The sequence below is a fragment of the Mustela lutreola genome, chromosome 7, assembly GCF_030435805.1.
Source record: "Mustela lutreola isolate mMusLut2 chromosome 7, mMusLut2.pri, whole genome shotgun sequence".
Taxonomy (NCBI): domain Eukaryota; kingdom Metazoa; phylum Chordata; class Mammalia; order Carnivora; family Mustelidae; genus Mustela; species Mustela lutreola.
In genome coordinates this window covers 29166229-29238317 of record NC_081296.1, presented here as the reverse complement: position 1 = coordinate 29238317, position 72089 = coordinate 29166229, and positions in this window count along the sequence as shown.

Below are 72089 nucleotides of genomic sequence, written 5' to 3'. Positions count from 1 at the left end.
ATACTCCCAGAAGAACTCTGTGATTACCTCCCTTATTATTCTCAGGAACAAAATGCAAAAAATTGGGAATGTGAATCCCAAATGTCTATAGACAGAAAATATTTGGAATATTTGGACCTTTCTTTGTGCACAACATGCACTGTATCCTCACCATTTTATTCATGCTTTTTAGTCCCCAAGGTTTGTGGGACTTGAAGGCCAGGAGGAAGGAATGCTGATGCTTCTTGGGATTATATTGGGCAGTACTCTTTTCTTTTCTCACTTATTTTGATGTGTAAATATAAGGCCTTCAATGCACACCCTGAAACCACAGTTTTTAAAAATCTCCATAGGTCACATCTTGCAATATCAAATAATTTGTGTTTTACACTTATATCTGGAATATGGGGGATCTCACCCAAAGTCCTAGACAAAGGAGTTATATGTTGATAAGAAAGCAGGTAAACAGAGCAAGGCAGTTACCATGGGTAGGTGTGTCAATGTCAACAAGTACATGCACAATAGCAAAATTCCCCAGAAAACATGAGCTTTGGGTATGCATGGGAGGGGAAGGGCCAGCTCAGGTGCAGAAGATAATAGACATATAACCTTATTCTCCTACCCCCATAATTTTATCTATCAGAGAGGTACAAGTTGAAATGAAGAGGCTAGAGGGACAGCAAAGAATTTGCTAATGGAAGATGCTATTACCTGGCAAAATGAATTTTTATTCCCTTCTTTCCCCCCACTGTGTGCTCACACCTGATTGGGCACTACCACCTCTCTTCCCTGACTGTCCCAACCTGCTTAGATTTTCACTAGACACCACATTTCCCCAGATATCTTCTCAGACACAGTTGCCAACTGTGGCTTGAATCCAACCACACTGGGCAACATGGCCTATCATCACTTCAGCCCAAACCAAAGGCTGAACCTAGGGTGACGAGAGCAGCTGGTGAGGGCATAGCTCATATTTCTGAGATCAGGAAGACCATTCCTTGGGTGTTGTTGTTCAGGCCTATTGGCCACCAGGAACCCCTCTGGCTCTCTGAGCTCTTACCTCATCCCTGGTCAACTTTCACAGGATTTTCCATTCCTTGTCTTAAATAGATCATGGGCAGCTGTTCTTGTCATTTTATTCTCTGTTTTGCTTAACCCATTGCCAAGCCTCATGTTCATCATTACTTTAGACACTATGAGAAATGTCAGAGCATGCTGGGTAGGAAGACAAAATCAGCTTTGCAATCATCTGAGCTCAAATTCTGATTCTGACTTTCATTGGCTATGTGACTCTGTGAAAATCATTTAATCTCTCTCTACTATTATTTCAACTGGAAAGTGGGGAAAATAATAACACTTATACCATAGTGTTCTAATAATGTTACATTAGTTATTATACGAACTCTTAAGAAGAGCACTATGTGCCTCAAAAATGTTATGGATTATGGAAGTGTTGGGAACTTCCTAACAGCTGGCATGGCTCACAAGCCTCTCCAAAATCCCAGAGCTGCCCAGGTATAGGAAAGGAAGGAGGTATGATACTGCAGGCTAATATGTTCAGGCCCCATAGGAACTAATCATGAAATACCAAAGACCATAAAATGTCATTCAAAGGGAAAGAATGTTTCCCCAGGGTGTATGTTTGAGGGAAGATACATATTTGGAAAACACTTCCTCTCCTATAAGATCTCACAACTAATCATGTGAAACTAAGAAACATAAGCTTATATCCAATACCTATCAATATTCACTCTCAATGTGAATGGCCTAAATGCGCCCATAAAATGGCACAGGGTTGCAGATTGGATAAAATGACAGGACCCATCCATATGTTGTCTACAAGAGACCCATTTTGAACCTGAAGATACACCCAGACTGAAAGTGAAGGGATGGAGAAGCATCTTTGATGCCAATGGGCCTCAAAAGAAGGCTGGGGTAGCGATTCTCATATCAGATAAATTAGATTTTAAACTAAAGACTGTAGTCAGAGATACAGAAGGACACTACATCATTCTTAAAGGGACTATCCACCAAGATGATCTAACAATTGTAAATATCTATGCCCCCAATATGGGAGCAGCCAATTACATAAGAAAACTGTTAATCAAGATAAAGAGTCATATTGATATGAGTATATTGATAGTAGGAGATCTTAACACGCCTCTCTCAGAAATAGACAGATCATCGAAGCAGAAAATCAATAAAGAAAGAAGAGCACTGAATGACACACTGGACCAGATAGACCTCATAGATATATACAGAACTTTCCACCCTAAAACAACAGAATATTCATTCTTCTCAAGTGCACATGGAACCCTCTTAAGAGCACTGGGTGTGGTGAAAAAATAATGAATACTTTTATGCTGAAAAGAAATAAACTTAATTTAAAAAAAAGAATAGACCACATTCTGGGTCACAAATCAGGACTAAGCTGATAGCAAAAGACTGAGACTACTCCCTGAATATTCTCAGATCACAATGATTTGAAACGAGCTCAATCACAAGGAAAAGTTCAGAAGGAACTCAAACTTCTGGAAGCTAAAGACCACCTTGCTTAAGAATCAAACAAGAACTGAAACAATTCATGGAAACCAATGAGAATGAAGACACTTCAGTCCAAAACCTATGGAATACAGCAAAGGCGGTCCTAAGGGGGAAATACATAGCCTTCCAAGCCTCCCTCAAAAAAATTGAAAAATCCAGAACACAGAAGCTGTCTCTACACCTTAAAGAACTGGAGAATCAATGACAAATAAAACCAACTCCACACATAAGAAGGGAAATCATCAAGATTGGAGCTGAGATCAATGAGGTAGAAACCAGAGATACAGTAGAACGTATCAATGAAACTAGAAGCTCGTTTTTTGAAAAAATCAAGAAGATCAATAAACCACTGGCCACACTAATCCAAAAGAAAAGAGAGAAAGCCCAAATTCATAAAATTATGAATGAAAAGAGAGAGATCACAACTAACACCAAGGAAGTAGAAACAATCATCAGAAGTTATTATCAACAGTTATATGCCAATAAGCTAAGCAACCTAGATGAAATGGATGCATTCCTGGAAAACTATAAACTACCAAAATTGAACCAGGAAGAAATTGACAACCAGAATAGACCGATATCTAGTAACAAGATTGAAGCAGTGATCTAAAACCTCCTAAAAAACAAGAGTCCAGGACCTGATGGATTCCCTGCGGCTTTCTACCAAACTTTCAAAGAAGAAATAACACCTATACTCCTGAAGCTGTTTCAAAAAATTGAAGCAGAAGGAAAACTTCCAGACTCTTTCTATGAAGTGAGCATTACCCTGATCCCCAAACCAGGCAAAGATCCTACCAAAAAGGAGAATTTCAGACCAATATCACTGATGAATATGGACGCTAAGATTCTCAACAAGATCCTAGCAAACAGGATCCAACAGCACATTAAAAAGATTATCCACCATGACCAGGTGGGATTCATCCCTGGGCTACAAGAATGGTTCAACATTCGCAAATCAATCAATGTGATAGAACAAATTAATATGAGAAGAGAGAAGAACCACATGGTCCTCTCAATTGATGCAGAAAAAGTATTTGACAAAATCCAGCGTCCATTCCTGATTAAAACGCTTCAAAGTATAGGGATAGAGGGAACATTCCTGAACTTCATCAAATCTGTCTATGAAAGAACCACAGCAAATATCATCCTCAATGGGAAAAAGCCTGCAGCCTTCTCGTTGAGATCAGGGACACGACAAGGATGTCCACTGTCACCACTTTTGTTCAACATAGTATTAGAAGTCCTAGCAACAGCAGTCAGAGAACAAATAGAAATAAAACTTATCTAAATTGGCAATGAAGAAGTCAAACACTCTCTCTCCGCAGATTACATGATTCTTTATATGTAAAACCCAAAAGACTCCACCCCCAAACTACTAGCACTCATACAGCAATTCAGTAACGTGGCAGCAGGATACAAAGTCAATGTACAGAAATGAGTGGCTTTCTTATACACTAACAATGAAAAGACAGAAAGGGAAATTAGAGAATTGATTCCATTTACTACAGCACCAAGAACCATAAGATACCTGAGAATAAACCTAACCAAAGAGGTAAAGGATCTTTATTTGAGGAACTACAGAACACTCATGAAAGAAATTGAAGAAGACACAAAAAGATGGAAGACCACTCCATGCTCTTGAATCGGAAGAGTAAACATTGTTTAAATGTCTATACTGCCCCTTCAAAACCCTCAGATTGTTTTTCAGAGTCCATAGTCTCTCATGGTTCACCTCCCCTTCCAATTTCCCCCAACTCCCTTCTCCTCTCTATCTGAAGGGGTAGGGGGTGGGAGGTCAGGGTACCAGGTGGTGGATATTATAGAGGACACGGATTGCATGGAGCACTGGGTATGGTACAAAAACAATGAATACTGTTATGCTGAAAATAAATTATAAAAAATTTAAAAAATTAAAAAATAAAAAGAAAGAAATTATGCTATGAAGTCATGCTACTTATTTGTATTCTACCTCAAAACAGATTAAGAAAAAAAAATGTCTATACTGCCAATACCTAAATTGTGAATTGTTGGGGCATAGCTAATAATTTTTTCACTGAACAATTCCAAAGTCAGTTCCAAATTCCAGCTCCCCAAAGCACTTTAAGTTGGAAAAAGCATGCCCAAAAGGAGGTGGAGGTAGGCAAATATATTTGAGAATGAATCTGACAGGAAGCACTTTCAACTTCTTATTCATGGTTCCATTAATTCTTTTGCCTCCATAACTTCCATATGACAATGAGTACTGCTTAAGTCACAGATCTAGTAAAGAATGCTGTGTTGAGCCATGAATGTTGTTTTGTCCTCATTAACACATCAGGTACCAGACCACTGCCTACTGTCTTCCTCTTTACCCCACACCCTACCCTGCTGCTTGTAGTTTTCCAGCTATCATGTCTTTGTCTTCAACAACCAACCAAACAAACAAAAAGACCCAAAAATATAGGCATACTCTCAAATGCATGTCTTGTATTGAAATTTTAAGTATTTAGTCCATATATATAGTATCTATATATATAGTAACTTTCAAACACACACACAAACACTTTTAAAATAAAAATTTTAACAAATAAGTTGTCCTTATTTATGTTTTTATTTATGATTGTTTTGGCTGTCACCAAATATAGGTGTGGCAAAATAATAAATTTTTTTCAATTTTATTCCCTTGCAGTAGAGAATATAAATGTATCCAACTAAAGCAGGATAAACAAACAAAAAGAGATGATTTTTCACATGTTGTAATGAGCAAGTTAAGGATTTAAAAATTAACGTGGAAGTAATCAGAGAGGGAGACAAACCATGAGAGATTCTTAGCTATAGGAAACTGATGTTGATGGAGAGGAGGTCGATGAGGGGCTGGGGTAATTCGGTGATAATAATTAAGCAGGGCATCTGCTATAAAGAGCACTTGGTGTTATATGCAACTGATGAATTATTGAACTCTACATTTGAAACTAATGATATATGCCAATATGATGGTTAATTGAATTTAAATAAAAAAATTAAATTGTGAACATCATTTGAGCCCTAACTATTTAATTTGTTTAGTTCTTTCTCACTTTTTAATCTATTTAACTAGGGAAAATTTGAAACCAAAAAGTCAAATAATTGTGTACTCACCACCTAGATTCTTTTTAAAAATATTTTATTTATTTATTTGACAGAGAGATGGAGAGAGAGTACAAGTAGGGGAGCAGCAGGCAGAGGGAGAGCAAGAAGCAGGCTTCCCACTGAACAGGGAGCTTGACATGGGGCTCCAACCCAGTACCCTGGGATCTTGAGCCAAACTGAAGGCAGACGCTTAACTGACTGAGCCACCCAGACACCCCTATCATCACCTAGATTCTATAATTGATATTCTGTGATATTTGCTCTAGCAAATATCTATTTACTTATCCATTCCTACATTTAATCCATCTTATTTTATGCACTTTAAAATAAATTGCAGACATCAGTACACATCACCCTCATAAATACCATTGAGATGACAATATTTGTTTAGGAAGATAAAATCTAAATATAGTGAAATGTACAAATCTTTTTTTTTTTTAAAGATTTTATTTATTTATTTGACAGAGAGAGATCACAAGTAGGCAGAGAGGCAGGCAGAGAGAGAGAGGAGGAAGCAGGCTCCCTGCTGAGCAGAGAGCCCAATGTGGGACTCAATCCCAGGACCCTGAGATCATGACCTGAACCGAAGGCAGTGGCTTAACCCACTGAGCCACCCAGGCGCCCCAAATGTACAAGTCTTAAGTGAGGAGTATTGATAAATGGATAAACCAATAGGCCTCAAAACCCTATCAAAATACAGAAAATTACCACCAATACATAAAGTTGCCTCATGCTTTTTTTCTATTCAGTTCATGGCAACAACTGACCTGGTTTTTCTTAATAATAGATTATTTTCCTGTTCTTGAAAATAATAAAAACATAAATTGTAGGGACTACTTTTTGTTAGATTACTATTCATTAGCATAATTTTTTGAGCTTTTCCATGTTGCTGCATATATCATTAGGTTCTTCCTTTTGGTTAGTGAGATGCATGCCAAAGTTTGGGCACTATGGATATTTCCAGGTGTTTGCTATTGTGTATAAGAAACATGGATCCAAAGGTAAGTCTCATCTGAAGATTCAAAGACCTAAATCAGAAAGACTTGTAGTGATTTATCACCAAAATTCCTCATCTGAATATCTCTCATTTTAGTGACTTTGACACATTAGCTGGTCTTAAAAACCTGTGTAATTTGGACAAGGAGAGACGAGGAGAGCTAAATCTTGGTGGTAGGTGAAAATGAAGTGTTAATAACCTTTTTTTTTTTTTTTTTGTAAAAAGAGAGAGAGAGAGAATCTGTTTTAGTCAGATTTTGTTATTGACAAGAAAGTGTCATCCATAAGGGAATGAAATATATGGCAGGTATTCTGTTTAAGAAATACATGTCAATTCAGTAATGTGGCAAGATACAAAACCAATGTACAGAAATCAGTTGCTTTCTTATACAATAACAATGAAAACATAGAAAGAAAAATGAGAGAATCAATTCCATTTACTATGGCACCAAGAACCACAAGAAACCTGGGAATAAACCTATCTAAAGAGGTAAAGGATCTGTACTCAGGGAACTACAGAACACTCATGAAAGAAACTGAAGAAGACACAAAAAGATTGAAAAGTATTCCATGCTCATGGATCAGAAGAATAAACATTGTTAAAATGTCTATACTGCCTACAGTAATCTTTGAAATCTACAGAATCATTGAAATCTTTCGATGCCATCCCACTCAAGATTCCACCAGTATTTTTCAAAAAGCTGGAGAAAACAATCCTAAAATTTGTATGGAACCAGAAGAGACCCAGAATTGCTAAGGAAATGTTGAAAAAGAAAAACAAAACTGGGCCATCATGTTGCCTGGTCTCAAGCTTTACTACAAAGCTGTGATTACTGAGACAGCATGGTACTGGCACAAAAAGCATACACAGACAGAGGAAGAACAGAATAGAGAGTCCAGATATGAATCTGCAACTGTATGGTCAACTAATCTCTGACAAAGCAGAAAAAAATGTACAGTAAAAAAGACAGTCTCTTCAATAAGTGGTCCTGGTAAAATTGGACAGCTATGTATAAAATAATGGAATTTGACCATTCTCTTGCACCATACACCAAGCTAAACTTGAAACAGATAAAAGACCTCAACATGAGGAAGGAATCTATCCAAGTCCTAGAGGAGAACATAGGCAGTAACCTCCCTCGATATTGGCAGTAGCAACTTCTTTCAAGATATGTCGCCAAAGGCAAAAAAAAAAAAAAAAAAAAAAAAAAAGCGAAAATGAACTTTTGGGACTTCATCAAAATCAAAAGCTTCTGCACAGCAAAGGAAACAGTCAACAAAACAAAGAAGCAACCCACAGAATGGGAGAATATATTCTCAAATGACAGTACAGACAAAGAGCTGATATCCAAGATCTCTAAAGAACTCCTCAAACTCAACACACACAAAACAGATAATCACATCAAAAAATGGGCAGAAGACATGAACAGACACTTCTCCAAAGAAGATATCAAATGACTAACAGACACATGAAAAGATGTTCATCATCACTAGCAATCAGGGATATTTAAATAAAAACCACATTGAGATCCCACCTTACACCAGTTGAGTGGCCAAAATGAGCAAGATAGTAAACAACATGTGTTGGAGAGGATGTGGAGAAAGCCGAACCCTCTTGCACTGTTAGTGGGAATGCAAGTTGGTGCAGCCACTTTGGAAAACAGTGTGGAGATTCCTTGAGAAATTAAAGATGAACTACCCTATGACCCCGCAATTGGACTACTGGGTATTTACCCCAAGGATACAGATGTAGTGAAAAGAAGAGCCATCTGTACCCCAATGTTCATACCAGCAATAGCCACAATTGCCAAACTGTAGAAAGAACCAAGATTCCCTTCAATGGATGAATGGGTAAAGAAGGTATGGTCCATATACACTATGGACTATTATGCCTCCATCAGAAAGGATGAATACCCAACTTTTGTATCAGCATGGTTGGGACTGGAAGAGATTATGCTGAGTGAAATAAGTCAAACAGAGAGAGTCAATTATCATATGGTTTCATTTATTTGTGAAGCATAAGGCATAGCATGGAGGACATGGGTAGATAGGAGAAGTGAGTTGGGCGGAATTAGAGGGTGAGATGAACCATGAGAGACTGTGGACTCTGAGAAACAAACTGAGGGTTTTGTAGGAGAGAGCGGTGGGAGGTTGGGTGAGCCTAGTGGTGGTTATTATGGAGGGCACATATTGCATGGAACACTGGGTGTGGTGCATAAATAATGAATTCTGGAACACTGAAAAGAAATAAAACATAAATAAATAAATAAATAAATAAATAAATTGAACAAGAGAAAAAAAAATAGATGAAAACCCTGAATGTGAGATCGGAATCCATCAAAATCCTAGAGGCAAACTCAGGCAGCAAACCCTTCAATCTTGGCCACAGCAAATTCTTGCTAGACATGTCTCCAAAGACAAGGGAAACAAAAAGGCAAAACTATTGGGGCTTCACCAAGATAAAAATCTTTGCACGGCAAAAGAAATAGTTGACAAAGCCAAAAGACAACTTATGGAATGGAGGCAGATATTTGCCAATGTCTTATCAGATAAAGGACTAGTATCCAAGATCTATAAAGAACTTACCAAACTGAACACCCAAAGAATTAATAATCTAGTCAAGAAATAGGCAGAAGACATGAACATTTGTCCAAGGAAGACATCCAAATGTCCTCCATGTCATTCCTTATGTTCCAAAGTGAAATCATATGATAATTGATGTTCTCTGCTTGACTTTCTCTAGTCCATCTATGTTGGTGCAAAAGTTGGATATTCATTTTTGATGGTTCAGTAATATCCCATTGTATATATGGACCACACTTTCCTTATCCATTCATCTGCTGAAGGGCATCTCAGAGAAGGAACAGGAAAATGAAGGTGGTCAGGAATCAGTGAGAGGAATCATGAAAGACTGTGGACTCTGAGAAACAAACTGAGGGTTTTAGTGGGGAGGGGTTAGGGGGAGGGGTTTGCCTCTTGATGGGTATTAAGGAGGGCACATATTGCATGGAGCACTGGGCATTATATGTAAACAATGAATCTTGTAACACTACATAAAAAATAAAGATGCGCAGAATGGTGACTAACATAGCATATTAAAAAATAATAATAATTAAAAAAAGAAGACATCCAAATGGCCAACAGACACATGAAAAAATCCTCCACATCACTTGGCATTGGGGAAATATAAATCAAAACCTCAATGAGATACCACCTCACTCCAGTCAGAATGGCTAAAATTAAGTCAGGAAATAACAGATGATGGAGAGGATATGGAGAAAGGAGAACCCTCTTACTCTGATGGTAATAATGCAAACTGGTACAGCCACTCTGGAAAGCAGTATGAAGGTTCCTCAAAAAGTTACACTATCCAGCAATAGCACTGCTAAATATTTACCCAAAGATACAAACATAGTTGTCTGAAGAGGTACCTTTACCCCAAAGTTTATAGCAGCAATGTCCACAATAGCCAAACTATGGAAAGAGCTCAGATGTCCATTGACAGAGGAATGGATAAGGAAGTAGTGTGTGTGTGTGTATGTGTGTGTGTGTGTGTGTGTGTGTGTGTGTGTATGGACATAATGCAATATTACTCAGGTATCAAAAATAACGAAATCTTGCCATTTGCAATGACATGGATGGAACTAGAAGGCATTATTCTAAGTGAAATAAATCAAAAATAGAAAGACAATTATCATATTATTTAATTCTTATGTGAGATTTAAGATAAAAAACAGGATCATAGGAGAAAGGAGGGAAAATAAAATAAGATGAAATCAGAGAGGGAGGTTAACTATAAGAACTCTAAATTATATGAAAGAAACTAAGGGTTGCTGGAAGGGAGGGGGTGGGGGATGGGGGTACTGGGTGACAGGTATTAAGAAGGACATGTGATGGGATGAGCACCGGGTGTTATATGCAACTGATGAATCACTGAACTCTACCTCTGAAACTAATAAAGCACTATATGTTAATTAATTGAATTCAATTGAAATAATTAAAAAATAAATCTGTTCATTTTAATTGTTGCTCTTTCTGGCTTCTTTCAAGATTTTCATATATATATATATATATATATATATATATATATATATATATAATTTCCCTTCAAGCATTATTTCTGCAATATTTCTTTGACCTCCCCTAGTCCTCTCTGTTCCAATTTAAATATCCTAATTCCCAATGTGTTAGATACTTTCACTGTGTACTAGAGGTATCAAATATAAATGTTTATTTATTTACTTTTATTACTTATTTTTGCATATTTGCTAATGGTCCAACTTTTTACTTTTTACATGATCATTCAAACTGTTATACTATATATGGTGTCATTAATTTATCTATGATACCTTTTATTTCTGTAATTTTTGAGATTTTATGCATTCCTCCCCTTGAAAATGCCTCACATTTTTATAATTTACATTTTTCTCCATTTTGATAGACATATTAATTAGAATTGACAATATTAACTGACGAATGTCCTTGGTATTTATAGAAAAAAAAATTCCAGTTTAAAATATTATGCTGTATAGAAAAGTACCTATTAGAAGTGTCAATCATTTCCAAATACTAACCATGAAAGTAGCTACTATAATACTAATGAGGTTTTTTTTAAGATTTTATTTATTTGACAGACAGAGATCACAAGTAGGCAGAGAGGCAGGTAGAGAGAAAGGGGAAAGCACGCTCCCTGCTGAGCAGAGAGCAAGATGTGGGGCTGGATCCCAGGATCCTGAGATCATGACCTGAGCTGAAGGCAGAGACTTAAACCACTGAGCCACCCAGGCGCCTACTAATGAGGTCTTTTTTATGGAAAAGACATAAGCTGCATTTTCATGTACATATACATGTATATATAGATATATATTTCAAAATATTAGTGAATGGCATTTTAAACAGACATGGCTGAGAAACAGCCTGCAACATCTGGATGCATATCAAGAGTAATGTGTTTATGCCACTTTTTCAGTGTTCAGAAAGCTCATTGAAAAATGACACAAAACAGACAATCATATCAAAAAATGGGCAGAAGATTTGGACACTTTTCCCATGAAGACATACAAATGGCTATCAGACACATGAAAAAAATGTTCATCATCACTAGCAATCAGGGAGATTCAAATTAAAACCACATTGAGATACCACCTTAAACCAGTTAGAATGGTCAAAATTAGCAAGACAGGAAACAACATGTGTTGGAGAAGATGTGGAGAAAGGGGAACCCTCTTCCACTGTTGGTGGGAATGCAAGTTGGTGCAGCCTCTTTGGAGAACAGTGTGGAGATTCCTCAAGAAATTAAAAAATAGAACTTCCCTATGACCCTGCAATTGCACTCCTGGGTATTTACCCCAAAGATACAGATGTAGTGAAAACAAGGGCCATCTGTACCTCAATGTTTATAGCAGCAATGGCCATGGTTGCCAAACTGTGGAAAGAACCAAGATGCCCTTCAATGGACGAATGGATAAGGAAGATGTGGTCCATATACACTATGGAGTATTATGCCTCCATCAGAAAGGATGAATACCCAACTTTTGTAGAAACATGGATGGGACTGGAAGAGATGATGCTGAGTGAAATAAGTCAAGCAGAGAGAGTCAATTATCATATGGTTTCACTTACTTGTGGAGCATAACAAATAGCATGGGGGACATGAGGAGATAGAGAGGAGAAGGGAGTTGAGGGAAATTAGAAGGGGAGGTGAACCATGAGAGACTATGGACTCTGAAAAACAATCTGAGGGGGGTGGGAGGTTGGGGTACCAGGTGGTGGGTATTATAGAGGGCATGGATTGCATGGAGCACTGGGTGTGGTGCAAAAATAATGAATACTTTTATGCTGAAAATAAAAAAAAAATTCAAAAAAAGAAAAATGATGTCAGAATGGGAAAAGTGAAGTGGAGGAAATCGGAGGGAGAGATGAACCATGAGAGACTATGGACTCTGAGAAACAAACTGAGGATTTTGGAAGGGAGAGGGGCGGTGGGATGGGTGTGCCTGGTGCTGCATATTAAAGAGGACATATATTGCATGGAGCACTGGGTGTGTTGCATAAACAATGAACCTTGGAACACCAAAAAAATAAAACAAAATTAAATAAAATTTCTCACTTAAAAATAAATAGAATAAAATCTACTGTACTTACACACACAATCAGCCAATTAAAACTACCTGCAATTAAAAAAAAAAAAAGAAAGAATGGACAATTCAAGCTATCACTATTTTTCCAAATTTGCAGGTTAAAATAACTTCTATGAGACAATTATCTAATTTAGAAACAATCATCAGAAGTTATTATCAACAGTTATATGCCAATAAGCTAAGCAACCTAAATGAAATGGATGCATTCCTGGAAAACTATAAACTCCCAAAATTGAACCAGGAAGAAATTGACAACCTAAATAGACTGATATCTAGTAACGAGATTGAAGCAGTGATCTAAAACATCCCAAAAAACAAGAGCCCAGGACCTGATGGATTCCCTGGGGCATTCTACCAAACTTTCAAAGAAAAAATAACACCTATACTCCTGAAGCTGTTTCAAAAAATTGAAGCAGAAGGAAAACTTCCAGACTCTTTCTATGAAGCCAGCATTACCCTGATCCCCAAACCAGGCAAAGACCCTACCAAAAAGGAGAATTTCAGACCAATATCACTGATGAATATGAATGCGAAGATTCTCAACAAGATCCTAGCAAACAGGATCCAACAGCACATTAAAAAGATTATCCACCATGACCAGGTGGGATTCATCCCTGGGCTACAAGAATGGTTCAACATTCGCAAATCAATCAATGTGATAGAACAAATTAATATGAGAAGAGAGAAGAACCACATGGTCCTCTCAATTGATGCAGAAAAAGTATTTGACAAAATCCAGCGTCCATTCCTGATTAAAACGCTTCAAAGTATAGGGATAGAGGGAACATTCCTGAACTTCATCAAATCTATCTATGAAATACCCACAGCAAATATTATCCTCAATGGGAAAAAGCTTGCAGCCTTCCCATTGAGATCAGGAACACGACAAGGATGCCCACTATCACCACTCTTGTTCAATATAGTATTAGAAGTCCTAGCAACAGCAATCAGAGAATAAAGAGAAATAAAAGGTATCCAATTTGGCAATGAAGTCACACTCACTCTCTTCACAGATGACATGATTCTTTATGTGGAAAACCAAAAGACTCCACCCCCAAAATACTAGAACTCATACAGCAATTCAGTAACGTGGCAGGATACAAAGTCAATGTACAGAAATGAGTGGCTCTCTTATACACTAACAATGAAAAGACAGAAAGGGAAATTAGAGAATTGATTCCATTTACTATAGCACCAAGAGCCATATGATACCTGAGAATAAACCTAACCAAAGAGGTAAAGGACCTATTCAAGGAACTACAGAACACTCATGAAAGAAATTGAAGAAGACACAAAAAGATGGAAGACCATTCCATGCGCTTGGATCTGAAGAATAAACATTGTTAAAATGTCTATACTGCCTAGAGCAATCTATACTTTTAATGCCATTCCAATCAAATTCCACTGGTATTCTTCAAGGAGCTGGAGCAAATAATCCAAAAATTTGTATGGAATCAGAAGTTAGAGAAAAAATGATCACCAAATACCCTGCTGGAGACAACCCCATCTGTCTTTCTGGAAAGAGGCAAGCCTGACTATGGGCAGAAAGAATGTTCATGTTGCAAATAAAATGCTCTGTAGACTCCAATCAGAACCATGAGAACTTCCTTTACCCTTCCCCATAAATTCCCTCTTATGTGTCTGTTTCCAAACTTTCTTTTTAATAGTTGGATATGGACAAATAGATCTGAATATTGCTTTGAATGAACCACTTAAAAAAAAAAAAAACCTCTAGGGCACCTGGGTGTTTCAGTGGGTTAAGGCCTCTGCCTTCGGCTTGGTTCATGATCTTGGGGTCCTGGGATGGAGTCCCGCATCAGGCTCTCTGCTCGGCGGGGAGCCTGCTTCCCCCTCTCTCTTTGCCTGCCTTTTTGCCTGCTTCTTATCTCTGTCTGTAAAATAAATAAATAAAATATTCAAAAACAAAACAAAACAAACAAACACAAAAAAAACTCTGGCCCCAGTTTTACATGTTTTGGCTTGTATAAGTGTGAATCACATAATATACCCTCAGCAGCTGCCCTACCCTAAAGCCAGAAAATGCTTCTAGGAATGGGCACACGGAATGAAGAGAAAGACTAAGAAGACACAGCAAAGACGGTGGGGCTAGTGTCCTTCATAAGGCATAACCCTTTTGTTCATGAGAATTTGCTAATGGTTCTTATTTTTCTCAGCCATTAGTTTACTCTTTGTGCAATTCCATATTTCATGAAATTTTTAAATTTGCATTTATCAGAGTGTTCTTGTGCACACTAATGACACCTTAATCAAGGATTGGCTTAATGTTTTCAAAGCCCAGTGACTATAGTGCTTGTTGACAGGGAAACAGGTAGTAACAGTAAGTAAATGTTGAACCACATTTTGTTCTATCTACATATAAACAAGATAGAAAAAGGTCTATTAGGATATGTCGTTTCCAGAAAGGGAGAAAAGAAAATGAGATGCTCCTTGCTTCTTTCCATATGTCCTTAAGTCTTATTTCTACCCTTTTCCTCTAGAAAAAAAAAATGTGGGGAGCATAGGTACAAAGCAATCTATTTATTACAAAATAATGTCATGTAGGCTCTGTGACGATGTCTCAAGATTAGGTCCTTCTTTCTTGTCTCCTCATATAGCAGAGGACTGTATTATCAGTACCAATTATTGATTCTCACTTTCTTATTAGATTATGTTATTGCTCCATCTGATATGTAGACATGGGACTTGCTTTTGGAATGTTAGCAGAGATGATAAATGTCACACCCAAGCTTAAGCCTAAGAGTTCTTACATGCTTCTGTGTTTGTTTTTGTTTCTCCTGTCACCCAAATGGCATGTCCTTCAACCCGAATGCTAGAAACATGACCCACATCAGACACACAGTCACTATTTCTGTGAATAAAATAATGTTTGTGATTATGAATACCAGAGTCTTTGAAATCATTTCTTACTATAGCGATAACTTAGTGAAAACTAGGAAAGAAAGAAATTAGCACCAGTTATGAGGTGCCACCAGAAGAAACCACTAAAAGATTCTGTCCAAGTCCAAATCATAGGCAGTTACAAAGTTGTTACTGATGCCTAGAAAATGAAGTGAGCCATGTTTTTTTTTTTCTTTTTAAGATTTATTTATATGACAGACAGAGAACACAAGTAGGTAGAGAAGCAGACAGAGAAGGCGGGGAAGCAGGCTCACCACAGAGCAGAGAGCCAAACGCAGGGCTCAATCCCAGGAATCCACGATCATGACCCGAGCCAAAGGCAGAGTCTTTAACCCACTGAGCCACCCAAATGCCCTGAGCCATGATTTTTTTTTTGGGGGGGGGTTGTTTGGTTTTTTTTAAAGATTTTATTTATTTATTTATTTTTGAATTTATTTTCAGCATAACAGTATTCATTATTTTTGCACCACACCCAGTGCTCCATGCAATCCGTGCCCTCTATAATACCCACCACCTGGTACCCTGACCTCCCACCCCCTGCCACTTCAAAACCCTCAGATTGTTTTTCAGAGTCCATAGACTCTCATGGTTCACCTCCCCTTCCAATTTCCCCCAACTCCCTTCTCCTCTCTAACTTCCCATGTCCTCCATGCTATTTCTTTTGCTCCACAAATAAGTGAAACCATATGATAATTGACTCTCACTGCTTGGCTTATTTCACTCAGCATCATCTCTTCCAGTCCCATCCATGTTTCTACAAAAGTTGGGTATTCTTCCTTTCTGATGGAGGCATAATACTCCATAGTGTATATGGACCACATCTTCCTTATCCATTCATCCGTTGAAGGGCATCTTGGTTCTTTCCACAGTTTGGCAACCATGGCCATTGCTTCTACAAACATTGAGGTACAGATGGCCCTTCTTTTCACTACATCTGTATCTTTGGGGTAAATACCCAGTAGTGCAATTGCAGGGTCATAGGGAAGCTCTATTTTTAATTTTTTGAGGAATCTCCACACTGTTCTTCAAAGAGGCTGCACCAACTTGCATTCCCACCAACAGTGGAAGAGGGTTCCCCTTTCTCCACATCCTCTCCAACACATGTTGTTTCCTGTCTTGCTAATTTTGGCCATTCTAACTGGTGTAAGGTGATCTCTCAATATGGTTTTCATTTGAATCTCCCTGAGGGTTATTGATGATGAACATTTTTTCATGTGTCTGATAGCCATTTGTATGTCTTCATTGGAGAAGTATCTGTTCAAATCTTCTGCCCATTTTTTGATATGATTATCTGTTTTGTGTGTGTTGAGTTTGAGGAGTTATACAGAATAAATGCTAAACTTGTTTGGAGAGGGCTGCACTGTCAACGAGCCACCAGTCTATATTAAAATACCCTGTGGCTATCTGAGACTTATATTAACAAAGAGTCAATATAATCTAGAATGTTATTATGAGATCCAGAATTTTATGATAGGGTGATTTGATGACACTTTGGAGAATAGAGAAGGGAGTAAATACTGCAGACTCAAGGGAACGAAGTAATATTTGTAATAAGTGTTGGATTATGGTAGATTCCTCTGTTGTATTCAATTGTTCCTTCCCCACCTCATTGCAAAACGGATATACTCTGTCTCATAAAAATTGCACTTGGCCACAGCACTGTCTTGGGAATATTATTTGAGATGATGAGTACCACATCCCACTAGATACTTCATCCACCTAAGAATGTGTGATTACCTTTATTTTTACTAGATAAATGTGATGTGTATTTAGTATGCATTACAGAAGATATGTAAAGGAAAACTGTAGTTGGCCACTACTGATATGTACATGAGCAATATATAAATGTTTTTGATTTTAAGTTCAGTGAAATTTGATAGAACTTTGATATTGCAGTATAATATAATGAAAGCCGACTAATAAAAGTGCTTTATACTTCATTGTTTTGGCTTTGTTTTCAGGAACAAAATCTCAGAAAAAGGGACCTTAGCACCTCATTTTGTCATACAGCTCAAGTTTCAGACATCTAGATCTTTCTGCAAATCTGCAAGTCATAGAGGTTTTTTGATTTGTTTTATTCTTAAGGGAAAAAAAGGGTTGTGAGAAATCCTGTGTAATTTGCTCTATGTGAGGGGTGGCCTTGCATAAAATATCTGAACTACAGGGGTCTGAGGAAGGAACGTGTGTGTGTTGGGGTCTGGCAGGATATGCGTTCTGAACTAGGTGAGAAGGCACAGAGAAAAAAAAAAACGTGTAACCATTATAGGAGAATGGATACCTATTATAGATAAATTAAATAAGTGAATTTTTAAGGGTATTAGAAACCAGGATTTCACTCTCAGAGAACAGACTTTCACACATTCCAAACTTTCCAAGGACACTGTCCTTGAATATTTTTCTCACCTTGTTGGGGCTCCCACACCCTGTATTGGACCACCACAACTACTTCCAAAGTCTCTCTCCCCCATACCATACATGGGATGCCTTCTCTATCACAATATTCCTCACACTTTTCCATGCATCAAGGAGAAGATTTAGGTACATGGGATCACCCAGCCATGCCCTTAGTTAGTGAGTTCTGGAAAGAACCCTGTTCTCCCTCTAAGTTCTCCAAGCTTAAATATATCCAAGTTACAGAAAATATGTAAAGGAATTCATAGGCAAATTCTACCAAACAGTTAAACAAAACTTGATATCTTTGCTGTACAGAAGCTTTTAATCTTGATGAAGTATGTCCCAAAATTTCATTTTTACTTTTGTTTGCTTTGGAGACATGTCTTAAAAGAAGTTGTTGTGGCTGATGTTGAAGAGGTTACCGCCTATGTTCTCTTCTAGGATTTTGATAGATTCCTCCCTCATGTTAGGATCTATTATCCATTTCGAGTTTATCTTCGTGTATGGTGTAAGAGATGGTCGAGTTTCATTCTTCTATACATAGCTGTCCAATTTTCCCAGCAACATTTATAGAAGAGACTGTATTTTTTCCACTGTATATTTTTCCTGCTTTGTTGAAGATTATATGACCATAGAGTTGTGGGTACATATCTGGACTCTCTACTCTGTTCCGCTGGTCTATGTGTCTGTTTTTGTGCCAGTACCATGATGTCTTGGTGAACACAGCTTTGTAGTAAAGCTTGAAATCAGTAAACAAAATAAAGAGGCAACCAAGGGAATGGGAGAAGATATCTGCACACTACAGAAAAAGGGTTGATATCCAAGATCTATGAAGAATTCCTCAAACTCAACACTCAAAAAACAGTCATGTCAAAAAATGGGCAGAAGTGATGAACAGACACTTCTCCAAAGAAAACATATAAACGGCTAACAGACATATGAAAAATGTTCATTATCATTAGCCATGAGGGAAATTAAAATCAAAACCACACTGAATTGGAAGGGGAGGTGAATCATGAGAGACTATGGACTCTGTAAAACAATCTGAGTGGTTTGAAGTGGTGAGGAGGTGGGAGGTTGGGGTACCAGGTGGTGGGTATTATAGAGGGCACGGATTGTATGGAGCACTGGGTGTGGTAAAAAAATAATGAATACTGTTTTTCTGAAAATAAATAAATTAATTAAAAAAAAACAAAACACTGAAGGGGCACTTGGGGGTTTCAGTGGGTTAAGCCTCTGCCTTCAGCTCAGGTCATGATCTCAGGGTCCTGGGATCGAACCCCACATTGGGCTCTCCTCTCAGCAGGGATCCCGCCTCCCCCCCCCCTGCCTGCCTTTCTGCCTACTTGTGATCTCTCTCTCTCTCTGCCAAATAAATAAATTTTAAGAAAACCACACTGAGATACCACCCTACACTAGTTAGAATGGCCACAATTAACAAGAAAGTAAACAACAAATGTTGGAGAGGATGTGGAGAAGGGGAAACCCTCTTAAACTATTGGTGGGAATGCAAGTTGGTGCTGGCACTTTGGAAAACAGTGTGGAGATTCCTCAAAAGATTAAAAATAGAGCTACCCTTTGACCCTGCCATTGCACTACTGGGTATTTACCCCAAAGATACAGATGCAGTGAAAAGAAGGGCCATCTGTACTCCAATGTTCATAGCACCAATGGCCACAATCACCAAACTGTGGGAAGAACCAAGATGCCCTTCAACAGACTAATGGATAAAGAAAATTTGGTTCATATATACAATGGGGTACTTATTCGGCCATCAGAAAGGATGAATACCTAACTATTGTATCATCATGGACAGCACTGGAGGAGATTATGCTGAGTGAAATAAGTCAAGCAGGGAGAGTCAATTATCATATGGTTTCACTTACTTGCGGAGCATAAGAAATAACATGAAGGGCATTAGGAGAAGGAAAGGAAAACTGAATTGGACAAAATCAGAGGGGAATGAAGCATGAGTTACTGTGGACTCTGAGAAACAAACTGATGGTTTTGGAATGGAGGTGGGATGGGTGAACCTGGTGGTGGGTATTATGGAGGGCATGTATTGCATGGAGCACTGGGTGTGGTGCATAAAAAACAAATTTTGGAACACTGAAAAAATATAATAAAATTAAAAAAAAGAAATTATTGTCATAAAAACTTGTTTAATAAATATTTTCCTAGTTCAGTGTCATGAAGATGTTCTCTACATCTTCATTATGTCAAGAAGTTTGCTTTTATTTTATCTTTCACTCTTAGGACCCTAACACATCTGGATTTATTATATATGGTGTGACCTGGAGTGGGCAGATACATTTTTTATGTGTATATTGATGTATATTGAAAGACTTTAGTACTTCACTTCTGTTCTCTTGCCAGACAGTTGCTTAAAATTAGATGCAGAAATAAGGATTAAAGTAAATTCAAACCCTTTCCTCCAGGAACTCCATCAGATTCTCAAAATGAGCATTTCTGAAAGAGCCACACTCAGCCCTGATGGGAGTGGAGGGGAGGAATGCAACCATTGTGAAACACACCCAAATCCCTCTCCATAGGATAGCCACTTTCCAGAGGGAAGGACTTCATTTGAACACAAAAAAAAACCCTACCCACGCTAGGATCAGGGAACTATTCTCCTCTCCAGCCCCCTCAAGTCTTTCTGTCTCACCTAAGAGAAAAAGAAAACAAAATGAACACTGTATCAAAACAGGACCAGCAGAAATAGATTTAAAATGCCATAACCAACAAAGGGAGTACAAATTAGGTCACAAAGTTGAGGGAAGATTTACTACTAGAAGAGGGATATAAACATTTTGTGAAGGCCACAGCTCTGAAACACAAGCAAACCAAAAGCTTGATATTTACTCAAGATCATAGAATATTCACCCTCTTTCAGACCTTATGACCACAACAAGGCAGTCCCAATATAATGAAATGGATTACAGCTGAAACAGCTGCAAGATACAAATGTTCTAAGTAGTAAGAGAGAGGGAATTCCCAGAGCTAAAAAAGGAGACAAAAACAAAGTCATGAAGGAATTTGAAGCTTCTGGTACCTATAGTTACAACAAACATTAAACAAAACACAACTTATGGCCAAATTAACACAAAACCTCAAACGACAGTCCTTGTTATCTCATTTTCTAATAGCTGATATAACATGTCTAGTTTTCAAAATAAAAATCCATGCTATAAGGAGAAAAAACACAGGCTGCATAAATAATTTAATTATCTGAACCAGACTCAGAAATGACACAGATGTTGAAATTACCAGACAAGGAATTTAAAACAGCTATCCTTAATACAGTAAGCGTTCTAACAGAAACATAAAGGATGTGCAAGAAGAGGAGGCCAATGTAAGCAAAGACATGAAAATTCTAAGAAAGGAATCAAAAGAAAATACTGGATATAGCAAAAACAGTAACATATACGAAGAATGTCTTTGACAGGCTTTTGACACCCCTGAGGAAAGAATCAGTGAACTCAAATGTAAGTTAATAGACACCTTCCAACTGAAATGCAAAATGAAAAAAGAATGAACAACAACAGAAAACAGAACATTCAGAAAATGTTTGACATTAGCAAAGGACATAATAATATGTACAGAAAAAATTTAAAACACCACCAAAAATCTATCAGAATTAAAAAAAAATGAATTCCATATAGTTACAGGTTACAAAATCAATATACAGAGAGAGCTGCATTTCCATACACTAATAACAGAGTAGCAGAAACAAATTAAGAAAATAATCCTATTAATAGTTGCATTAAAAAGAATAAAATATTTAGAAATAATTTAACCAAGGAGGTGTACTCTGAAAACTGTAAGACATTGACATAAGAAATGGAGATGACACAAATAAGTGGAAAGGTTTGAACTGAAAGAATATTAATTCTTTCAATTCAGATTCAAACCTTTCCGCTTATTGAAAGAATATTAATTCTTTCAATTGAAAGCCTTGAAAGAATTATATTGTTAAAATGTGTATACTACCCAATGCAATCACCAGATTCAGTTCAATCCCTATGAAAACACCAGTAGTAGTTTTCACAGAACTTGGTCAAATAATCCTAAAATTTGTATGGATCCCCAAAAGACCCTGAACAACCAAAGAAATCTTGAGAAAGGACAAAGTTTAAAGTATTCTGATTCCAGATTTCAAAATATATCATAAAACTATAGCAATCAAAACACTATAGCGCCAGCAAAAATAAACACATAGCTCAATGGAACAGATGAGAGCCCAGAAATACATCCCCATTTTTATGGTCAATTCCTCTCCAACAGGTAAGACTATATAATGGGGAAAAACAGAGTCTTCAATAAATGGGTGTTGGGCAGCCAAAGAATGAAACAGCACCACTCTTTTACAACATTACAAAAATAAACTGAAAAGGTTAAAAACATGTCAGGCCTGAAACCATAATAGCCCTAAAAGAAAATATGGTACTAATCTATTGGATATCAGCCTTAGCAATATTTTTCTGGATGTGTCTACAGTCTTGGGAAACAAAAACAAAATAAACAATTGGTACTATATCAAAATAAAAATACGTTGCACACTATCAACAAAACAAAACAAAAAAAAAAACAATCTACTGAATGGGAAATGGTATTTGCAAGTGATATATCTGACAAGGGGTTAATATCTAAACTATATATAAAACTCAGATCTATAAAGAATTATCAAATTCAACACCCAAAAAACAAATAATCCAGTCAAGATATGGGCAGAAGACATGAATACACACTTCTGCAAAGAAGGCATACAAATGGCCAACAGACACATGAAAAATGTTCCACATCACTTGCCATCAGGGAAATACAAATCAAACCCTCAATGAGATACCAGGCCACACCAGTCAGAATGGCTAGAATTAACAAGATAAGAAATAAAAAATGAGGATGTGGAGAAAGGGGACCCCTCTTACGCTATTGGTGGGAATGCAAGTTGGTACAACCACTTGGGAAAACAGTAGGAGGTTCCTCAAAAAGTTAAAAATAGAGCTACCCTATGACTCAGCAATTGCACTACTAGGTATTTATCCCAAAGATACAAATGCAGTGATCTGTAGGGGCACATGTACCACAATGTTTATAGCAGCAATGTCCACAAAAGCCAAACTGTGGATGAAGCTGAGATGCCCATCTACAGATGAATGGGTAAAGAAGATGTGATAAGTGTGTGTGTGTGTGTGTGTGTGTGTGTGTGTGTATTGGTGTATATATATGTATCTATATATAACAAGCCATCAGAAAGGATGATGAATACTTACCATTTACATCAACATGAATGGAACTGAAGGGTATTGTACTGAGTGAAATAAGCCAATCATAAAAGGAAAATTATCATATGATTTCACTCATATGTAGAATTTAAGAAATAGGGCAGAAGATCATAGGGTAACAGTGGGAAAACTGAGTGGGAAGCCATCACAAATGGATTGCAGAGGGAGACAAACCATGAGGGACTTAACTATAGGAAACAACCTGAGGAGGTTGCTGGAGGTGGGGGGTAGGGTAATTGGGCAATGGGGATCAAGGAAGGCACATGATATGATGAACACTAGGTGTTATACACAATTAATGAATTACCGAACATTACATCTGAAACTAATGATGCACTATATGTTGGCTAACTGAATCTAAATAAAAAATAAATAAATATGATGAAAATATACATGAACCCATTTAAATCAACATTAAAAAACAAATAACCCTTGTCTTGTTCCTGATCTCAACGGGAAGGCTGCAAGCTTTTTCCCATTGAGAATAATATTTGCTGTGGGTCTTTCATAGATAGATTTGATGAGGTTCAGGAATGTTCCTCTATCCCTATACTTTGCAGCGTTTTAATCAGGAACAGAGGCTGGATTTTGTCAAATGCTTTTTCTGCATCAATTGAGGGGACCATGTGGTTCTTCTCATATTAATTTGTTCTATCACATTGATTGACTTGTGAATGTTAACCATCCTTGTAGCCCAGGGATGAATCCCACCTGATCATGGTAGATAATCTTTTTAATGTGCTGTTGGATCCTGTTGGCTAGGATCATGTTGAGAATCTTAGCATCCATACTTATCAGTGATATTGGTCTGAAATTCTCCTTTTTGGTAGGGTCTTTGCATGGTTTGGGGATCAGGGTAATGCTGGCTTCAGAAGTTTTCCTTCTGCTTCAACTTTTTGAAACAGCTTCAGGAGAATAGGTGCTATGCCCACTTTCACCACTCTTGCTCAACATAGTAATAGAAGTCCTAGCAACAGCAATAAGACAACAAAGAGAAATAAAAGGTATCCAAATTGGCAATGAAGAAGTCAAACTCTCTCTATTCGCAGACAACATGATTCTTTATATGGAAAACCCAAAAGACTCCACCCCCAAAATACTAGAACTCATACAGCAATTCAGCAACGTGGGAGAATACAAAGTCAATGTGCAGAAGTCAGTGGCTTTCTTATACCTAACAATGAAAATACAGAAAGGGAAATTAGAGAATCGATTCCATTTACTATAGCACCAAGAACCATAAGATACCTGGGAATAAACCTAACCAAAGAGGTAAAGGATCTGTACTCGAGGAACTACAAAACACTCATGAAAGAAATTGAAGAAGACACAAAAAGATGGAAGACCATTCCATGCTCTTGGATCAGAATAATAAACATTGTTAAAATGTCTATACTGCTTAGAGCAATCTATACTTTTAATGCTATTCTGATCAAAATTCCACCAGTATTCTTCAAAGAGCTGTAGCAAATAATCCAAAAATGTGTATGGAATCAGAAGAGACCCCGAATCGCTAAGGAAATGTTGAAAAACAAAAATAAAACAGGGGGCATCACGTTACCTGATTTCAAGCTTTATTACAAAGCCATGATCACCAAGACAGAATGGTACTGGCATAAAAACAGACACATAGATCAGTGGAACAGAGAAGAGAGCCCAGATATGGACCCTCAACTCTATGGTCAAATAATATTTGACAAAACAGGAAAAAGTACACAGTGGAAAAAAGACAGTCTCTTCAATAAATGGTGCTGGGAAAGCTGGACAGCTATATGTAGAAGACTGAAACTTGACCATTCTCTTACACCGTACACAAAGATAAACTCAAAATGGATAAAACACCTCAACGTGAGACAGGAATCCATCAGAATCCTAGAGGAGAACATAGGCAGTAATCTCTTTGATATCAGCCACAGCAGCTTCTTTCAAGATATGTCTCCAAAGGCAAAGGAAACAAAAGCGAAAATAAACTTCTGGGACTTCATCAAAATCAAAAGCTTCTGCCCAGCAAAGGAAACAGTCAACAAAACAAAGAGGCAACCCACGGAATGGGAGAAGATAGTTGCAAATACAGTACAGACAAAAGGTTGATCTCCAGGATTTATAATGAACTCCTCAAACTCAACACACACAAAACAGGCAAACATATCAAAAAATGGGCAGAAGATATGAGCAGGCACTTCTCCAATAAAGACATACAAATGGCTATCAGACACATGAAAAAATGTTCATCATCACTAGCAATCAGGGAGATTCAAATGAAAACCACATTGAGATACCACCTTAAACCAGTTAGAATGGCCAAAATTAGCAAGACAGGAAACAACATGTGTTGGAGAGGATGTGGAGAAAGGGGAACCCTCTTCCACTGTTGGTGGGAATGCAAGTTGGTGCAGCCTCTTTGGAGAACAGTGTGGAGATTCCTCAAGAAATTAAAAATAGAACTTCCCTACGACCCTGCAATTGCACTCCTGGGTATTTACTCCAAAGATACAGATGTCATGAAAAGAAGGGCCATCTGTACCCCCAATGTTTATAACAGCAATGGCCATGGTCGCCAAACTATGCAAAGAACCAAGATGCCCTTCAACGGATGAATGGATAAGGAAGATGTGGTCCATATACACTATGGAGTATTATGCCTCCATCAGAAAGGATGAATACCTAACTTTTGTAGCAACATGGACAGGACTGGAAGAGATTATGCTGAGTGAAATAAGTCAAGCAGAGAGTCAATTATCATATGGTTTCACTTATTTGTGGAGCATAACAAATAGTATGGAGGACAAGGGGAGTTAGAGAGGAGAAGGGATTTGGGGGAAATTGGAAGGGGAGGGGAGGGGAACCATGAGAGACTATGGACTCTGAAAAACAATCTAAGGGTTTTGAAGGGGCGGGGGGTGGGAGGTTGGGGTACCAGGTGGTGGGTATTATAGGGGGCATGGATTGCATGGAGCACTGGGTGTGGTGAAAAAATAATGAATACTGTTTTTCTGAAAATAAATAAATCAATTTAATTAAAAAAATAACCAAATAACCCATTTTTTTCTTTCACAATTTTATCTAAATGCAATGTATCTCAAGTATAATGTAGTATTAATTCCAGGAGTAGAATATAGTGATTGGTCAGTTGCATACAACACCCAGTGCTCATTACTCCAGCCCTCCTTATTGCCCATCACCCAATTGTCCCATCCCCCCTGACCACATCCCTTCCAGTAAATCTCATTTTCTTCCCTGTATTTAAGAGTCTCTTATGACTTGCTTCCCTCTGTGTCTTTATCTTATTTTACTTTTCCTTGCCTTACACTATGTTCACCTGTTTTATTTCTTAAATTCCACATACAAGTGAAATTGTAAGGTAGTTGTCTTTCTCTGACTGACTTATTTCCCTTAGCATGATACCCTCTAGTTCAATCCATGTCATTGCAAATGACAAAGTTTCATTCTTTTTGATAGTGGAGTGATATTACATTGTATATTTATACTGCATCTGCTTTATCAATTCATCAGTAGATAGCCAACAAATAATCTAATTTAAAAGATGAACAGGGGCCCTGACTAGATATTTTCCCAAAGAAGACAAGTGTATGTTGAACAAACACATGAGAAGATGCTCAATATTATTAATCATAAGGAAAACACAAATTAAACCCACAATGATATATTACTTGAACCAGTCAGAATGGCTATTAAAAAAAAATAACAAAGAGATAAAAAGAGAAGGAAAGAAAGAGGGAAAGAAAGAAGGAAAGGAAGAAGGAAAGAAAGAAAGAAAAAGGGAAGAATGCACAAATGTTCATAAGGATGTGGGGAAAAAAAACAACCTCTTGTGCATTGTTATTTAAAATATAAATTGGTTCAGCCACAGTGGAAAAAATATGTAGGTACTACAAAAAAATTAAGTATAGAAATTTCATACTAATCAATACTTTCACTTCTGGGTAGTTACCCAAAGAAAATGAAAACAATTTGGAAAGATATATACACCCCCATGTTTATTGCAGTATTATTTACAATTTCCAGGATATGGAATAAATCTAAGTGTTTATTGATAGATGACTGGGTAAAGAAGATGTGACATTGGGGCACCTGGGTGGCTCAGTGGGTTAAAGCCTCTGCCTTTGGCTCAGGTCATGATCCCAGGGTCCTGAGATTGAGTCCCTCGTTGGGCTCTCTGCGTGGCGGGGAACCTGCTTCCGCCTCTCTCTGTCTGCCTCTCAGCCTACTTGTGATCTGTCAAATAAATAAATAAAATCTTTAAAAGAAGATGTGACATACATGTACAATGAAATATTAGTCATAAAAATGAAATATTCCCATTGTGACAAGATGGATAAACCTAGAGATTATTATGCTAATTGAAATAACTTAGACTAAGATAGACAAATACTATATGGTTTCACTTATATGAGGAATTAAAAAACAAAAGCAAAGAAAAAAAATAACTTAAACAGAAAATATGGGCAGTTTCCAGAAGGAAGTGGCAGGGATGATAGGTGAAATAGATGAAGGGAATTGAGAGGTACAAACTTTTAGTTATAAAATAAATAATAAATCACAGGTTTAAAAAGTATAGCATAAGGAATATAGTCAATAATATTTTATAACTGTATGGTGACAGAAGGTAACACATACTGTGATGGACATTTTGTAACATACATGATTATCAAATCGCTATGTAGCATTGTCAATGATACTCTAATTTTTGAAGTATAGTTAAAATAATTAAATATATATAATAAAATTTAAAAACTATGTGACAATATGGAAAGGTATAACCTACTCATAACTGGAATATCAGAATGATAAGAAAGAGAATAATATGTATTTCAGGGTGCCTGGGTGGCTCAGTGGGCTAAAGCCTCTGCCTTCAGCTCAGGTCATGATCCCAGGGTCCTGGGATCTAGCCCCACATCGGGCTCTCTGCTCCACGGAGAGCCTGCTTCCTCCTCTCTCTCTGTCTGCCTCTCCGGCTACTTGTGATCTCTGTCAAGTAAATAAATAAAGTCTTTAAAAAAAAAAAAGCCTCTGCCTTCAGCTCAGATCATGATCCGGGGCCCTGGGATTGAGCCCCCCACTGGGCTCTCTTCTCAGCAGGGAGCCTGCTTCCCTCTCTGCCTGCCTGCCACTCTACCTACCTGTCATCTCTGTCAAATAAATAAATAAAATATTTTTTAAAAAGGAAAGAATAATACGTATTTGAAGTAAAAACGAAACCAACCAAACAACAACAATTAAAAAACAAACAAACAAACTTACCTAAAAAGAACAAGGATAGGGATTACAGTGATAACAACCAACCATTTGTTTGCTTGCTTGTTTGAAAATCTCTGGCTAGGGTAACTAATAAAAAAGAGAAAATATATAAGTGAACAATATCACAGATGAAAGAGAGAAAATTACTACTGATTCCGTGGCTGTTAAAAAGATAATAAAGTCATACAATAATGAATTCTAGGGGCACCAGGTGATTCAGTGGGTTGAGCGTCGGACTTGGGCTCATATTATGATCCCAGGGTCCTGGGATTGAGCGCCCCACCGGCCTCTCTTCTCAGCAGGGAGCCTGCTTCCCATCTCTCTCTGCTTGCCTCTCTGCCTACTTGTGATCTGCCTACTTGTGATAATAAATAAAATGTTTAGAAAAAAAAAAAAAAGAATTGTATGCACCCAAGTTTGATGACTTAGATGAAATGGGTTAATTACTTGAAAGGCACAACTATGAAAAGTTCATCTAGGATAGATAACTTGAGTAGTCTTATATCTATTAATAAAATAACTTGATAATTAAAATATCTCCAAAAAGAAAACATTAGGACTAGACAGTTTTTGTAATGATTCTAACATTTAAGAAAGAAATAATACCAAAGTTTTACAATAACCTCCCCAAAATAGAACCAGTGGGAGCACTTCCCAGATCCTTTTGTTTGGCCAGTATTTTACTAATACCAAAACCAGAAAAATACACTGTGAGAATTGAAAACTAAAGATGATATATCTCCCATGAACATAGATGCAAATATCCTTAACAAAATGTTAAGTAGTGTATAAAGAAGAATATATAGCATGACCAAGGCAGGATATGGAATAAATCTAAAAAAATATAAAGAATAATATAGAATATAAAGAATATATAGAATATAAAGAAGAATATATAGCATGATCAAGGTAAGACTGGTTTCATACTTGTAAATCAATCAATGTAATTCATCATATTAACAGACTGAATAAGAAAAATACAATCATATCAATAGAAGCATAAAAAGTATTTGACAAGAGCACCCAGTGGTTGAGTCAGTTAAGTGTCTGCCTTCAGCTCAGGGCATGAACCCAGAGTCCTGGGATCAAGTCCTGCATCAGGGCTCCCTGCTCAGTGGGAAGCCTGCTTCTCCCATTCACATTCCCCCTGCTTGTGTTCCTTCTCTCACTGTTTCTCTTGTCAAATAAATAAATAAAATCTAAAAAGAAGTATTTGACAAAATTCAATACTTATTCATAATAAAAACTCAAAAGAAAACTAGGACTAGAAGAAATTTTCTATTAATGGGTATATATAAAAAACTATGCATCTAAAATCTAAATCTAACATATAATGGTGAAGGATTGAATGCTTTCTCCTTATAATCAGGAGCAAAGTCAGTATGTCTCTCTTACCAATCTTTTTCAGCACTATCCTGGCTGTCTTAGCTAGTGTAATAAGACAAAAAGAAATAAAAGGCATACATATAAAAAAAGAATAAATAGAGATATTTTTTATTCACAGATGATATAATTGGGTAGAAATTCTCAAAGAATTTACAAGAAAGCTTCTAGTACTAATAAGTAACATAAACGGCTGCAGGATACACTGCTTTCCTGCAAATCAAAAATTAACTATTGGAACTTGAAATTTGAAAAATAAATTTACAATAACACCGAAAAATGAAGTACAAATATGTACAGGATTTTTATCCATAAGATTAATGAAAGAAATCAAGTAAAATCTAAGTAAATGGAGAGGAATTCACTAGTGATAGCTTGAAATACTTATTATTGCTAAAATGTGAATTCTTCCCATCCTGAGATATATACTCACTGGAATCCTGATCAAAACCCCAAAGAGTCATTTTGTAGATATCAATAAACTGATTACAAAATGCTTAGGAAAACACAAAGGACCTAGAATAGCTAACACAAAACTGAAGAAAAACAAAGTGGGAGGACTCACACTGCTGGATTCAAAACTTAATATTAACCTCCAGTAATCAAGACAGTATGGTACTGGCCAAAGAAATGAATTAAAAAAAAACAATAAACAAACAAACCAAAATAAACACAACCAAAAAAGTAAAAACAATAACAAAAATAGATGAATATAACAGAATAGAGAGCCCAGGAAAAGACCCATGCAAATATAGTCTACTTAGGTTTGTCACAAAGGCAACCCAATGGACAAAGAATAGTTTTTCAACAAATAGTGCTAGAACAATTGAAGATCCATATGTTAAAAAATAAACCTAGACGAAAATCTTATACCAAGCAAAAATAAATTCAAAATTGAACATAGACCTATTGCAAAACTATACAAATTAGAACATAATACAGCGAAGAAAAGCTAGGTGACTTAGGGTTTGGTGATGAGTTTTAAATATGACATCAAAAGCATGTTTCATGAAATAAAAATTTGATAAATTGGACTTTATTAAAATTTAAAACCACTCCCCCCCCCAAAAAAAAAAAAAACAACTTGTTAAGACAATGACAAGTCAATCCTCATACTGGCTGAAAATCTGCAAAATACATATTAAATAAAGTACTTATATACAAAATATGCAGAGATCACTTAAAATTCAACAAAAATAAATCTAAATAAAAATAGGCAAAAGATTAAACAGAGGTCTCATCGAAAAGATATGCAGATAGAATATAAGGACATAAAATAATGCTCAGCATCATCTGTCATTCAGGAATTACAAATTAAAATAGCAATGAGATACAATTACATCTATTCAAAAGGCTAAATTCCAAACAACTGACAAAACCATTTGTGGGTGAAGATTCAAAGCACAGGATCACTCATTTATTGTTGACATGAAAGCAGAAGGGCACAGACACTTTGAAAGATAGTCTGGCAGTGTCTCACAAAGCTAGCCATAGTATTCCTATACAGTGAACACACCTATATATTTGACCAGTTGATTTGAAAACTGACATCCATAGAAATCAAGCACATTTTTTAAAAAGATTTCATTTATTGATTTGACAGTCAGAGATCACAAGTAGGCAGAGAAGCAGGCAGAGAGAGAGAGAGAGAGAAGCAGGCTCCCTGCTGAGCAGAGAGCCTGATGCAGGGTTTTATCCCAGGACCCTCAGATCATGACCTAAGCCAAAGGCAGAGACTTTAACCCATTGAGTCACCCAGGTGCCCTGCACATTATTTTTACTTAAAAATTTTACATAAACTTTTCTCATAATCAGTAAAAACTGAAAGCAATCGAGATGGTCACTCAATAGGTGAATGACTAAACAAGCTGTGGTATATCCTTGTAATGGAATATTATTCTGTGATTAAAAAGAAATGGGGTATCAAGTTCTGCAAAAACATAGAGGAACCTTAAGTGCACATCACCAAGTGAAAGAATCCACTCAGAAAGGACTGCCTATTTCATAATTGCGTTTATATAACATTTTGGAAAAGGCAAAACTATAGAGAGGTAAACAGATCTGTGGTGCCAGGGGATAGGAGAAGTGTACCATTGAATAGATGAAATACAGGGGATTATTTTTTAGGGCAGTGGAACTATTCTGTATGACACTGCAATAGTGAATATATAACACTTTGCATTTTTTTTCTTAAAGATTTTATTTATTTATTTGACAGAGAGAGATCACAAGTAGGCAGAGAGGCAGGCAGAGAGAGACAGAGGAGAAAGCACGCTCCCTGCCTGAGCAGAGACCCGGATGTGGGGCTCCAACCCAGGACCCTGGGATCATGACCTGAGCCCAAAGCAGAGAGAGGCCTTACCCACTGGGCCACCCAGGCGCCCAACACTTTGCATTTACAAAACCCCATAGAACTGTACCACACAACCTTCTCAAAACCCCACTTTCACAGTCCAAAGCAATAGGCTCAAGAAAGACATTGTCCCTATGATCATTTTTTTAAAGATTTTATTTATTTACTTGACAGATCACAAGAAGGCAGAGAGGCAGGCGGGGCGGGGGGCAGGGTGGGGAAAGAAGGCTCCCTGCTGGGCAGATAGCTCTGATGTGGGGCTCAGGGCTTAATCCCAAGTCCCTAAGATCATGACCTGAGCCGAAGGCAGAGGCTTAACCCACTGAGCCACCCAGGTGCCCCTGCTCATTTTTTGATTTAAGGAAAATTACTCCTCAGATGCAGACTAATGCATACTCTTAAGCCAGCACACTCTCTACCCTCTTGTAGAATTACCATCATCTTTATCTCAAAGAGAAACTTGCACAGACTCCTCTGAAAGAGGCCCAGTGTAAACGTTCATATATCTGTAAGTGCTCAGTGCCCTATTCCTGCCCTCAGGCTGACAGAGCTACCAGGAATAAGGGGGTTAACAGAGGAGGGATGTCAACAGGAAACAAAGCTCACATTTATCCTCACCCTCTCATACTTTCAGTTACATTTTGTGAAATATCAGTTGTTTCGTTATTCGGTATCATAATTCCAAGTTGATGAGTTCTGTAAAATTTTGAACTTATTTCACGTCTAAATTGGAGATGCACAAACTCATTCCAAATCTCAGGCCACTAGTTAAGTGAATACGACAGCGATCACAAGAACTGCGCAATTCTGGTGAAGTGTTTACATCTGGAGTGGTAAGTGCGAAATGGTTTATTAATAATCATGACGCCAATAAGAGGGAAAGAGAAGAGAGAGAGAGAGCAGGGAGATGACGACAAACGAACAGCTTCCTCCCCTCTCCTGTGCAAACAGCCCCAACCAAGAGCTCATTGCTGGCGCAAGAGCCTACCAGTCTCTTGACTGCAATGCAGAAAGAGGAGTGCGCAAGCACATTCCCAGAAGACCCCTCCCAGCACTGAGAGACACAGGCCCCCACCCTTCCCCCTCTGCCGCTGCAAACACAAGTGGTTCCTCAGTCAGGAGCTTTGTTCTCAGAAATGCAACCTTTTAGTCATAGGCCTGAAATCATCTTTTACTCAAGAGTCCCAATTTCAAACATTCAAGCTTTACTACCCTGATGAACATAGCAAATGTAAAAAAAAAAAAAAAAAAAAAAAAGTCCCTTCTAGCAGACTAATCACCTTATCATCAAAAGGACAAAAAAGAAACACCTGCACGGATATGACACTGGGCTGAGACAAACTACCTACTATGGCCTCTCCTTGGATAATTATGTAGAATATCATTAACACCCTGTACCAGTCCTGAGCTAGGCATGCTTCTGGGTATGGAGAGGTAAAGTGGGGGAAAGGTTTTCATTGAGCACAATTTGCATTAGTCATATTAGGGCCACCTAAAGCTATGTTTTTCTTTCTTTTTTTTTTTCTTTTCTTTTGAGTTGTTCTTGAAGTCACCCTTGGCTTTATGAAGTTCTTAACTCACCTCTTGTTGAATTCCATCTGCCTTTTAATTCCACATCTTAAACCATAGATGATCAGGGCTTCTCCATTCATCCACACCTGAATCGAAGACCCCCAATAATCCATCCCAAATGTCCACACCCACAGTTGCATTTGGATGGGGAGCAGATGGGCAGAAAAGCAATTTATTTGGAGCCACTGAAGGCTGTCTTCATAGTAATAGAATAGAAAATGGCTGATGAATGGCTCAGCCTAAAGGAGAGAATGGCGGGTTAGAGGGTAGGCAGAGCATTAGCCCTCTGTATCTCCCTACAATTCCCACCCCTGCTTCTGCTGTGACCCTAAAGGAGACACAAGCACAATGAAGAACTTGCTAGGCATCAAAGAGAGTGCAAGGCCGGAAGCCCCCTCCTCTCAACGGGAGGGCTCACCGCTTGCCCCTCCCTCCTGCACAGCTCCCTCCCAGCTGTCTGTCCACACATTTGTTCTCAGAAACAAAGCTCTCACAGGCAGAGACCTGCACTCCAGATTTCCGGAGAATACCCCCAATCCTAAACATTCTATTCAGAGACTTGTCAGTCAGGGATATCACATGTGAAGTACATCCCCGCCTGTTAGCAGCAACAGAATGTTGGGTTTGGGAAACGTGGAATAATGAGTGTGACTGCATTATTTCAGAAATCTCGGTGGAGCTACCTGAAGCTTTAATGATTTATTCATTCAGTCTTCACCAAGACTCTTCTTAATTTGTATTGTTCAGCCCCAGCTTTAAGAGATTTGCTCTCTGAAGCCAGAGATTCTCAAGGTTTTTGTTAACCTTTTGTTTCACATAGGAACCAGAGATCCCTTTAGACCTTTCTGTAGCTGATCAGCAAATTAGGGCAACTTAAGTGGAGGCAATTTAAGTCAGAACAGTTGTAGAATATAAAATAGATGATTAGGGCTCTTGTTTCCAGGAAGAAGAATAGGTGGGGAGGGTCAGAATGAAGAAACAACATAGCCAGCATCTTCCTCAGCTCCCATACTCCTCCCCCAACAGTTTGCCCCTGTGAAAGAAGAAAAGAGCACAGGCACAAAGAGGACCCCTTATGTACAAAGCCCAGCAGGGAGACTCCTGTTGCATAAAGAAAACTTCCCCTTGTCTTCTTCCCCCACACCATACCCCGTGCTGCCAGCAGCTGGTTCTCATGCACAACCTCTCCAGACACACAGTCTGGACACCACATTCTCTAAAGTGCCACTATTTCAAGTATTCTGCATTAGTTTATTCATGTCGGGTGTCTTTTGAATTCTACACAATCATTTTATCTAGGACTTGAGTGTGAAATAAAGCTAATAGAGAAGTAGTGGACATTTTTGAAATGGAAACAACTTTTCCAAACTTAACAAATGTTTTGTTCTATTTGATATTGTTTCAGTCCTCTGAGCTATTACTACTCAGTTTGTGAAATTAAAATCTTTCCATTTCCAGTTTTACATGGCCTGTAGCATATCTACTCTAGGGGACCCAATTAACCTACGTTGGAACTCAGCACCCACAAGTATCTGAAGAAATTGACCAGAAAAACTGGGTTCAGTCATTTGAGGCCAAATTCTTGCTTCTCTGTAAGAGACATATTACACAATTTGTCTGTCAAAACCTCAAATTTAGAATGAATGAGAGTAGGGCTAGTTAGGGAGGGAGAACAAAAAACATGCCCACATTCCCATACCTCTCTGTCCCACCCCCACTTCCATAAGGAACCAACACAAAAGAGAAGTCAGTGCTCCTAGAAGGCTCTCCTGAGGTCAGAGAGTTCCCTTTTGTCCCCCTCTCCTCCCCTAGGCTCTCCTCAGCACTCTGACAGTGGTGATTTTGTCTTTAGAAATCATTCCTGTACAGAATGTGCCATTATACCAGATTTCCCTTGGATCCCCAAATTTTAATCATTTTGCCTTGTACCTAGCTACACATCCATTCTCCATACCCTAGCAATAAGCAATGCAGTCAAGAACACAAAGCACAAATTTATGAAGGTAAGCCATTGCTACCTGTTTTTCTCTTTAGTTTTTATAATGCGTTCTTACACTGTCAAGCTCTTAACCCACTCCTTGTCAAAGCCCTACAGCCTTTTCATTCTGTGTTAAACATCCATCCACGCACCCACCTACACATAAAGACACACAAGCATGCAGAGTATGACTTAATTTTTTCTTCTACACATACATCAGTGATCTTAGTTGTCTCTTTCAAATCCCAGGGACCTGCAATTACATGTAGCAAGATTAGTGGGATGACAGAATGAGGTAATTCTTGACAAGTAAAGCTTAGTCTAGTCTCTTTAGTAAGACACCAAAAAGTTGCTCATCAAATACAGAGAGCTCAGAGAAAGGGAGTAGCAGACAGAAAAGGTCAAGATCCATCCATTGCCACTGCTAATACTATTGCTGAATACTAAGAGGCATTTGCACAGGGTGAGACTCTGTAAGGAGGTACAATGAGATGATGGAAAGCTGTAACTTGAAAAATTCCCAGAGTTCAGAACGGAGTATGAGATATTTTTGTTATGACCAAGCAAACTAGCCTTTATCAGTCACCTGGGACATTAAATAAAGATACCAGAAAAGGCATACATTAATTATAGTGATATGCCATCTCTAGAATAAAGCTACTCTAGATCTGCCACAGCAAAGAAGCAGGAAAATAAGATCTACAACTAGGAGAAAAGTCACTTAAAATAAACAGAGTTAGAAATTATAGGGGTGATGGAATCAGCAAACAATGAAATAAGAAACCACATTTTAAACCTATGTTGCAAGTTGAACATAAAAGAAAAAAAATGCAATTTTTAGATCTGGGAAGTACAATTGAAATGAAAATCTCACAGGGCAGGGTAAAGATTGCTGAAAAAAAAATGACAAGAGTAGTGAAAGATATTATAATAAAAACCATCCAAACACAGGAATAGAGATTAAAAAAAAAAAACAACAACAACAGAGAGATATATGGGACTTTGAGTGAAAACAAATCATACAGAGTGGGAGAGATTATTTGCAAACTACCTATCTGATAAATACATAAGGAAGTCATACAACACAATATTTTAAAAAAAATAATTTTAAAAGTGGGCAAAAGTATAGCTTGATATTTTTGTGAAGGTCAATATCCAAATGACCAACAGGTACATGAGAATGTGCCCAACATCACTGATCATTTAATTTGAAAAGCAAAGTAACACCATGAGGTGCTATTACCTCATACCTACTGTGATGGCTATTACCAAAAGGCGACTGATACAAAATATCATCAGTAATGTGGAGAAAAGGGACCCCTCATGCAGTGTTGGTGGGAATATATACTGGTGCAGCCACTATGGAAGACAACATGGAGGTCCTTAAAATTTAAAATAAAAGTACTGTATGATTCAGCAATTCTACTTCTTTTTTTTTTATTTTAAAGATTTTATTTATTTATTTGACAGACAAATCACAAGTAGGCAGAGAGGCAGGCGCAGGGTGGGAGGGGAGGGGAGGGGAGGAAGGCTTCCTGCTGGGCAGAGAGCCCCAGGCAGGGCTCCATCCCAGGACTCTGAGATCATGACCTGCGCTGAAGGCAGAGGCTTTAACCCACTGAGCCACCAAGGCGCCCCTCAGCAATTCTACCTCTTGATGTTTATTAGAAGGATAAGAAATCACTTTCTTAAAGAGATGTCTGCACTCCCATGTTTATTACAGTTTTATTTGTTATAGCCAAGACATGGAAACAACCTATGTGTCTATCAGGGGATAATGGATATATATAATGGAATATATATAATAGAATATTATACAGTCATAAAAAGAAGAAAAACCTGCCATTTATGACAACATGGATGGATTCTGAGAGCATTATACTACGTGAAATAAGCCAGAAAGAGAAAGGCAACTACTGTGTGATATCACTTATACATAAAATCTAAAGGAAAAATAAAAACAAAAACCCCAAAATTACAAAAAACAAAAACAAACCAAGCACACTCATAGAAACAAAGAACACATTGGATGTTTCCATTATCTAAGAAATTATGGGTACTTCAAGTTTCAAGACTTTTATTCCCTCCAGTAATAGGGTCCATTCCAATTAAGGTTCAATACCAAGCCAGTAATTGTTTCTCAAATGGTTTTAATATACCACCATGTCTGGGAATCAGAATCCTACAATCACCAGATTTTGCCATAAATTTTAGTTTTCATAAATGTGAATTTATGTGAATTCAAATTGTATTTGGTGTAGATCATAGTGGTCAAAAAGCATTGCTTAAGCCACCACTTTTTGCAATGTGAACATAATTTACCACTGATCAGGCTCCTATTTTAATATGTCTTTCTGGGTAGTTTTATGGATGGGAGTTAGCAATATTCTCAGATTAGAATATGTGCCATCCAAAATCCTGATTGCTTTGCTGGACTAGCATCCCTGGAGATTGAAAGTCCAGTTTCTCACTTTTTTTTTTTTTCAATTCAAATCTGTATTTATTTAATTTTTTTTTTCATTTTTAAATTATTTACTTATTTTTCTTCTTTTCACTGTTCCAGAATTCATTGTTTATGCACCACACCCAGTGCTCTATGCAATATATGCCCTCCATAATACCCACCACCAGGCTCACCCAACCTACCACCCTCGACTCCTCCAAAACTCTGTTTGTTTCTCAGAGTCCAGTCGCTCATGGTTCATCTCACCCTCCAATTTCCCCCTACTCCCTTCTCCTCTCCATTCCCCCATGTCCTACATGTTATTCCTTATGCTTCACAAATAAGCAAAACCATATGATAACTGACTCTCTCTGACTTATTTCACTCAGCATAATCTCTTCCAGTCCCCTCCATGTTGATACAAAAGTTGGGTATTCATCCTTTCTGATGGAGCCATAATATTCCATAGTATATATGGACCATATCTTCTTTAGCCATTCCTTCCTTGAAGAGCATCTTGGCTCTTTCCAGAGTTTGACCAGGTGGGATTTATCCATGGGATGCAGGGATGGTTCAAAATTTGCAAATCAATCAATGTGATAGAACAAATCTATAAAAGAAGAGAGAAGAACCACATGATCCTCTCAATTGATGCAGATAAAGCATTTGAAAAGGTAAGGTATCTGTTCCTGATTAGAACATTCAAAGTATAGGGATAGAAGGAGCATTTCTTAACTTCATAAAATCTGTCTATGAAAAACCCACAGTGAATATCATTCTTAATAGGGAAAAGATGACAGCCTTCCCTTTGAGATCAGGAACATGACAAGGGTGCTCACTTTCACCACTATTGTTCTACATAGTGTTAGAAGTCTTAGCAACAGCAATCAGGCAACAAAGAGAAATAAAAGGTATTCAAATTGGCAATGAAGAAGTCAAACTCTCTCTCTCTTCACAGATGACATGATACTTTATATGAAAAACCGAAAAGACACCACCCAAAACTACTAGAACTCATACAACAATTCAGTAATGTGGGAGGATACAAAATCAATACACAGAAATCAGTTGCTTTCTTATACACTAATAATGAAAATACAGAAAGGGAAATTAGAGAATTGATTGCATTTACTATAGCACCAAGAAATGTAAGAAACCTGGGACTAAATCTAACCAAAGAGGTAAAGGATCTGTACTTGAGGAATTACAGAACACCCCTGAAAGAAATTAAAGAAGACACAAAAAGATGGAGAACAAGTCCATGTTTATGGAGTGGAAGAATAAACATTGTTAAAATGTCCACACTGCCTAGAGCAAACTATACTTTCTTTCTTTTTTTTTTTTTTAAGATTTTATTTATTTATTTATTTGACAGAGAGAAATCACAAGTAGATGGAGAGGCAGGCAGAGAGAGAGAGAGAGAAGCAGGCTCCCCGCCAAGCAGAGAGCCCGATGCGGGACTCGATCCCAGGACCCTGAGATCATGACCTGAGCCAAAGGCAGTGGCTTAACCCACTGAGCCACCCAGGCGCCCAAACTATACTTTCAATGCCATCCTGATCAACATTCCACTGGTATTTTTCCAAGAGCGGGAGCAAACAATCCTAAAATTTGTATGAAAGAAGGAGACCCAGAATTGCTAAGGAAGTATTGAAAAAGAAAATAAAAAACTAGGGGCATCTCTGCTGACTTATTTCACTCAGCATAATCTCTTCCAGTCCCGTCCATGTTGCTACAAAAGTTGGGTATTCATCCTTTCTGATGGAGGCATAATACTCCATAGTGTATATGGACCACATCTTCCTTATCCATTCATCTGTTGAAGGGTATCTTGGTTCTTTCCACAGTTTGGCAACCGTGGCCATTGCTGCTATAAACATTGGGGTACAGATGGCCCTTCTTTTCACTACATCTGTATCTTTGGGGTAAATACCCAGGAGCACAATTGCAGGGTCATAGGGAAGTTCTATTTTTAATTTCTTGAGGAATCTCCACACTGTTCTCCAAAGAGGCTGCACCAACTTGCATTCCCACCAACAGTGGAATAAGGTTGCCCTTTCTCCACATCCCCTCCAACACATGTTGTTTCCTGTTTTGTTAATTTTGGCCATTCTAACTGGTGTAAGGTGCATAACAAAAAGCATGGAGGACATGGGGAGTTAGAGAGGAGAAGGGAGTTGGGGGAAATTGGAAGGGGAAGTGAACCATGAGAGACTATGGACTCTGAAAAACAATCTGAGGAGTTTGAAGTGGCGAGGGGCGTGGGAGGTTGGGGTACCAGATGGTGGGTATTATAGAGGGCACGGATTGCATGGAACACTGGGTGTGGTGAAAAAATAGTGAATACTGTTATACTGAAAATTAAAAAAATAAAAAAGCTGGGGGCATCACGTTGCCTGATTTCAAGCTTTACCACAAAGCTGTGATCACCAAGACATCATGGTACTGGCCCCGAAACAGACACATACACCAGTGGAACAGAGTAGAGAGCCCAGATATGGGCCCTCAACTTTATGGTTAACTAATATTTGACAACACAGGAAAAAATATACAGTGGAAAAAAGACAGTGTCTTCAATAAATGATGCAGAGAAAATTGGACAGCTGTGTGTAGAAGAATGAAACTTGACCATTCTCTTATACCATACACAAAGATAAACTCAAAATAGATAAAAGACCTCAATATGAGGCAGGAATCCATCAGAATTCTAGAGGAGAACATAGTATCCTCTTCAACATCGGCCACAGAAACTTCTTTCAAGATATGTCTCCAACAGCAAAGAAAACAAAAGTGAAAATGAAATTTTGGGACTTCATCAAGATCAAAAGCTTCTGCACAGCAAAGGAAACAGTCAACAAAACAAGGAAGCAACCCACAGAATGGGAGAAGATATTTGCAAATGACAGTACAGACAAAGGGCTGATATCCAAGATCTAGAAAGAAGTCCTCAAACTCAATGACCTCAAAACAGATAATCACATCAAAAATTGGGCAGAAGACATGAACATACACTTCTCCAAAGTAGATATCCAAATGGCTAACAGACCCGTGAAAAAATGATCATCATCACTAGCGATCAGGGAGATTCAAATAAAAGCCACATTGAGATCCCAACTTACACCAGTCAGCCACAATTAGCAAGACAGTAAACAACATGTATTGGAGAGGGTGTGGAGAAAGGGGAACCCTCTTACACTGTTGGTGGGAATGCAAGTTGGTGTAGCCACCTTGGAAAACAGTGTGGAGATTCCTTAAGAAATTAAAAATAGAGCTACCCTATGACCCTGCAATTGCACTAATGTGTATTTATCCCAAAGATACAGATGTAGTGAGAAGAATTGCCATCTCTACCCCAACGTTCATAGCAGCAATGAAAGGGAGAGATCACCAAGGAAATAGAAACAATCATCAGAAATTATTATCAATATGCCAATAATTTAAGCAACCTAGATGAAATGGATGCATTCATGGAAACCTATAAACTTCCAAAACTGAATCAGGAAGAAATTGACAACCTGAATAGACCAATATCTAGTAAGGAGATTGAATCAGTGATCAGAAACCTCCCAAAAGAACAAGAGCCCAGGACCTGATGGATTCCCTGGAGGATTCTACCAAACATTCAAAAAATAAATGATACCTATTCTCCTGAAGCTATTTCAAATAATTGAAGCAGAAGGGAAGCCCCCAGACTCTTTACAAAGCCAGCATTACCCTGATCCCCAAACCAGACAAATACCCCACCAAAAAGGAGAATTTCAGACCAATATCCCTGATTAATATGGATGCTAAAATTCCCAATAAGATCCTAGCTAATAGGATCCAACAGTACATTAAAAAGATTATCCATCAGGTCTATACTTAAATTCTAGTTGTTTAACATAAAATGTAATATTGGTTTTAGAAGTATAATTTAGTGATTAATCACTTATATATAACACCCAGTGCTCATCACCAGTGCCCTCCTTAATACCCCTCACCCATTTAGCCCATCCTCCCACATCCCCCTCCATCAACCTTCAGTTTGTTCTCTATAGCTAAGAATCTCTTATGGTTTGCCTCCCCCTCTTTTCTTCCTTTCCCTTATATTCATATGTTTTGTTTCTTAAATTCCCCATATGAGTGAAATCATATGGCATTTGCCTTTCTCTGACTGACTTAATTTGCTTAGCATAATACTCTAGCTCCATCCATAGCATTGCAAATGGGAAGATTTCATTCTTTTTGTTGGTTGAGTAATATTTCTTCATATATATATATATATATATATATGCATATATATATATATATATATACACACATATTACTGATTTTTAAAAATATTTTATCTATTTATTTAGAGAGAGTAGAGGTAGGGAGAAGGGGAGAGGGAGAAAGGAGTCTCTATGCTGAGTATGGATCCCAGCGTGGGGTTTAGCCTCATGAACTTGAAACCATATCCCAATCCGAAATCAAGAGTCAGAAGCTTAAGAAACTGAGGCACCTAGGTGCCCCTATAATGCATCTTTTTTAACCATTCTTTAGTCAATGGAGATTTGGGCTCTTTCTGTCATTTGGTTATTGTTGAGAAAGCTGTTATAAATATCAGGGAGCATGTGCCCCTTCAAATCTGTATTTTTGTATCCTTTTTGTACATACCTAGGAATGCAATTTCTGCATCATAGAGTAGTTCTTTTAACTTTTTCAGGAACCTCCATACTCTTATAGACTGGCTGCATAGTTTTGTCTCCCATCAAAAGTATAAGAGCATTCTCCCTTTTCCACATCTTTGCCAACATCTGTTGTTTCTTGTATTGTGAATTTTAGCCATTGTGACACGTGTCAAGTGATATATTGTTGTACCTTTAATTTGTAGTTCCCTGCTGATGAGTGATGTTGAACATCCTTTTATGAGTCTGTTAGCCATCTGTATGACTTTTTTGGAAAAATTTCAATTCATGTCTTCTGCCCATTTTTAACTGGATTTTTTGCTTTTTTGGGTGTTGTGTTCGATAAGTTCTTTATAAGTTGTGGATACTAACCCTTTATCAGATATGTCATTTGCAAATAAATTCTCTCAGTCCTCAGGTTACCTTTTGGGATTTTTTAAAAATTGTTTCCTTCACTGTGCAGAAGCTCTTGAGCTTGATGGAGTCCCAATACTTCATTTTCACTTTTGCTTCCCTTGACACCAGAAATGTGCATAATGAGAAGTTACTATATTGCTTATGTCAAAAAGGTTGCTGGCTGTGTTCTCCTCTAGTGGTAATGTCTATACTTCCCAAACCAATCTACACACTTAATGCAATCCTTATCAAAACACCACCAACAGGGGGAGGAGTCAAGATGGCGGAGAAGTAGCAAGCTGAGACTGCTTCAGCTAGCCGGAGATCAGCTAGATAGCTTATCTAAAGATTGCAAACACCTGAAAATCCATCGGCAGATTGAAGAGAAGAAGAACAGCAATTCTGGAAACAGAAAAACAACCACTTTCTGAAAGGTAGGACCGGCGGAGAAGTGAATCCAAAGCGACGGGAAGATAGACCCCGGGGGGAGGGGCCGGCTCCCGGCAAGCGGCGGAGCAACCGTGCACAAAATCAGGACTTTTAAAAGTCTGTTCCGCTGAGGGACATCGCTCCAGAGGCTAAACCGGGGCGAAGCCCACGCGGGGTCAGCGTGGCCTCAGGTCCCGCAGGGACACAGAAGGATCGGGGGTGTCTGAGTGTCGCAGAGCTTGCGGGTATTGGAACGGGAAAGCCGGCTACAGAGACAGAGCCGACAGTAAGCTCGCAGCTCCGTGTTACCTTGAACCGGTCGCAGGCTCGGTGAGCTCGGAGCGCGGCCGGAGGTCAGGCAGACGGGAGTAACTGGGCGCTGTTCTCTGAGGGCGCACTGAGGAGTGGGGCCCTGGGCTCTCGGCTCCTCCGGGCCGGAGACCAGGAGGCCGCCATTTGTATTCCTGTCCTCTGGAACTCTACGGAAAGCGCTCAGGGAACAAAAGCTCCTGAAAGCAAACCCGAGCGGATTACTCACCCCGGCCCGGGTAAGGGCGGTGTAATTCCGCCTGGGGCAAAGACACTTGAGAATCACTACAACAGGCCCCTCCCCCAGAAGATCAACAAGAAATCCAGCCGAGACCAAATTCACCTACCAAGGAGTGCGGTTTCAATACCAAGGAGAGCAGCAGAATTCCAGAGGAGGAGAAAGCCAAGCACGGAACTCATGGCTTTTTTCCTGTGATTTTTTTTAGTCTTGCAGTTAATTTAATTTTTTCTATTTCATTTTTTTTTTCTCGCCTTCGGGTAAAATTTTTTTTTTTAACTGTTACCTTTTTCTTTTTTAACGATTTTTTACTAGTTTATCTAATATATATATATATTTTTTTACATTTTTCTTAGGTGTTTTCTTTTTTTAAAAAAATTCTTTTCTTTTCTTTTCTTTCTTTTTTTTTTTTTTTCTTTTTTCTTTCTTCCTTTTTGAACCTCTTTTTATCCCCTTTCTCCCCACTCACGATTTTGGATCTCTTCTAATTTGGCTAAAGCATATTTTCCTGGGGTTGTTGCCACCCTTTTAGTATTTTACTTGCCCCTTCATTTACTCTTATCTGGACAAAATGACAAGACGTAAAAATTCACCACAAAAAAAAGAACAAGAGGCAGTACCGAAGGCTAGGGACCTAATCAATACAGACATCGGTAATATGTCAGATCTAGAGTTCAGAATGACAATTCTCAAGGTTCTAGCCGGGCTCGAAAAAGGCATGGAAGATATTAGAGAAACACTCTCGAGAGATATAAAAGCCCTTTCTGGAGAAATAAAAGAACTAAAATCTAACCAAGTTGAAATCAAAAAAGCTATTAATGAGGTGCAATCAAAAATGGAGGCTCTCACTGCTAGGATAAATGAGGCAGAAGAAAGAATTAGTGATATAGAAGACCAAATGACAGAGAATAAAGAAGCTGATCAAAAGAGGGACAAACAGCTACTGGACCACGAGGGGAGAATTCGAGAGATAAGTGACACCATAAGACGAAACAACATTAGAATAATTGGGATTCCAGAAGAAGAAGAAAGTGAGAGGGGAGCAGAAGGTATACTGGAGAGAATTATTGGGGAGAATTTCCCCAATATGGCAAAGGGAACGAGCATCAAAATTCAGGAGGTTCAGAGAATGCCCCTCAAAATCAATAAGAATAGGCCCACACCCCGTCACCTAATAGTAAAATTTACAAGTCTCAATGACAAAGAGAAAATCCTGAAAGCAGCCCGGGAAAAGAAGTCTGTAACATACAATGGTAAAAATATTAGATTGGCAGCTGACTTATCCACAGAGACCTGGCAGGCCAGAAAGAGCTGGCATGATATTTTCAGAGCACTAAACGAGAAAAACATGCAGCCAAGAATACTATATCCAGCTAGGCTATCATTGAAAATAGAAGGAGAGATTAAAAGCTTCCAGGACAAACAACAACTGAAAGAATTTGCAAATACCAAACCAGCTCTACAGGAAATCTTGAAAGGGGTCCTCTAAGCAAAGAGAGAGCCTACAAGTGGTAGATCAGAAAGGAACAGAGACCATATACAGTAACAGTCACCTTACAGGCAATACAATGGCACTAAATTCATATCTCTCAATAGTTACCCTGAATGTGAATGGGCTAAATGCCCCTGTCAAAAGACACAGGGTATCAGAATGGATAAAAAAACAAAACCCATCTATATGTTGCCTCCAAGAAACTCATTTTAAGCCCGAAGACACCTCCAGATTTAAAGTGAGGGGGTGGAAAAGAATTTACCATGCTAATGGACATCAGAAGAAAGCAGGAGTGGCAATCCTTATATCAGATCAATTAGATTTTAAGCCAAAGACTATAATAAGAGATGAGGAAGGACACTATATCATACTCAAAGGGTCTGTCCAACAAGAAGATTTAACAATTTTAAATATCTATGCCCCCAATGTGGGAGCAGCCAACTATATAAACCAATTAATAACAAAATCAAAGAAACACATCAACAATAATACAATAATAGTAGGGGACTTTAACACTCCCCTCACTGAAATGGACAGGTCATCCAAGCAAAAGATCAGCAAGGAAATAAAGGCCTTAAATGACACACTGGACCAGATGGACATCACAGATATATTCAGAATATTTCATCCCAAAGCAACAGAATACACATTCTTCTCTAGTGCACATGGAACATTCTCCAGAATAGATCACATCCTTGGTCCTAAATCAGGACTCAACCGGTATCAAAAGATTGGGATCATTCCCTGCATATTTTCAGACCACAATGCTCTAAAGCTAGAACTCAACCACAAAAGGAAGTTTGGAAAGAACCCAAATACATGGAGACTAAACAGTATCCTTCTAAAGAATGAATGGGTCAACCGGGAAATTAAAGAAGAATTGAAAAAAATCATGGAAACAAATGATAATGAAAATACAACGGTTCAAAATCTGTGGGACACAACAAAGGCAGTCCTGAGAGGAAAATATATAGCGGTACAAGCCTTTCTCAAGAAACAAGAAAGGTCTCAGGTACACAACCTAACCCTACACCTAAAGGAGCTGGAGAAAGAACAAGAAAGAAACCCTAAGCCCAGCAGGAGAAGAGAAATCATAAAGATCAGAGCAGAAATCAATGAAATAGAAACCAAAAAAACAATAGAACAAATCAACGAAACTAGGAGCTGGTTCTTTGAAAGAATTAATAAAATTGATAAACCCCTGGCCCGACTTATCAAAAAGAAAAGAGAAAGGACCCAAATAAATAAAATCATGAATGAAAGAGGAGAGATCACAACTAACACCAAAGAAATACAAACTATTATAAGAACATACTATGAGCAACTCTACGGCAATAAATTTGACAATCTGGAAGAAATGGATGCATTCCTAGAAACATATAAACTACCACAACTGAACCATGAAGAAATAGAAAGCCTGAACAGACCCATAACCAATAAGGAGATTGAAACAGTCATTAAAAATCTCCAAACAAACAAAAGCCCAGGGCCAGACGGCTTCCCGGGGGAATTCTACCAAACATTTAAAGAATAACTAATTCCTATTCTCCTGAAACTGTTCCAAAAAATAGAAATGGAAGGAAAACTTCCAAACTCATTTTATGAGGCCAGCATCACCTTGATCCCAAAACCAGACAAGGATCCCACCAAAAAAGAGAGCTATAGACCGATATCCTTGATGAACACAGATGCGAAAATACTCAACAAAATACTAGCCAATAGGATTCAACAGTACATTAAAAAGATTATTCACCACGACCAAGTGGGATTTATTCCAGGGCTGCAAGGTTGGTTCAACATCCGCAAATCACTCAATGTGATACAACACATCAATAAAAGAAAGAACAAGAACCATATGATACTCTCAATAGATGCTGAAAAAGCATTTGACAAAGTACAACATCCCTTCCTGATCAAAACACTTCAAAGTGTAGGGATAGAGGGCACATACCTCAATATCATCAAAGCCATCTATGAAAAACCCACCGCAAATATCATTCTCAATGGAGAAAAACTGAAAGCTTTTCCGCTAAGGTCAGGAACACGGCAGGGATCTCCATTATCACCACTGCTATTCAACATCGTACTAGAGGTCCTAGCCTCAGCAATCAGACAACAAAAGGAAATTAAAGGCATCCAAATCGGCAAAGAAGAAGTCAAATTATCACTCTTCGCAGATGATATGATACTATATGTGGAAAACCCAAAAGACTCCACTCCAAAACTGCTAGAACTTATACAGGAATTCGGTAAAGTGTCAGGATATAAAATCAATGCACAGAAATCAGTTGCATTTCTCTACACCAACAGCAAGACAGAAGAAAGAGATATTAAGGAGTCAATCCCATTTACAATTGCATCCAAAACCATAAGATACCTAGGAATAAACCTAACCAAAGAGACACAGAATCTATACTCAGAAAACTATAAAGTACTCATGAAAGAAATTGAGGAAGACACAAAGAAATGGAAAAATGTTCCATGCTCCTGGATTGGAAGAATAAATATTGTGAAAATGTCTATGCTACCTAAAGCAATCTACACATTTAATGCAATTCCTATCAAAGTACCATCCATCTTTTTCAAAGAAATGGAACAAATAATTCTAAAATTTATATGGAACCAGAAAAGACCTCGAATAGCCAAAGGGATATTGAAAAAGAAAGCCAACGTTGGTGGCATCACAATTCCGGACTTCAAGCTCTATTACAAAGCTGTCATCATCAAGACAGCATGGTACTGGCACAAAAACAGACACATAGATCAATGGAACAGAATAGAGAGCCCAGAAATAGACCCTCAACTCTATGGTCAACTAATCTTCGACAAAGCAGGAAAGAATGTCCAATGGAAAAAAGACAGCCTTTTCAATAAATGGTGCTGGGAAAATTGGACAGCCACATGCAGAAAAATGAAATTGGACCATTTCCTCACACCACACACAAAAATAGACTCAAAATGGATGAAGGACCTCAATGTACGAAAGGAATCCATCAAAATCCTTGAGGAGAACACGGGCAGCAACCTCTTCGACCTCTGCCGCAGCAACATCTTCCTAGGAACAACGCAAAAGGCAAGGGAAGCAAGGGAAAAAATGAACTACTGGGATTTCATCAAGATCAAAAGCTTTTGCACAGCAAAGGAAACAGTTAACAAAATCAAAGGACAACTGACAGAATGGGAGAAGATATTTGCAAACGACATATCAGATAAAGGACTAGTGTCCAGAATCTATAAAGAACTTAGCAAACTCAACACCCAAAGAACAAATAATCCAATCAAGAAATGGGCAGAAGACATGAACAGACATTTCTGCAAAGAAGACATCCAGATGGCAAACAGACACATGAAAAAGTGCTCCATATCACTCGGCATCAGGGAAATACAAATCAAAACCACAATGAGATATCACCTCACACCAGTCAGAATGGCTAAAATCAACAAGTCAGGAAATGACAGATGCTGGCGAGGATGCGGAGAAAGGGGAACCCTCCTACACTGTTGGTGGGAATGCAAGCTGGTGCAGCCACTCTGGAAAACAGCATGGAGGTTCCTCAAAATGTTGAAAATAGAACTGCCCTATGACCCAGCAATTGCACTATTGGGTATTTACCCTAAAGATACAAATGTAGTGATCCAAAGGGACACATGCACCCGAATGTTTATAGCAGCAATGTCCACAATAGCCAAACTATGGAAAGAACCTAGATGTCCATCAACAGATGAATGGATCAAGAAGATGTGGTATATATACACAATGGAATACTATGCAGCCATCAAAAGAAATGAAATCTTGCCATTTGCAACAACGTGGATGGAACTAGAGCATATCATGCTTAGCGAAATAAGTCAAGCAGAGAAAGACAACTATCATATGATCTCCCTGATATGAGGAAGTGGTGATGCAACATGGAGGCTTAAGTGGGTAGAAGAATAAATGAAACAAGATGGGATTGGGAGGGAGACAAACCATAAGTGACTCTTAATCTCACAAAACAAACTGAGGGTTGCCGGGGGGAGGGGGTTGGGGAGAAGGGGGTGGGATTATGGACATTGGGGAGGGTATGTGATTTGGTGAGTGCTGTGAAGTGTGTAAACCTGGTGATTCACAGACCTGGGGATAAAAATATATGTTTATAAAAAATATATGTTTATAAAAAATAAAAAATTAAAAAAAAATTAAAAAAAAAAAAAAAAAAAAAACACCACCAACACTTTTTGCAGAGCTGGAACAAATAATCCTAAAATGTGTATAGAAGCAAAAAAAAAAAAAAATCCCAAAATAACCGAAGCAGCATTGGAAAAGCCTAGGAAGGCTGGAGGCATTACAATTCCATATTTCAAGCTATGTTATAAAGTTGTAGTCATCAAGACAATGTGGTAGTGGCATGAAAACATACACAAAGATCAATGGTACAGAACAGAAAACTCAGAAATAGACCCACAACTGTATGGTCAGTTAATTTTAAGACAGTGTATTCAACAAACGGTGTTGTGAAAACAGGAAAGCAACGTGCAAAATTAAAAAAAAAAAAAGGAACAACTTTCTTACAACAGTCACAGAAATAAATTCAAAATAGATGAAAACCTAAATGTGAGACAAGAAGCCATAAAAATCTTATAAATCTTATTTTTTCCCTTCTAGCTTTAAAAAATCTCTCTAAATTAAACAGAGTGAATTTGTTTAAAACTCTTCAAAGTTGGGTCCAGTGAAGCACCCCATCTGTTTACCTGACCCTAATAGTACTACAGTAAGACCTTTGCAATGACCACTTCATTGTCTGCTTTATTCATCAATCCCTGAACAATCATTTAAAGGTTTCCATCCTTTTGGAGCAAGTCCCTTAATTATTCTCTTCCTCCATTTTTTTTTTTTTTTTGTGGAAAGTTTTCTTAACTTCTGAAAGGCCCATAAAGAGCCAGTGAGGGGGAGGAGTCAAGATGGCGGAGAAGTAGCAGGCTGAGACTTCAGCTAGCAGGAGATCAGCTAGATAGCTTATCTAAAAATTGCAAACACCTGCAAATCCATTGGCAGATCGAAGAGAAGAAGAACAGGAATTCTGGAAACAGAAAAACAACCACTTTCTGAAAGGTAGGACTGGCGGAGAAGTGAATCCAAAGCGACCGGAAGATAGACCCCAGGGGGAGGGGCCGGCTCCCGGCAAGCAGCGGAGCAATGGAGCACAAAATCAGGACTTTTAAAAGTCTGTTCCGCTGAGGGACATCGCTCCAGAGGCTAAACTGGGGTGAAGCCCACGCGGGGTGGGCATGGCCTCAGGTCCCACAGGGTCATAGAAGAATCGGGGGTGTCTGAGTGTCGCAGAGCTTGCGGGTACTGGAACGGGAAAGCCGGCTACAGCAACGGAGCTGACAGTAAGATCACAGCTCGGTGTTACCTTGAATCGGTCGCAGGCTCAGTGAGCTCGGAGCGCGGCCGGAGGTCAGGCAGATGGGAGTTACTGGGCGCTTTCTCTGAGGGTGCACTGAGGAGTGGGGCCCCGAGCTCTCGGCTCCTACAGGCTGGAGACGAGGAGGCCGCCATTTGTATTCCCATCCTCCAGAACTCTATGGAAAGCGCTCAAGGAACAAAAGCTCCTGAAAGCAAACCTGAGCGGATAACTCACCCCGGCCCCTGGTGCAATTCTGCCTGGGGCAAAGACACTTAAGAATCACTACACCAGGCCCCTCCCCCAGAAGATCAACAAGAAATCCAGCCGAGACCAAGTCCACCTACCAAGGAGTGTGGTTTCAATACCAAGGAGAGCAGCAGAATTCCAGAGGAGGAGAAAGCAAAGCACGGAACTCATGGCAATCTACACATTTAATGCAATTCCTATCAAAGTACCATCCATCTTTCTCAAAGAAATGGAACAAATAATTCAAAAATTTATATGGAACCAGAAAAGACCTCGAATAGCCAAAGGGATATTGAAAAAGAAAGCCAAAGTTGGTGGCATCACAATTCCGGACTTCAAGCTCTATTACAAAGCTGTCATCATCAAGACACCATGGTACTGGCACAAAACAGACACATAGATCAATGGAACAGAATAGAGAGCCCAGAAATAGACCCTCAACTCTACAGTCAACTAATCTTCAATAAAGCAGGAAAGACTGTCCAATGGAAAAAAGACAGCCTCTTCAATAAATGGTGCTGGGAAAATTGGACAGCCACATGCAGAAAAATGAAATTGGACCATTTCCTTACACCACACACGAAAATGGACTCAAAATGGATGAAGGACCTCAATATGTGAAAGGAATCCATCAAAATCCTTGAGGAGAACACAGGCAGCAACCTCTTCGACCTCTGCCGCAGCAATATCTTCCTAGGAACAATGCCAAAGGCAAGGGGATCAAGGGCAAAAATGAACTATTGGGATTTCATCAAGATCAAAAGCTTTTGCAAAGCAAAGGAAGCAGTTAACAAAATCAAAAGACAACTGACAGAATGGGAGAAGATATTTGCAAATGACATATCAGATAAAGAACTAGTGTCCAGAATCTATAAAGAACTTAGCAAACTCAACACCCAAAGAACAAATAATCCAATCAAGAAATGGGCAGAGGACATGAACAGACATTTCTGCAAAGAAGACATCCAGATGGCCAACAGACACATGAAAAAGTGCTCCATATCACTCGGCATCAGGGAAATACAAATCAAAACCACAATGAGATATCCCTCACAACAGTCAGAATGTCTAAAATCAACAAGTCAGGAAATGACAGATGCTGAGGAGGATGCGGAGAAAGGGGAACCCTCCTACACTGTTGGTGGAAATGCAAGCTGGTGCAGCCACTCTGGAAAACAGCATGGAGGTTCCTCAAAATGTTGAAAATAGAACTGCCCTATGACCCAGCAATTGCACTACTGGGTATTTACCCTAAAGATATAAACGTAGTGATCCAAAGGGGCACGTGCACCCGAATGTTTATAGCAGCAATGTCCACAATAGCCAAACTATGGAAAGAACCTAGATGTCCATCAACAGATGAATGGATCAAGAAGATGTGGTATATATACACAATGGAATACTATGCAGCCATCAAAAGAAATGAAATCTTGCCATTTGCGACGACGTGGATGGAACTAGAGCATATCATGCTTAGCGAAATAAGTCAAGTGGAGAAAGACAACTATCATATGATCTCCCTGATATGAGGAAGTGGTGATGCAACATGGGGGCTTAAGTGGGTAGAAGAAGAATAAATGAAACAAGATGGGATTGGGAGGGAGACAAACCATAAGTGACTCTTAATCTCACAAAACAAATTGAGGGTTGCTGGAGGGAGGGGGTTTGGGAGAAGGGGGTGGGATTATGGACATTGGGGAGGGTATGTGCTTTGGTGAGTGCTGTGAAGTGTGTAAACCTGGTGATTCACAGACCTGTACCCCTGGGGATAAAAATATATGTTTATAAAAAATAAAAAATTAAAAAAAATAAAAGAGCCAGTGGGATCAGAAAAAAAAATAGAAGAAGAAGAAGAAGAAGAATAGAAGGAAGGAAGGAAGGAAGGAAGGAAGGAAGGAAGGAAGGAAGAAAAGAAAAAGGTATAGCATCTCAGAATGTTGCCTTACTTCCCAGCAGTAAGCTTACATGATATGCCCATGTGAAAGAAAACTTCTCGATTATTGCTTTATCATGACTTGGGTAAGGATATTATTAAATGGATGGGCATACCCATTATCCTAAAGCCAATCAAGCATGGCTATAATACACAGCATATCATCCATCTAATCTGAAAAATAACACGTGGGGAGAGAGTAAAATTTCCTAAGAGTGAACAAACCTTAAAGTGTTTTTTCTCAGTATATCAGACTAGCTGTTCGCTCAGCATTAACCTACTCTGTGTTTACATAATGTACATCCATCTGTGATTGTTGAATAGTAAGCTGTGGGTTCTGCATCAACCCCAATATGCTCCTCCATAGGGCAACATTAAAAATAAAGCAGACAACTGAAAAAATAAAATAACATAAAAAAAAAAAAAACGATGGAGTCATAATACTCCATTAGTATATATCAACCACAACTTTTTTATCCATTCATCCATTGAAGGGTATCTTGGTTCTTGGCCTCCATCAGAAAGGGTCAATACGCAACTTTTGTATCAGCATGGTTTGGGACTGGAAGAGATTATGCTGAGTGAAATAAGTCAAGCAGAGAGAGTCAATTATCATATGGTTTTGCTTATTTGTGGAGCATAAGGAATAACACAGAGGTCATGGGGAGATGGAGAGGAGAAGGGAGTTGGGTGATATTGGAGGGGGAGACTAAACATGAAAGACTGGACTCTGAGAAACAAACTGAGGGTTTTGTAGGGGTGGGGGGAGTGGGAGGTTGGGTGAGCCTGGTGGTGGGTATTATGGAGGGCACGTATTGCATGGAGCACTGGGTGTGGTGCATACACAATGAGTTCTGAAATACTGAAAAGAAATTTAAAAAATAATTAAAAATTTAAAAAAAAATTTAAAGCAGATTTCTTTCTTTCTTTCTTTTTCTCCTTCCTTCCTTTCTTCCTCCTTTTCCTTACTTTCTTTCCTTTCCCATTTTCCTCCCTTTCCTTTCTAGCTCTCTTTACCCCTCTTTCCCTCTCTCTCTCTTTCTTTTTTTTCTTCTTTCATCCTATCTATCAAATGAGACAACTGCTTCACATCGCATCCTTTATTTTCGATAGTTTTTTGGTTTTGTGACCCCAGATCCACTACATTACCTTCTTGGTGACCAGAGGTTATTCTAGAATAATTTCCCCTTTGTTGACTAACTTTAGGCTTGTGGCTATAGCTAAGACTATCCAAAGTCCAAGCTTAGTACAGGTCCAGATTCTGCTCAACAATCTCCTATACTTAATTTTAAATGTTTAATTTATTTACTTGAAAGAAGGGAGAAAGAGGGAGGGAGAGAGACAGAGCAAGCACATGTTGGTGGGGGAGGTGCAGAGGAAGAGGAAGAAACAGGCTCCCAACTGTCCCGGGACCTCAGGGCTTGATTCCTGGATGCAAAGATCATGGCATGAGAAGACAGATGCTTAAGTGAATGAGCCACTCATGTGATACCCCTTCTACTTAATTTTAACTATCACCAATAAAAATTACCTGGGTTTTATATAATTTAGATTTTTAAACTTAGTTTGCATTGCCTTAGGTATCCAGTAAGCCAACTTTTAAGCAGTGGGTTCTATCATTTTTTTTTTAATTGGAAAACATTTTTCCCCCTAAATCCTGTTAGTAACATTTTACCTCCAGTAAGTGATCACAACAGAGCTACTACCTCCATGGATGATCTGGTAGCCACTCATGCATCTAATGTTTGCTGTCCCTTGCTTATTTCTACATCCTTTCCCAAATAATGCTTCCACCATGGTTCAGTCAGTCAGAGCCATTCCATGAATCCCTCCTTTAGTACAAATTTGAAAACTGGGTTCCAAATGCAACCCCTTGTACTGATGATTCACTAAGACTCACAGGACCCAATAAAGTTATTATACTCACAGTATGGTTTATTACAGTGAAAATAAGCATTAAAATCAGAAAAAGGAATAGGTGCATAGGGTGAAGTCCAAAAGAACAAATGCAAGCTTTCAATTGTCCTCTCTTAGTGGAGTCACCTGATATGCTTAATTTTACCAGCAACAATGTGTGACAATATGTGTGAAGTGTTGTCATCATGAAAAGTTCAACTGAACCTTGTTGTCTGGAGTTTTTCTTGAAGGTCATTGACAGAGGCATGTAGCTTCTGCATGACTAACCACAACTACTGGAACTCCAGTCCCCCTGACCAAAATAAGGAACTCACCATAAGTCACATAGTTAACATAAATTATCTGATGAAACTGGTGCTATGGGAGTCAAGGCCTCCATACAAAAACACTTTCATCAGGTGAGATATCTCAAGGGCTTAGCCCTTTCATGTATACTCTTTAACTGATATTACAAAACCATACTTACCATTTTTAAGGAGTGCAAGCATTGTGATGAGCATGCAGTGTTATAGATAACTAATTCATTGAACACTACATCAAAAATTAATGATGTACTATACAGTGGCTAACGGAACATAATAAAAACAAATAAACAAAAACAGAAACAAGAAGTTAGAGAAATATAAAAGCAAATAAATTTACAGATCAATTTCTCTCATGAACATAAAAAACAAAAATATATAACAAAATAGAAATGGAAGTGCGTGGGGGGATGGGTTAAATAGGTGATTGGGATTAAAGAGTACACTTATTGTGATGAATACCTGGTATTGTACGGAAGTGTACAATGACTATATTGCACACTATATTGCACACTAATATTAAACTGTATGTTAACTGAAATTTAAACAAAAAATTTAAAAATATATTAATAAATTGAATCCAGAAATATTTAAAATGTCTGATACGTAAGAAACAAATAGAATTTATCTCTGAAATGTAAGCTTGATTGCACACATAACAATCAATCAATGTAATTTACCATGTGAATATAAGAAATGAGAAGGATTATATAATCATCTCAGTAGATGCAGGGAATTCATATGACTAATCAGACCCATTTATGATAAAACTTTTCAACAATCTAGGAATAGAAGAGAACTTCCTCAACTTGATAAAAAGCATCTTTGAAAAACCTACACACAGCATCATACTTAAGAGACACAAATTGAATGTTTTCTTCTTAAGATAAGAAGAGCAGCAAGGATGCCCTCTCTTACCACTTCTATTCAACAGTGAATTCTAGGCCCTAATCACTGCAATCAAGAAGTAAAAGTAAATAAAATCTGTGCAGATTATAATTTAACAGGTAAAGCTGCCTTTTTTATGTAGATGAAATGTTTATCTCTGTAGAGGGCCTTTTCAGAATAATCTACAAAAACTCCAAAAAATTAGTGAGTTTAGCAAGTTTGTGTGATCAAAAAACATACAAAAAATTTACATCTATATATTAACATTGCAAAATTGAAAAGCATAATTTAAAATAACATGTAGAATGACATTAACATATCTTTTTATTTTATTTTTTGAAATTTTTTATTTTTTCAGCATAACATTATCCATTATTTTTGCACCACACCCAGTGCTCCATGCAATCTGGGCCCTCTCCAATACCCACCACCTGGATCCCCCAACCTCCCAACCCCCACCCCTTCAAAACCCTCAGATTGGTTTTCAGAGAAAAAAAAACCATATCTTTTTAAAATTTTATAATAAATTAAAAAATATGTGAAAAAATATGTGAATAAATTTAAAAAAATTTTATAATAAATTAAAAAGATCCACAATTCATTGCTAGGATAAACTCAAGATGACCTAAGGAAGTTCATGATTTGAAGACTCAGTTTTGTCAAGATGTCAAGATTCTGAAATAGATCTAAAGTTTCAACATAATCCAAAATAAGTCCTAGTGGGTTCTTTTTGGGGGAGGAAATTTTCAAACTATTTCTAAAATTTACATGAAAGTACTAATTTATATGGAATAGCTAAACATATTTGAAAAAGTTGAAGTGCTATAGTAATTGAGTGTGTTACATGTCTAAGGATAGATATATAGATTTTAATAAATCAGGATACATCCAGCAATAGACCCACACCCATATGGTCAATTGATTGTTGACAAAGATGACAAGTTAACTCAATAGAATAAGACTAATCTTTTCAACAAATTATTCTGGAAAAACAACAAGAGATAAACCTCAAATGTTTTTCTTCTACCATACACAAGTGACTTAATATAATCTGAGCCCTAAATGTAAGAAATAAAACTATAAAATTTAGAGAAGTCAGAGAAATAAATCAACAGACAGGAAGAAATAACATGTAACATTACCTCACCCTTAATGTTCACCAGTAAATCAAACCCAGAAGGGGCCCCAGACCTTGAAGGACATGCATGCTTAGAGCTCGCAGATTCCTGGCAGAACTTCATGCACAATGCTGCTCCTTCTCACATTCCAACAGCTTGGGCCCACTTTAACCTAGAAATAAAGTTTTCACAGATGGACTGGGGTAACAGATTTCTTGGGAGAATCTCAGTTTTAAATTGAATAATGTCCACTCCGAAAGATTTGTCCAAGTCCTGAACTTCTCATACCTGTGAATGTGACCTTATTTGGAAATAGGGTTTTTGTTGATATAATTAAGTTAAAGATAGGGCATAAAATAATCCCATATGAGATTTAAAGAAAAAACCCTGCCGATACTGGCATGAAAGGTGAAATGGTATTTAAAACATAGAAAGGCAATGTGAAGAGGGAAGCAGAGATAGAAGTGCTAGAGCTAAAAGCCAAGGAAAGCAAGGATTGCTGGCAACAACAAGAAGTTAGGAGAGAGGCAAGAGAGGATTATACCCCAGAACTCTGGAAATAAACCACCCTGCCTAAATCTAGATTTTGGAACCTTGATCTACAGAACTACAAAAGGATACATTTCTGTTATTTTTGCAAAGTTTGTTGTAATTTGCTATACAAGCCAAAAAATTATATACGAAATAAATTTATATGGATTTCCTGAAAACTACTCACCTTATAAAGAGTTCTTAGCCCATCAAATTCCAACCTCTTTTTCTTTATAATTATTATTATTATTTTACTATGTTAATCACTATATAGTATGTTATTAATTTTTGATGTAATGTTCCAGGATTTACTGTTTGCCTATTAACACCCAGTGCTCCATGAAATATGTATCCTCCCTAATACCCATGATGATGTCAACTCATCCCCCCACCTCCTCCCCTCTAAAACCCTCAGTTTGTTTCTCAGAGTCCACAGTTTCTCATGGTTCATCTCCCCTTCAGATTCCCCCCTTCATTCTTCCCTTCTTTCTCCTAATGTCCTCCTTATGTTCCCTGAGTAAGTGAAATTAAAGTGAAGTAAAGTGAAATTAAAAAGAAAGCTAAACAAACTCTTTTTCATTGTATGTCTCAACTCATGTTTAATAAGATGGTGTTGCATGTTGTGTTTGCTAAATCCTTTACCTATTTATGTAAGATCTTTATATACTAACATTTTATCAGATAAGTCATTTGAAATTATTTTCTCCCCTATTCTGAAGGTTGCCTTTTAGTTTTGTTGATTGTTTCCTTTGCTATGCAGAGGCCCTTAATTTCATGAAGTCCCAATAGTTTATTTTTGCTTTTGTTTTCTTTACACTGGAGATATATCTAGCAAGAAAGTGTGCAGCCAATGTCAAAGAGGTTACTTCCTGAGTTCTCCTGGGATTATAATGGTTTCCTGTTCCACATTTCAGTCTTTAACCCACTTTGAATTTGTTTTCTGTATGGTGTAAGAAAGTGGTTCACTTTCATTCTTTTTCATGTTGCTGTCCAGTTTTCCCAATGCCATTTGTTGAAAAGACTGACTTTTTCCCCCCCATTGGCTATTATTTCCTCTCTGTTGAAGATTAATAGACCACATAGTTGTGGATTCATTTCTGGGTTTCCTGTTCTATTCTTTTGATCTATGTGTCTATTTTTGTGCCAGTACCATATAGCTTGATCACTACAGAACCAAAAAAAAAAAAAAAAAAAAAAAGCCAATAAATCAGCTAAAAAAGAGCGGAAGAAACAAATTGAATTTCTCCAAAGAAGACAACAGATGACCAACAATTACATGAAAAACTGCTCAACATTGCTGATCATCAGGGAAATACAAATTAAAACTACAATGAAATATTACCTTACACCCATCAGAATGGCTAAAATTTACAAAACAGAGAACAACAGATGTTGCCAAGGATGCAGAAAAAGGGGAACCCTCTTACATTGTTGGTGGGAATGCAAACTGATGCAGTCACTTTGCAAAACAGTATGGAGGTTTCTCAAAGAGTTAACATTGGAACTCCTCTATAACCCACTACTGGGTATTTAACCAAAAGATACAAAAATACTAATTCAGAGGGATATGCATACCCAATGTTTATAGCAGTTTTATCAACAATACCCAAATGATGGATAAAGCCAAAATGTCCATCAACTGATGAAAGGATTAAAAAGTGGTGTGTGTGTGTGTGTGTGTATAATTACTCAGCCACCAAAAATAATGAAATGTTGCCATTTGCAGTGACGTGGAATGAATATAGGAGGAAAAAAGAGAATTACTAAGAAACAGACTCTTTTTAAAAATTTTCTAGACTTTTAATTTGGTAGGGTTAGATAATTTCCTAAACTCAGCTAGTCATTATTATTATTATTATTATTAATTATATTATTATTATTAGTTATCATAAAGTACTTCATTAATTTTTGATGTAGTGAACCATGATTCATTGTTTGCATATAACTCTCAGTGCTCATTGCAATATGTGCCCTCCTTAATTCCCATAAGTGGGCTAATTCATCCCCCACCCTCCTCCACAGACAAACAAAACCTTGGTTTGTTTGCCATAGTCCACAGTCCCTCATGGTTTGTCTCCCCCTCTGACTCCCCCCTTCATTTTTCCCTTCCTTCTCCTAACATCCTCAATGCTATTCCTTATGCTCCACAAATAGGTGAAACTATACGATAATTGTCTTTCTCTGTTTGACTTATTTCACTTAGCATAATCCCCTCCAGTTCAGTCCATGTCAATGCAAATGTTGGGTATTCATCTTTTCTGATGGCTGAGTAATATTCTATTGTATATATGAACCACATCTTCTTTATCCATTCATCTGTTGAAGGGTATCTTGGTTTCTTCCACAGTTTGGCCATTGCGGACAATGCTGCTACGAACATTGGGGTCTTAACTTCAGAGGACAAAGTGATGATTATCAGAAGTGAGTTGGGTGGTATAGATTAAATAGGTGTTGGGGATTAAGAAGCACCCTTGTGATAAACACCGGGTATTGTATGTAACTGTTGAATCACTAAAATCTACACCTGAGACTAATATTAAACTGTATGTTAACTAACTGGAATTTAAATAAAAACTTGAGAAAAGAAAGAAAAAGAAACCTAACTGTTGTACATACTGTACTAATAATTACATAGTCACCTTCTATGTTTTTTCTTCCTTATAATATTTTAATAGCATTTACTTTTATCTAGCTTATTTTGTTGTAAGAAATGGTCAGTGCTCCTGGGTGGCTCAGTGGGTTAAACCTCTGCCTTTGGCTCAGGTCATGGTCTCAGAGTCCTGGGATCCAGCCCTGCATCAGGCTTTCTGCTCAGCAGGGAGCCTGCTTCCCCCCCATCTCTCTGTCTGCCTCTCTGCCTACTATTATTTCAAATAAATAAATGAAAGATCTAAAAAAAAAGTATATAATATGCACAAAACAAAAAAAAAGTGTTAATTGATTGTTTTTGTTTTCATTAAGGCTTCTATTCAATAGTAGGTTATTTGCAATTAATTTTGGGGGGAATCAAAATTATACATGGAATTTTTACTGAATGGGAGGGTTCAGTGTCCCTAATCCCCATGCTGTTCAGGGGATAACTCTATTGCAAAGTTTGAACCCTTATAATGGGAATATAAAGTGGTACTGCCACATTGGAAAGCAATATGACCATACCTAAAAACGTTAAATCTAAAGTTACCATATGATTAACAATTCTACTCCTCAGTATATGCCCCAAAGAGTGTAAAACTGGCACTGAAACTAATACATGTACACAAATGTTCATAGAAACACTATTCAAAACAGCCAAAAGATGGAAACTACTCAAATGTCAATCAGCTGAGAAATACATAAGAAGATATGGTAGGGGCTTGCCATATAATGGAATATCCTTTAGCAGAGAATAAGAGGAATGAAGTATAAAATACTGATACATGATACAACATGGTAAATGAATCTTGAAAACATTATGCTACCTGAAATATGGTAGACATAAAATACACAAAAAGCCACATATTGTATAATTCCATTTATATAAAATGTCCAGAATATGCAAACCGTAAAGTTAAAAAGTAGATCAGTGGTTCCCTGGGTTCTTGGTGTAGTAGGGAATAACTAGTGACTGGGCATACACACATAGTTTATTTGGGGGGGTAATGAAAATGTGCTAGGATTGCATACTTGTGTTGGTTGCAAAATCTTGTGAAGATACTAAATAACTGAATTGTACACTTTAAAATGCTAAATTTTATAGAATGTGAGTTATATATCAATAACAAGAGTGTGTGATTTTGTAGAGAAATAGACACATTGACTAATGGAAGAGAATATAGAACTCCAAAACACTTCCTCGTAAATATGGTCATCAGACTTTTGACAATATAACAAAAGTAATTCAATGAATAAATAAAAGTATTTTCAGCTAACAGTACTAGATGAATTGAATGACCTTTGACAAAACAATCAACCTTGAGTTCTCAAAATATTACCTCAAAATGGATCACAGACATACCTGTAAAATATAAATGTAAAATTTTAGAAAATGCATAAAAGAGAAATTTCAGGATATACAACAACAGTAACAAAAAGACTAAAAACAAAATCCATAACAGGGGAAGTTGATGAACTGGACTTCATTAACATTACATTCTTCTTTTCTCTGTGAAAGACTATGTTAAGATCATGAAAAGAAACTATATACAGGGCAGAAATATTTGTAAACCATGTATTTGATAAAGAACTTACACCCAGAATAGATAAACAGCTCCCAAAATCCAACAGAAAAAAAAAAAATACTAAGACGACTGGGTAAAATACATAAAGAAACATTTAATGAATAAGGATATACAGATGGCAAATAAGTTCATCAAAATATGGTCAACATTACAATCAGGAAAATGCAAGTTAAATTAAAAAATGAGGCGTACACGTCAGAATAGCTAAAACAAGAAAAAAAAACTACAATACAAAATGCTGGCTTATTCTCATTTTATTGGTGGAAATTCAAAATTGTATAGCTACTCTAGAAACAGGGAGTTTATTTAAAATTTAAATATATAATTACTATAATAATCAGAAATTACATTATTCCACAAATAAGTGAAAGGAATAACATGGAGGACATGAGATAGAGAGGAGAAGTGAGTTGGGGGAATTGGAGAGGAAGATGAACCATGAGAGACTGTGGACTCTGAGAAATAAACTGAGGGTTTTGGAGGGGAGAGGGTGGGGGGGCTGGGTAAGCCTGGTGGTGGGTATTATGTAGGGCACATATTGCATGGGGTCCTGGGTGTGGTGCATAAACAATGAATTCTGGAACACTGAAAAGAAATATAAAAAATTTTTAAAAAGTTAAAAAAAATAAAAAGAAAAAAACCAAAATTATTAAAAACAAACAGACAAACAAACAAACTCTTAAATACAGAGAGCAAACTTGTGGGAAGCTGGGTAGGGGGATGGGTGAAATAAAGAGAATTAAGAGTACATTTAATGTGATGAGTACTAAATAATGTATAGAATTGCTGAATCATTACATTACACACCTGAAACTAATATAAAATTACATGTTCATTATACTTCAATAAAAAAATAAAGTGGTGGCTGAATCATAAAAAAAAAGAAATTACATTCTTGGACGTTACCCCAAAGATATGAGAAATGTATGTTTACACAAGGCCTATGAATATCTAGAATCTATTTATTTATAATAAGCCAACAACTGGAAAAACAAGCAAACAAACAAAACTAGATGCCCTTCAACCAGTGCCTTATTAAACAAACCAAGATGCATCTAAACCATGGAATGCTATTCAGAAAAAAAGGAGCTAAATACATTATTAAGTGTTTATTTAAGTTCCATTTAGTAAACATAGAGTGTAGTATTAGTTTCAAGTGAACAATATAATGATTCAACACTTCCATACAACACCCAGTGTTCATCACAACTGCCTCCTTGATCCCCTTCACCTATTTAACCTACTTCTCCCCCATCCAATGACCCTATTGTTTTCAATAGTTCAGAATCTGTTTCTTGACTTATTATACTTAGCATAATACTTGGTAGCTCCATCCACATTGTTGCAAATGGAAAAATTTCATTCTTTTTATGGCTAATAGTCCATTAGACTATACCATATGTATAGTCCACATGTAAATTGTTATTTTGATCAGGGTTGCATTAATTTTGAAGATTGCTTTTAGTAGTATAGACAATTTCTGCACCTCCCCACCAATCCATGAACATGGATTTTGGTGCAATAGTAAATGAGACTGATTTCTTAAATTCTTTCTGCTCCTTCATTATTAGTGTGTAGAAATGGAACATATTTCTGAACACTGATTTTTTTTTCTTTTTTTAAATTTATTTTTTATTTTCAGCATAACAGTATTCATTATTTTTGCACCACACCCAGTACTCCATGCAATCCATGCCCTCTATAATACCCACCACCTGGTACCCTGACCTCTCATCCCCCCACCCCTTCAAACCCCTCAGATTGTTTTTCAGAGTCCATAGTCTCCCATGATTCACCTCCCCTTCCAATTTCCCCCAACTCCCTTCTCCTATCTCCCCATGTCCTCCATGCTATTTGATATGCTCCACAAATAAGTGAAACCATATGATAATTGACTCTCTCTGCTTGACTTATTTCACTCAGCATAATCTCTTCCAGTCCCATCCATGTTGCTACAAAAGTTGGATATTCGTCCTTTCTGATGGAGGCATAATACTCCATAGTGTATATGGATCACATCTTCCTTATCCATTAGTATCCTGGAACTTTAAATGAATTCGTCAGTTCTACCAGTTTTCTGGTGGAATATTTAGGATTTTCTATACAGAGTATCATGCCATTTGCAAATAGTAAAATTTTTACTTTTTCCTTGATGAGTTGGATTCTGTTTATTTCTTTTTGTTGTCTGATTGCTGGAGCTAATACTTCCAGTATTACATTAAATAACAAGGGATAGGGTGGACATCCCTGTCTTATTCCTGACCATTGAGGAAAAGGTTTCAATTTCTTCCTATTGAGGATGTTATTAGCTGTGGTAGTTGAGTATATGGCCTCTATTATGTTGAGGTATGTTCTTTATATCCATACTTTGTTGAGGGTTTTTAGTATGAATGGAAATTGTACTTTGTCATATGCTTTTTCTGCACCAATTGAGAGGGTCATATTGTTCTTACCTTTTCTTTTATTAATGCAGTGTAGCACATTGATTGATGTGCAAATATAGAACCATGCTTGTAACACATGGTTACATGGAATAAATCCCACATGATAATGGTGAATATTTTTTTTAAAGATTTTTTTAAGTTTTTTTTTTTTTTAGTTTTTTTTAAATTAATTTATTTATTTTCAGAAAAACAGTATTCATTATTTTTTCACCACACCCAGTGCTCCATGCAGTCCGTGTCCTCTATAATACCCACCACCTGGTACCCCAACCTCCCACCCCCCCACCACTTCAAACCCCTCAGATTGAAGGCAGAGGCTTTAACCTACTGAGCCACCCAGGCGCCCCAATGTGGTGAATATTTTTAATGTGTTGTTTGATTCAGTTTGCTAGTATTTTATTGAGAATTTCTGAATCTATGTTCATCAGGGATATTGGCTTATAGTTCTCTCTTTCTCTCTCTCTTTTAGCAGAGTATTTACTTGGCTTTGGTATCAGGGTAATGCTGGCTTCAGAGAATGAATTTGAATGTTTTTCTCATTTTCTATTTTTTTTGGAATGAGATCCAAATAAAGGAATTAAGTCTTCTTTAAATGTTTGGTAGAATTCTCCTGTGAAAACCATCTGGCCCTACACTTTTGTTTGTTGGAAGTTTTTTGATTAATGATTCATTTTCTTTGCCGATTATCAGTCTGTTCAAGTTTTCTATTTCTTTCTCTTTCAGTTTTGGCAGTTTACGTGTTTCTAGGAATTTATCCATTTCTTCCAGTTGTCCCATTTGTTGGCATTTAGTTTTTTCTAAAGTCCTCTTATCAGTGTTTGTATCTATCTGGTGTTGCTTATTATTTCTCCTCTCTCATTTGTGATTTTATTTGGCTCTTTTCTCTGTTATTTATTAAGTCTGGTTAAGGACTTATAAATTTTATTAATTTTTTCAAAGAACCAGGTCCTGATTTCATTGACCAGTTGTATTATTAGTCTTTATATCATTTATTACTCCTATAATATTTATTATTCCCTTACCTCTGCTGATTTTAGCTTCATTTGTTGTTCCTTTTCTAGCTCATTTGTATGTAATGTTAAGTTCTTTATTTGAGATTATTCTTGCTTCTTAGGGTAGTCCTGTATTGTTATATAACTACCTGTTAGAACTGCTTTGCAGCATCCCAGAGATTTTGGATCATTGTGTTTTTATTTTCATTTGTTGCCATGTGCTTTTTTATTTCTTATTTGATTTCCTGTTTGTTCCATTCATGGTCTATAGCATGATATTTAACTGCCAGTTATCTGTGGTCTTTCCTGATTTTGCCTTGGCTTATCTTCCAGTTTCACAGCATTATAGTTGGAAAAGGTACATGGTATGACTTGAACATTTTTGTATTTGTTCAGGCCTGTTTTGTGACCTGGTATGTGATCTACTCTGAAGAATGTCCCATGTGCACTTAAAAAGAAAGTGTATTCTGCTGCTTTATGTTCTGAATATATCTGTTAAGCTTATCTGCTCCAGTGTGTCATTCAAAACCATTGTGCCCTTGTTTATTTTTTGTTTAGATAATCTTACATTGATATAAGTGGGGTGTTGAAGTCCCCTACTATTATTGTATTTTTATCAATTAGCTCTTTTATGTTTGTTTTAATTGTTTCATATGCTTAGGTGCTCCAATAGTGGGTGCATAAATATTTTTTATTGTTTCTGGAAATTTTCTTTGATCCTTTTTTTCAATTTGTCATTTTTGGTTTCTCATTTCCAATCAAAAAGTCCCCTTTAATATGACTTGAAAGGCTGTTTAAGTGGTCATGAACTCCTTTAGTTTTTGTTTCTCTGGGAAGCTCTTTATCACGCCTAGGTGAATCTAGAAGACATTTGTATTATTGTTGATGTGTTTCTTTGATTTTGTTATTAATTGGTTTATATAGTTGGCTGCTCCCACGTTGGGGGCATAGATATTTAAAATTGTTAAATCTTCTTGTTGGACAGACCCTTTGAGTATGATATAGTGTCCTTCCTCATCTCTTATTATAGTCTTTGGCTTAAAATCTAATTGATCTGATATAAGGATTGCCACTCCTGCTTTCTTCTGATGTCCATTAGCATGGTAAATTCTTTTCCACCCCCTCACTTTAAATCTGGAGGTGTCTTCGGGTTTAAAATGAGTTTCTTGGAGGCAACATATAGATGGGTTTTGTTTTTTTATCCATTCTGATACCCTGTGTCTTTTGACAGGGGCATTTAGCCCATTCACATTCAGGGTAACTATTGAGAGATATGAATTTAGTGCCATTGTTTTGCCTGTAAGGTGACTGTTACTGTATATGGTCTCTGTTCCTTTCTGATCTACCACTTGTAGGCTCTCTCTTTGCTTAGAGGACCCCTTTCAAGATTTCCTGTAGAGCTGGTTTGGTGTTTGCAAATTCTTTCAGTTGTTGTTTGTCCTGAAAGCTTTTAATCTCTCCTTCTATTTTCAATGATAGCCTAGCTGGATATAGTATTCTGGGCTGCATGTTTTTCTCATTTAGTGCTCTGAAAATATCATGCCAGCTCTTTCTGGCCTGCCAGGTCTCTGTGGATAAGTCAGCTGCCAATCTAATATTTTTACCATTGTATGTTACAGACTTCTTTTCCTGGGCTGCTTTCAGGATTTTCTCTTTGTCACTGAGACTTGTAAATTTTACTATTAGGTGACGGGGTGTGGGCCTATTCTTATTGATTTTGAGGGGTGTTCTCTGAACCTCCTGAATTTTGATGCTCGTTCCCTTTGCCATATTGGGGAAATTCTGCCCAATAATTCTCTCTAGTATACCTTCTGCTCCCCTCTCTCTTTCTTCTTCTTCTGGAATCCCAATTATTCTAATGTTGTTTCGTCTTATGGTGTCACTTATCTCTCGAATTCTCCCCTCGTGGTCCAGTATCTGTTTGTCCCTCTTTTTTTTTTTTTTTTTTTTTTTTTTTTTTTTTTTTTTTAAAGATTTTATTTATTTATTTGACAGACAGAGATCACAAGTAGGCAGAGAGGCAGGCAGAGAGAGAGAGAGAGGGAAGCAGGCTTCCTGCGGAGCAGAGAGCCCGATGCGGGGCTCGATCCCAGGACCCTGAGATCATGACCCAAGCCGAAGGCAGCAGCCCAAACCACTGAGCCACCCAGGCGCCCCTGTTTGTCCCTCTTTTGATCAGCTTCTTTATTCTCTGTCATTTGGTCTTCTATATCACTAATTCTTTCTTCTGCCTCATTTATCCTAGCAGTGAGAGCCTCCATTTTTGATTGCACCTCATTAATAGCTTTTTGATTTCACCTTGGTTAGATTTTAGTTCTTTTATTTCTCCAGAAAGGGCTTTTATATCTCTCGAGAGGGTTTCTCTAATATCTTCCATGCCTTTTTCGAGCCCGGGTAGAACCTTGAGAATTGTCATTCTGAAGTCTAGATCTGACATATTAACAATGTCTGTATTGATTAGGTCCCTAGCCTTCGGTACTGCCTCTTGTTCTTTTTTTTGTGTTGAATTTTTCCGTCTTGTCATTTTGTCCAGAGAAGAGTATATGAGGGGGCAAGTAAAATACTAAAAGGGTGGCAACAACCCCAGGAAAATATGCTTTAACCAAATTAGAAGAGATCCCAAATCGTGAGGGGGGAGAAAGGGGATAAAAAGAGGTTCAAAAAGGAAGAAAGAAAAAAAAAAGAAAAAAAAAAGAAAAAAGAAAGAAAAAAAAAGAAAAGAATTTAAAAAAAAAGGAAAACACCTAAGAAAAATATAAAAAAGAAAAAATATATGTATTAGATAAACTAGTAAAAAATCGTTAAAAAAGAAAAAGGTAACAGTTAAAAAAAAATTTTTACCTGAAGGCGAGAAAAAAAACCAAAAAATGAAAAAGAAAAAAATTAAATTAACTGCAAGACTAAAAAAAATCACAGGGCAAAAGCCATGAGTTCCGTGCTTTGCTTTCTCCTCCTCTAGAATTCTGCTGCTCTCCTTCGTATTGAAACCGCACTCTTTGGTAGGTGAACTTGGTCTCGGCTGGATTTCTTGTTGATCTTCTGGGGGAGGGGCCTGTTGTAGTGATTCTCAAGTGTCTTTGCCCCAGGCGGAATTGCACCGCCCTTACCCGGGGCGGGGGTGAGTAATTGGCTTGGGTTTGCTTTCAGGAGCTTTTGTTCCCTGAGTGCTTTCCGTAGAGTTCCGGAGGACAGGAATACAAATGGCGGCCTCCTGGTCTCCGGCCTGGAGGAGCCGAGAGCCCAGGGCTGCACTCCTCAGTGCACGCTCAGAGAACCGTGCCCAGTTACTCCCGTCTGCCTGACCTCCGGCCACGCTCCGAGCTCACCGAGCCTGCGACCGGTTCAAGGTCACCCCGAGCTGCGAGCTTACTGTCGGCTCTGTCTCTGTAGCCGGCTTTCTCGTTCCAATACCCGCAAGCTCTGCGACACTCAGACACCCCCGATCCTTCTGTGACCCTGCGGGACCTGAGGCCATGCTGACCCCGTGTGGGCTTTGCCCCGGGTAGCCTCTGGAGCGATGTCCCTCAGCGGAACAGACTTTTAAAAGTCCTGATTTTGTGCGCGGTTGCTCCGCCGCTTGCCGGGAGCCGGCCCCTCCCCCCGGGGTCTATCTTCCCGTCTCTTTGGATTCACTTCTCTGCCGGGCCTACCTTTCAGAAAGTGGTTGTTTTCTGTTTCCAGAATTGCTGTTCTTCTTCTCTTCGATCTGCCGATGGATTTTCAGGTGTTTGCAATCTTTAGATAAGCTATCTAGCTGATCTCCGGCTAGCTGAAGTAGTCTCAGCCTGCTACTTCTCCGCCATCTTAGTGTTGGTATTGAGAAGACATTTTTTTTTTTAAATAAATATACATTTTTTCCCTTAGCATAATCTCCTCCAGTCCCATCCATGTTGATGCAAAAGTTGGGTATTCATCCTTTCTGGTGGCTGAATATACAATATTCCATTGTATATATGGACCACATCTTTTTTATCCATTCGTCTGTTGAAGGACATCTTGGCTCTTTCCACAGTTCGGCTATTGTGGACATTGCTGCTATGAACGTTGGGGAGCATATGGCCCTTCTTTTCACTACATCTGTATCTTTGGGGTAAATAACCAGTGGTATAATTGATAGGTCATAAGGAGATTATACTAAGCAAAACAAGTCAAACAGAGAAAGTCAATCATATGGTTTCACTTACATGTGGAGCATAAGGAATAGCATTGAGGACATTAGGAGGAGAAAGGGAAAAATGAAGGGGGGGAATAGACTTGGAAGATAAACTATAAAAAACTATGGACTTTGGGAAACAAACTGAGGGTTTTAGAAGGGAGGGGGTAGAGCGATAGGTGAGCCTCGTGTTGGGTATTAAGGAAGGCATGGATTGCATGGAGCACTGGGTGTTATATGTACACAATGAATCATGGAACATAATCAAAACCTAATGATGTATTGTATGGTGACTAACATAACACAATAAAAATTAATAAAATATTTATTTTTAAAATGTATTTTATTTTATTATTTTTCAGCTTTTATGTATTCATTTGACAGAGAGAGAAAGATCACGTCAGGGGAAGCAGCAAGCAGAGGAAAAGGGAGAAGCAGTCTCGCTGAGCAGGGAGCCCAATACAGGGCTCAATGCCAGGACCCTGGGATCATGACCTGAGCTGAAGGTAGATACTTAATGACTGAGCCACCCAGGCACCTCTAGAAAGCATTATTCTGTGTGAAATAAGCCAGAAACATAAGGAGACATATTCCATGATTCCAATTTTATAAAGTATATAAAATAGTCACACTCTTAGAAACAAAGAATAAAATGGTGGTTGCCAGGGACTGAGGGAAAGGGTGAATGCAGAGTCATTATTCAGTGATTATAAATTTCAGTTGTATATGATCAATAAGTTCCAGAGACCTGATGTATAATACTTATAATTAACAATATGGTATTGAAAACATTAAAGTATGTTAAAAGGTTAAATATCATGTTAAGTGTTCTCACCATATATGTCTGCACACAGACACATGCACAAAATGCAAAAGGACATATATACATTTTTGGAAGTAACAGATATGTTTAATATCTTAATTGTGGTGATGTCATTATAATGTGTGCTTATGTACAAATCATTGAGATGTGTACATTCCATGTGTGCAATTTTTTGTTTATCAATTTCATCTCAATAAATCTTAAAAAGATGGTACAGAAGTTCTAACAAGGAAAAGAATATATAACTCTCAGAGCACTAAATGACATTAGTTTATATAGGGAAAAAGAACTAAGTCCATCACCATCAACGATGACAAAGCAAAACAAAAATGAAATATTGCAATAAATATTACAGAGACATTGTTGCTTTCTCCATTAATCAAGTGTTTTAGTGAGTATAACAATAAATAAGTAATTATTAATCAAATTATATGAGCAGTTATCCTTCAAATTACACACACAGTGAAATGTAGATAATTTGAACCTTGTTAATAATTAAACTAAAGCAAAGATTCCAATTTATAATCATTAAATTAAGAAAAATTTTCATTCCTTAAATGCAAAATCGCTTTACATTATAATTTGTGACTCATATGTCTTGTAGCAAAGTGACATAATAATATACAACATAGGTTAGTGGAGTCGAGCCATTACATTTAGAAAGCAGCTGACACCATTATCAAACACCAGAAAATATTTTCTCTTTTCCCCGCTAACACTGGATAAGAAAGATAGAATTTATTTTACAATGAAATTAGTCAAAAGGAAAATAACAATGCATACTCAGGCCCTCAATGTAATATCATTTAAAACAACCCTGAATAATTGGAAACAACCTATGTTTCTAACAGCAGTGTATAATAATTAATTGAATAATGTTTTTTTCACTCATGAATCCACATGTTGTCTAGAAAAATAATTAGTGTTCTCTCACAGTCAGGAAAGGGCTTGTGAAATTACTGCGAGGTGAAAATCAGAAAAGAAATTATATAGTGCTATAATTTCAGCTACTGAAAAAACATTTATTCATATGCAAAAAGGACTAACCAGGCACACAAACAATATTATAGCATGTATTATGATTGTGGCATTGAAATTCATTTGATGGGGGAAGATAGAATAATAGAAGAGGTTGAGGAGCAAGGAAAGAAAATCAGTCCTTAGGCAATAAATGAGTAGAGTGGAAACTGTTGCCAGGGAGACTGGTTACTAGGCTCCTGAAATAGCATAAATGAGAGTTGATGAAATTCTAAACCAAGGCAGAGGCTG